Source organism: Chondrus crispus, genomic scaffold (genome assembly GCF_000350225.1).
Source record: "Chondrus crispus Stackhouse genomic scaffold, scaffold_15, whole genome shotgun sequence".
Taxonomy (NCBI): domain Eukaryota; phylum Rhodophyta; class Florideophyceae; order Gigartinales; family Gigartinaceae; genus Chondrus; species Chondrus crispus.
Window position 1 is genome coordinate 441,230 of NW_005179026.1, and position 70,262 is coordinate 511,491.

At 54.0% G+C, this 70,262-nt stretch overlaps 9 protein-coding genes; 7 read left to right on the top strand and 2 right to left on the bottom strand.

The window, feature by feature from the left end:
• Positions 1-19,682: 19,682 nt before the first annotated feature.
• On the top strand, positions 19,683-20,828 carry CHC_T00002679001 (hypothetical protein). The gene has a single exon (XM_005713931.1). It carries the CDS (start codon positions 19,683-19,685, stop codon positions 20,826-20,828), a length of 1,146 nt encoding a protein of 381 aa, XP_005713988.1.
• Positions 20,829-21,978: 1,150 nt separating this feature from the next.
• On the bottom strand, positions 21,979-22,146 carry CHC_T00002680001 (hypothetical protein). Its single transcript, XM_005713932.1, has one exon. It carries the CDS (start codon positions 22,144-22,146, stop codon positions 21,979-21,981), a length of 168 nt encoding a protein of 55 aa, XP_005713989.1.
• Positions 22,147-22,174: 28 nt separating this feature from the next.
• On the bottom strand, positions 22,175-22,691 carry CHC_T00002681001 (hypothetical protein). XM_005713933.1 is given in 2 exon segments: positions 22,175-22,427; positions 22,428-22,691. The coding sequence occupies 1 exon segment, from the start codon at positions 22,689-22,691 to the stop codon at positions 22,428-22,430; it is 264 nt and encodes an 87-aa protein (XP_005713990.1). The 3' UTR covers positions 22,175-22,427.
• A 425-nt stretch (positions 22,692-23,116) lies between these two features.
• On the top strand, positions 23,117-23,326 carry CHC_T00002682001 (hypothetical protein). The gene has a single exon (XM_005713934.1). It carries the CDS (start codon positions 23,117-23,119, stop codon positions 23,324-23,326), a length of 210 nt encoding a protein of 69 aa, XP_005713991.1.
• A 2,755-nt stretch (positions 23,327-26,081) lies between these two features.
• On the top strand, positions 26,082-26,246 carry CHC_T00002683001 (hypothetical protein). Its single transcript, XM_005713935.1, has one exon. It carries the CDS (start codon positions 26,082-26,084, stop codon positions 26,244-26,246), a length of 165 nt encoding a protein of 54 aa, XP_005713992.1.
• A 3,786-nt stretch (positions 26,247-30,032) lies between these two features.
• CHC_T00002684001 (hypothetical protein) lies at positions 30,033-31,979 on the top strand. XM_005713936.1 is given in 2 exon segments: positions 30,033-31,577; positions 31,578-31,979. The coding sequence occupies 1 exon segment, from the start codon at positions 30,033-30,035 to the stop codon at positions 31,575-31,577; it is 1,545 nt and encodes a 514-aa protein (XP_005713993.1). The 3' UTR covers positions 31,578-31,979.
• A 1,293-nt stretch (positions 31,980-33,272) lies between these two features.
• Positions 33,273-34,411, top strand: CHC_T00002685001 (hypothetical protein). XM_005713937.1 is given in 2 exon segments: positions 33,273-34,376; positions 34,377-34,411. The coding sequence occupies 1 exon segment, from the start codon at positions 33,273-33,275 to the stop codon at positions 34,374-34,376; it is 1,104 nt and encodes a 367-aa protein (XP_005713994.1). The 3' UTR covers positions 34,377-34,411.
• A 365-nt stretch (positions 34,412-34,776) lies between these two features.
• CHC_T00002686001 (hypothetical protein) lies at positions 34,777-35,493 on the top strand. The gene has a single exon (XM_005713938.1). It carries the CDS (start codon positions 34,777-34,779, stop codon positions 35,491-35,493), a length of 717 nt encoding a protein of 238 aa, XP_005713995.1.
• A 26-nt stretch (positions 35,494-35,519) lies between these two features.
• Positions 35,520-35,678, top strand: CHC_T00002687001 (hypothetical protein). Its single transcript, XM_005713939.1, has one exon. The coding sequence runs from the start codon at positions 35,520-35,522 to the stop codon at positions 35,676-35,678; it is 159 nt and encodes a 52-aa protein (XP_005713996.1).
• The last annotated feature ends 34,584 nt before the right edge of the window (positions 35,679-70,262 follow it).

Below are 70,262 nucleotides of genomic sequence, written 5' to 3' on the forward strand. Positions count from 1 at the left end.
AGCGGTGGCGCCGTCGCCTCCGCGGAGTTGTACTACAAGTATATTGGAATCAGAATATTTTTTGTTAGTAACCAGTGGTTGACGAGGAGCTGTTTATTGGCCGTAAGATTATTCCATCCTATTGCTGGTCTGGATGAAATGCTTTCTGATACTTTAAGGCGCTGGTGCGAAAAAGTATTCAATGAATTCGGCATTGAAACCACGAACCTCTGCTCTGCTACGTATGATAGTGGTTCTGATGTCAAACGCCTTTTCTGTAAGCTCTTAACGTCTCACTGGGACTGGTGTATCAGCCATCCATCGCACTGTGCGCTGGTGAAGGCTTTGAGCACAAGCATGAATTTTAAAAGCTGCAAAACCCCCGAGTTCAGGGCTCTGCTCAAAAAGGTCAAAGCCGTGATTGAACACGTGCACAAAAGCCTGAAGATGAGGATTCAGTTTGAGGATTTACAGTTTCAGATGATTGGCACACGTTTAAAGCTCATTCAAGATATGCCACATCGGTGGTTTGTAAGGATTCGGCCTCTTGCGCGCTTTTTTGAAACTTTGGAACGTTATTAAGGATCATTACTACGTGGCTGAGAAAACGTACTTCCCGCTGGACAATGACGTTGATATTTTAGTGCAATCCTTTTCGCTGGTGAGGCCTGTGGGAGATATAATCAGATTGGCACAGGATACAGGCTTTCCTTCCGGTGTTGAGGTTTTTCTGGCACTTTGTCGTTTACGCGCTACTGTGCTTTGTGCATCAGTTGCTCTTCCAATTTTTAATCCCACCATTCCACCATAAAAAGACAGCACTCTCTCTCTCAATCAGTCCGCCAAATGCTGCTGAATCCAATAGTGGTGCAAACGAGAGAAACGCTACGAGAGGCTTTTGCGAAGCGCTTTTTTCGCGGTTACAATGGAACTTGTAGTACAACGGCGCGAAGGCAATCGCACAACCGCTGCCGCCCCGGGACACAGTACGATGGGCTGTAAGCGCGAGAAAAACTGTAAGGAGTTATATTTACAGCACACGGCCGGTGCAGAGTACAGTAGTACCCCGCTGGTTACACGTGTAGGATCCCAACGGTAAGTAATTGGTAATTAGTAGTTAATGGCACAAATTAGCCAACTTAGCAAAGTAGCTGGTATACAGTAAGTAACAGCTACTGCAGCGGGACAGGTGTCCTGGCGTCCCACTTAGGGGTTAAGACCGGGGGCACCTGCCCCGTTCCAGTAAACGGGAGGCACACTCGCCTCCCTTTACGGCTTTTTGCTAACTCCGTCCGGTTTTATCTCTAAGTCTCAGGCTTCTAACCCGTGACCGGCCGTCCGGATTGAACACCACCGACGGGCTGCGCGTCACCGGCCACGTGAGCCTTCCCTCTTTTCGAGTCCTTCCGTACGATTCGCGCTCGCGTGGGTTACCCAGCGTCGCGCGCTCCCTTACCTCTAACCCCCCTCGTTCCGAGTGGTCGGGACGAAGGTAGTTATACCACATTTTGGTACTCTTGTGAAGGGTATAACTACAGAGGTTGAGCCCGCACTGGATCGCCAGCGCGAGCAACTACCGATCAGATTGAAAGAGGTCGAAAATCACCGCGTCGATCGCCAGTGATCATCGACGATGAACTGTGCAGATTCCGCCGGAGAAGATACCGCCTCCGGGCGAGCAAGTACCCGCAGTGGCACAGGCGCACAGCGCCCCCGGATCGACAATCCGGAAGCCATGCTACGCCCGCCGTCTACCAGGGGCCAGAAGACCCCTTCCGTTTCGGACACCACTGCCGGGCTACCGGCTGGTGGGGGGAACCGCGTACAAGTATTGTACGACGCATTACTCCCGCGGCTACAAACCTGGATGGAGGGTTTCCTGGCTGAGGAACTACCTCAGGTCGTCCAGGCCTGCCTCGACCGAACGGCACCAAGATTGGTGGCGGAGCATGCGGACACCGCGCTCCGAGCCCTGCTGGACGAGAAGATTGCCCCCCTCGTACACGACGAGGTGGTGGCAGCGCTCGCCGCGGAGGAGGACGAATCTCCGACCGCATTGGCTCTAAAGGGAGCTATTAGCTCCGCCGTGGCCATCCGTCTGGCCACGACATTTACCGAAACGGGAGGCGCGGTACCGCCGCCGGCGCCGCGCCGTGAAACCGTTCCGGACTCAAACTTTAATATCGCTGATCCGATCGGCGCCGTACCCGGGACTGATAAGATGGACCCTCACCCTGAGGGCAGAGCCATCTATCTCCCAACCGTTCACGGTGCCACAGGGAGGACCACAGAGAATTTCCTCCCCATACTCGCCGGTACGGGCGACCCCTGCGGGACAGACAACCGCCTGGGGCTCCCCGAGACAGAGAATCGAGACCCGTACCGGTTGAGCAGAAGACGTGCACCCGGCACGCACAGGACCGAAGCCGAATACACCCGGTATTCCGACGCAGAAGACCCCTGTCACAGGACGGATGAAGACCGCGAGGAACGCCGCTGGCGATACCGCGATAACCGCGAGGCACGCCACGGGCGATACCGCGATGCCGGAGGGGGTGGACACCCCTCCGATGATGACCCATCCGGTTCGGAAGACTCTCGTAGGCGGATCGACAGGGCACGCTGCGATAGAAGCCGAGACCGGCACCAGCACGACCCGTCCGACTCGGAAGACTACCACACCGAGTCGAATGAGGAGCGTCGTCGCTCGAGCAGACACCGCCGGGCTGCCCCGAAGAGCGACGAGCGACGGCCCACGGTAATCAGGCCCCTCAATGACCTGTTTACCAAGGCCGTCAACTACAAAACCTACCGCCTGGAACGGCTTAGCTCGCGCTACGACTCTACAGTAGCGCGGCACATTAACCGTTACCGGAAGAAACTGGACGAGCAGATGAGGTCCCACACGTCCAGTAGTCAAGATCCGATTGCGGTATTGGGATTCCTCGCACGCCTCAAGATGGCGTGCGACCACAACGGGATCACCGAGGGAGCCGCCGTGTGGTGCTTCCAGTTCTACCTCACCGGGCAGGCTCACGCTCTACTCCAGTCCCGTCTCAATGGAAATACCATGGCGGTTGACGTGGAGCGACGCGAACTGCTCAGGACGTACCCGCAGGTCGTCAACTTTTTGTTGCGTACCGATGCCACCGATGAGGTAATTTCCGAAGCGGTTGGTGACGTGACCTCCTTCCGTCAAAGTTCCAACATGACGGAGGAGGTTTACAGTAACCACCTCTGGGACAAGGCCCTCCGATGCGGTACGGTATTCTCCGACCGGCGGTTGAAGTCCCTATTCGTCGAGGGGTTACTTCCCGCCACGTGCGCGAAGGTCCGCAATGACCTCGCTACGCACCCGGATGTGGATTACCAATCCGTGGCTCCATAAGCGCAAGCGATCGGGGAAACCAATCGGGCTTCCCGCCGGCAGGGGATGTCAGCCATGGCATCTCGGGAGTCGTCCGGAGCGGCTAGAAGATTTGACCGCACCGCAAGGACGAGGCCCGTGCTGTCGGTTGAGTCGGCATCCGACATCCCGACGGCCGGGGGATTTTCTGAAGAAGCAATCCTGGCCGTGACGGACCAAACCGCCACGCCGACCTCGATGAGCTCGCCACCGACGAGTTATTATCCGTCGCCGGCAGCCTCGACGGCGGGCGCCCCGGTTCCGCCCGCCAACCCTGGAGACGTGCGCACAGGACCGTACGGGAGGCAAGGGCAGGATCCACGCGTCCGGTTCTCCGGCGGGAGATTTCCCGGACCGCCACCGTGCCGGTTCTGCCTTGACACCACGCACCGACAAGAGGCGTGGCCAGTCGTTGCCGATGCAGGCCTGCGGGCCAAGCTTCTGGAGGCACGAGAGGCCAACTACCAGAAGCTACGCATCCGGCAGGGCCTCTGCTCGGGATCCCCGTTCAACCGCCAGGGGCCATCCGCTTGGAGAAACCAGCGTCCGACGGCCCCCGCGGGCGTGAACGTGATAGAAGAGCCGCACCACGGCCCTACCGAAGACCACGTGGCGCAAGCCGCCGATGAAATCCGCGATGAATTGCTGCTGACGCGGGAAGCCGGGGAGGACGCGTAGAGGTGACGACGTCTCTCCTCGTGCCCAGCCTCAGAAGCTTAGGCACCCCCGATCTGGCTGCGCCAGTGGAAGCGCAGCCAGATAACCCGGATGCCGCGGGGACCCCTCGACGTCACTGCGGCCGCCCCGACCCAGCCCGCGGCGGACGGAGAACCCGAACCCGCTGCTGAGTATGTGGTCGACCATCTGGTCGGTCACCAGGAGAACCGCACAGGAACCCAGTACAAGGTCCGCTGGTATGGCTACGCCCCAGCGGACGATACCTGGGAACCCGCGGAGGGACTCTCCCAGGCCTTCATAGACCGCTTCTGGCGCACGCAGGCGGCAGCACGGCACCGCTAACACCGCACTGGGCAACCCAACGCAGGCCGGGAAGATCCCGCGGAGGACCTCCCCCGGGCGGCGGCCAATCGCCACAGACGCACGCAGAACCCCGCGCGCGTCACCGCAAACCCCCGGGCCGGAAGACCCGGCGCAGGAAGGGGCGAGATCGCCACGGGCGCACGCGGAACCCCGCGTGCGCCACCCCAAACCCCGCACCGGAATACCCGGCGCGAATGGGGGCGAGATCGCGACGAACGCACGCGGAACCCCGCGTGCGCCACCCCAAACCCCGCACCGGAATACCCGGCGCGGATGGGGGCGACTCCGCCGAGGGTCTCCTCCAGGTGGCGACCACCCGTTTATGGCGCACGCGGATCCCCTGCGTGCCACCGCTCGAGCCGTACCGGATGGATCGGCGCGGAGGAAGCTGACCCGCCGACAGGACGACCTGACGCGGCGGTGGTCAAACGGCTTGGCGCCCCGGTGTATACCCGCTGCTGAGAGACGGAACCCAGCCGCGTAAATACTGTATGGGGACGACCTCTCCGGGGCTCCAGGGCACTGTGGAACACGAGTTGCGCGAGCGGCATACACCATCCGGCACGCGTGGCCGCTGGGGCACGGGCGGCGGCTCCAAACACGACCGCTTTCGGAGACTGCCCAATCGGAGCTCGTCAAATCACCAAAAAGCCACCCGCCGAGCGGGAATTCTTGGCATAATGTTCTGGGAAAATAACGCTGAATTTACCGCAAACACCCTGATGGGGATGAGCTCCTCGTGCTGCGTAGGGACCGGAAACCACCTGCGCAGCACTACGCCGCACCAACCGCGAGGTCGCCCATCGCGGGCCGCCGGGTGCACCGGCCGCCGACACCGACACGAAAATTCTAGGAGACCGGTACCGACCCCTCCTACGATGTCCGCTGGTAGGCTACAACCCAGCGGAATACATATAGGAACTGACCGAAGGCCTCCCGTTAACGGTAATCTACCGCTCATGGCGTGCACATACTACTGTGTGCCACCGGCGAACCCGACTGGCTAGACCTGGTGCGGATGGACTCGCTGCACCGTTGGAATGAACCAGTTCACCGGTTTTTAATTAAGCCGTCGGATGGGCTACGTTTTCCCCTCCCAAAGGGTGGGAAAAAATCGTAGCCCCCACCCGTTAACGGCATTGTACTCCCCGGGTCTGCCCGTGTCCGGAGGTCCCAAGACGGAAAACCCGACTTTGGGAAGGCCCAAGCCGATTTGGAAACCGAAACTGTAAACCGCTGTTTCTGATCGTTTTTTACAGTTTCCTTTCGTTTCCAAATTGGGGCCTCCGCGGAAAGTGACAACAGCAGGGCTTACCGACCGGTTTTGGACGAACAGCAGAGCGTACCGCCGCTGGGAGCTCCCCACTGACCGCACGGACAGGCTGACGGTCACACACCCCGCTGTCTCGCGGGTGAAAGAGCGCCGATTTTGGAAAAACAGCCAGCCCTCCGGGGGGGTGGGGGAAAATCGCTTCTTTGGCGCCGGTTTGATGATGCCCGGCGCCGGGGGAAGACGGCCCACCGCAACGGCAAGCCAATCTGGACGGTTGAAGGTACAGCGGGTCCGTCCGCTGTACCAGTAAACCCGAGTTCCCGCTCGGTTCTTCAAGGGAACACTGTACGGGAAGAAGGGCTACGATTTCCCCTCTACAAGGGCGAATAAAAATCGTAGCCCATATCTGAGAACGGTTCCAGACTCCTTAGGTCGTCGCCGACCTGGGAGTATTTGGAAACAGAAACGTGTTTATGCCGTTTCTGACTGTTTTTTACAGTTTCTCTTGGTCTACAAATAGGAACCGTTCGGGAAAGGGACTACCCTGCGGTTTTCGCTCGTGTTTTGGACGACAGAGGTACTGCACGCCCCGGGAAAGGTCTGGGACGTACCGCTGCGGGGCTGGCGGGGGCGTACCCGTGGGGTTTTGGAGGAAATAGAAGAGGAATTCATGGAAACATGGCGAGCCCTCCGGGGGATCCTGGAAAAAGGCTTCTTTGCGCCGGTTGCTCGATGCCCGGCGCAGGCAGAAGCCGCCCAATCCAGACGGTGGCGTACCGCGAAAGGAACCGGGAACAGCAGGAGCGCTGAACTCCTCCGCGCGGGTCGGGAGATGACCGCCGCTGCGGGTGTGCATGCGGGTTTGAGGACCCGAGAAAGGTACCTACTGTACGGCCGCGTCTCCGCGGCGGACGCATGGTCTCCGTTCGGGATAGAGGACCGTCACAGCTAGCACGGATTTTAGTCCGCCGCGACGGGGACGTGTCGCGAAGTAAGGAAAGGGGTCTGTAGTACAACGGCGAGAAGGCAATCGCACAACCGCTGCCGCCCCAGGACACAGTATGATGGGCTGTAAGCGCGAGAAGAACTGTAAGGAGTTATATTCACAGCACACGGCCGGTGCAGAGTACAGTAGTACCCCGCTGGTTACACGTGTAGGATCCCAACGGTAAGTAATTGGTAATTAGTAGTTAATGGCACAAATTAGCCAACTTAGCAAAGTAGCTGGTATACAGTAAGTAACAGCTACTGTAGCGGGACAGGTGTCCTGGCGTCCCACTTAGGGGTTAAGACCGGGGGCACCTGCCCCGTTCCAGTAAACGGGAGGCACACTCGCCTCCCTTCCCTTTACGGCTTTTTGCTAACTCCGTCCGGTTTTATCTCTAAGTCTCAGGCTTCTAACCCGTGACCGGCCGTCCGGATTGAACACCACCGACGGGCTGCGCGTCACCGGCCACGTGAGCCTTCCCTCTTTTCGAGTCCTTCCGTACGGTTCGCGCTCGCGTGGGTTACCCAGCGTCGCGCGCTCCCTTACCTCTAACCCCCCTCGTTCCGAGTGGTCGGGACGAAGGTAGTTATACCACAGAACTCGACGTCCCTTTGTTTTGGAAATGCAGGTTTTTTCACCTCGCCTTTAAATCGTTGCGCTGCTTGTAGTCGATCCTTTCTGGCGAGCAGGCCAGAAAGAAGCGCGAAGCCATTTTCAATGCTGCACTGAGGAAGGCCTACAGGGTTGCGAAGAGCAGAAATATGGAGGCCGGAATTCCGGACTCGGAAGAAGCTGGGTCAGAGCCTTCGCCGAAGATCTCTCGAGTTGATTCAGGTAAAGTTGGGGGGTTTCATCGTCTGGAGAATTCGAGGACGATGCTGATGCGGCTGCGGATGGCCGGGAAACTACATTAGATCGCGTCACAGAGGAACTCAATAGGTACCTTCAGGGCGAAAAGGTCCGCGCGCGAGACCTTCCTACTCGTCGGCTACTATCATGGTGGAAAGCCATGTCTCATTTTTATCCAAATTTGAGCGTAGTGGCTCAAAGCATCTTAGGTCATAAAGCATCTTCAGCACAGATTGAGATATATTTTTGGAATGGCGGGGCGGCTTCTTTCCGGCCAAGGAAGTCGTGTCGATTCTGCATTCGTGGACATGAGTTTGTTTTTGAACGCAAACTTTGAGCAGATACATTCAAGATTACCTGAGTTGTATGCAACGTGGAGCTGTCAAATCCCAAAACAATTTAGGGGCGAACCTTCTGTCGATGATTTACGTAAAACGCAGCACAATACAGACGAGGACAGTGAAGAGGAGAGTGACAATGACACGGGGCTTTGGGACTGACGCAAAGGCCTGTCAGTCCGAACCAGATATCGGAGCTTGTGCTAACAAAATGATGCACCGTGTCTTTTTGCACACACCTAGCCTTGTCATACATTGCATTCCAACCATGAACAGTCTCGACCTCTCCCTTAGAATAAACTTCGTTTTCCATCCGAACGATCCAGTAGATCTCAACCACTTCCTACTTCACACACATTTATTCGCAGATGACTTGTATACCATTATCACTCCAAGCACGCCTCGGATGCATCGGACGCGGAAGACAGGCACAGAACAGCATGAGCCTCAAAACAAAATGTGTAGACTACTTCGTACTCTGTTAATTGAACACTCAACTGCACACGCTACAAGCATCAACAACGCACCGCAACTTGCCTGGTACAATAAAACCAGTCAAGTATCTGTCACTTACAATTTACAATTACGAGAGAAAGAACGGGTTTGTTGATCGACAGTGTGGTCCTACCAGGAGAGTTTGCGGGCAGAAGTGGGAGACGTTAGGAGCAGAAAAGAAAGCATGCTCTCGAACAGTAACACAGGGGAGAGTCGTTGAGGCAGTCATTTCTTGAAGACCAGTTGAAAGGCCAAGGGGAGAAGGCAGTACTGGGACGACTGGGTTCGACTGCTGGGTCAACGGAAGCAGTCGTTCTGAGACTGGCAGTTTAGTACATTCCCAAGAAGGCGCCAGGGTCGCAACTTCCAGTCAACGGCCCTGGGAAGAAGGGCATGACTGGGTGAACTGCCAGTTGAAAGATATAATATCAGGCACAGTCATTGAAAAATTGCCAGTTTTCGAGCAGTCATCAGACGCGAGAATTGTATGCTGCGAGGATTGCATCGGCGAGAGTCTCATTTTGCTTCCACGGTGGGCCACAGTATCTATCGTCCAATGCGAATGAGGAATAAACTGCACGCATCCAGAGGCGTACAGTAGGGGGGCGTAAGAAACTCTTTCTCCTAAACTTTACACTACTGGGATTACGGAACTCTCTGATCCCCTCTTGTTTTTATGCATTACAGTACGGCGACAGACCCGCGAAGAGGGTCTGTAATTGCAACGACATGGTTTCTCTTCGAGGCAAATGTGCGAGGTGGGCAGCTGGACTTCCTCGACACCTCGCAGTCGTGGACACGTGTTCCCACGTGTATCGGCAGGATTCCCTGATCTCAGGATCTCTCAAGAGACACCAAGGAACACGTCGTCAGTAGTCGGGGTGGGCGAGAAGATGGAACAAGGGGTACCGTTGAACGGTACCCTTGCGTACCGCTTGTTCCAAGTACCCTTGGGATGGGTACGCAGGACGGGCAGAGGGGAGGAGGTCGTCACGGAAGTGCGGTAGCAAATGAGGCAGGATATGTGCCTCGCCGTCTCTTCAGAACACTCGTGCTGCGTGACTCGAGGATACCAACACGCTGCGTCTCGCCTATTTTCCTACTCACATCCCCATGATCGTCATCAACATACATTGCTCGAGGTCTACTAAACTCTAACTTGGCCACACTGCCTCAGAGCCATCCTCTCGCTTCTGATATTCTCGCTTTTGATCCTCTCACTTCTGATCCTCTGGCTTCTAACCTTCTCGCTTCTGATCCTCTCGCTTCTGATCCTCTCGCTTCTGGTCCTCTCGCTTCTAACCCTCTCGTTTCTGAACAAATTTCCCGTCGATTGCAACAATTTCGCATCTTTGTCCTATTCGAGAAACAGCGCCCGAAACTTCTGTCCTCACAAATCTCCCTTGCATGTCCTCCCACTCTTCTCCCTTCCCAACTTGTACTGTGATCCCCTCTCCCCACCTCCCACACTCGCGTGCTACTGTCCTCCCATCCAGATACCACCCACGTCTTCCGTCCCTACTAATCGTAACGCTAGACACCTCACAGTTGTGTTCTGTCAATGCATCGCCCACTTGGGCCCCAGCCTCTACGTCCCACACTCACACAGTGCTGTCCCTCGATGTAGATACCGCACGTTTGCCGTCTGCACTCACGGCAACGCTGGCTACCTGAACTGCGTGTTCAGTGAACGAGCTGCCGACTTGTGCTCCCCTCTCTCTGCATGTCACACCCGCACGCTCTCGTCCTCAGAGCCAGATCCCAAATGTCTTTTGTCTGCACTCATCTCAACGTTACGCACCCAACCAGTATGTCCACTAAATGCGTGCCCGACTTGTGCCCCCGTCTTAACGTCACGCACTCGCGCAGTGCTGTCCCACGATCCACACACCACCCGTCTTCTGTCTGCACCCATCGCAACGCTACCTTGTGTCTAGTAAATGCGTTGCCGACTTGTGCCCCCTACCGCGTTCGTACGCGAGACCTTGTGCGCTTTTGAGTGACCCTTTTACCTTTGGAGATCGGTTACACCCATCGGAAGACTACTTTGGTATCTCCCCGCTGGAAATCACAACATCTGACTGCGCTACGAGGGTACTGCCATTCGCTGCTTGCATGCTTGGTCCGTTCTAGAAAAATGGGAAATTTTGAGGGCGGAAGTATTTTCTGAAAAAGCAGCGAGCTGGTCTCTCTACAGTTGTCAAGTTATGGGTCATGGCGAGCTGGTTACAGTGGAAGTCAGTGCAACGTATCGAGCAAGGAAATGTGTAGAGGTGTCAACACGGTATCCGACGCGACGGGCGTAGTAGGTAGAGGACACTTTTCTGATGAAGAGAGCGTAGCGGCCGAAGGGTAAGGATGGCAAAGATTGGTCAGCACTAATTGCTGGGGCTTCCTCCTCCCTCTATCCTCTTTTTACTGCTCATTCCTCTTTCTTAAGTATCCGCTTTTCGCTCGAACGCCGGTACTGTTCTACTGCTTTGCTGCTCTAATTCCGTGGTTGTAGATACATGTTGCACATATCGGATTGCACGTATCGGAACTACCTGTCTGCCCCACCCTCGTCCATCTCGAATTGGGCCGCGTGCCCTTTTGCCGTTCTCTTGCAATGAGAACAATTGCGCTTGCTTCTCAGACTGTCGCGCTCGTCTGAGGTACTCTATATCCACATGCATTGCCTTAGCTTTCCCCTTCTGTGCAAGGTGTTGCTGTTGCCTCTTTCCCTGTGACCCTTGGCGCGGTGGTGCTCACTGCTCCCTGGGTCTGCGTTTCTGCTTGCTTGTGTTGGTAAGTGCGTCTTATCAACAACCAATTGCTCATCAAACGATGAGCCGTTCTCATGCTTGCTCACTCGAAGATATCCTTTTGGCAGGGCTCGCTGTGAACAGGGGCTGTCACCCAATGGATCCAATTCTAACAAGTGTCAAAATCTCTATGGTCTCATTTCACACTGATCAGATTACAACAGTCTAGTGCTCAAGGTTTGCGGCAGTGGAACACAAGACGGGCGTCACCGTAAGAGCAAAACAGGGTCTTCTTTGAGACTTGTTTGCTCGCAAGATGTGGCACACGCCGCCGTAGTCGCTCGCACATCGTAGGGGACGCATTATATATGATCTTTCTGAGCGATATTACGTGCGTCACACGCCTTGAAACGCGCAAGCATGGAGATCGTACCGTGTGTTGTTCAAAGTGGATGAGTATGCATCTTCCGTTTCAGCGCTGCACTCGCGGCTCGTGCCGAAGCCGTGGATTTCGCTGTTTCCATGTCTGTCACACGGGTTCCTGTCAGCTCTGGTAACCAACGGTCGCAGTATGGCGCTCCACACCAACAAATAGCCCTCTGCAGGGAGGGCAAAGAAAGAGGAGGGTTCGCGCCCAGCACCCAGAACGGCTTACAAAGTGTATCAGAACGATTCTTCCCTCCCCCTCGCCCTCGTATTGCGTCACACAACTCTCAGCTGAGCGCCACCTCCGTGGACGCCCGTCGGCCCCGTGCCCTTCAATTACCTTGCTTGCACCGCCATTCCCAGACACATTCCTACTAACGCCATCTGCCGCCGCGTCTCGCCCTCCAGCGTCCACATCCCATCCCTCGCCACCCCGTCGCGCGGCGCCCCGCACTGCTAAGCCTGCGCCAGCGCGGCTCGCGAGCAGCGCCCCGCGACCAGCGCACGCTGAATCACACCCAAACCTGGACCTGCCGTCAGACGTGCCGCCGTCGCCGCCGCGCTAGGATGTCGCGGCCACGGTCTTCTGCTTGCTCGTCAACGTGGACTTCTGCGGCGTGATCACCAAGTTCGAGACCATCGCCACGCCCTTCTTGATGGAGCAGCACCACCTGACGTACGGCACGGCCTCCTTCCGCATCTTCTTCGTCGGGCTGGCGAGGCTGCTGATCTGCGTGCGTCGCGTACCCCGTCGGGCAGACGGCCGTGCTTGCCCTCTTCTCAAAGGTCCTCGCCGGCCTCCCCGTTGGAACCTGCCTCTGCGTCTTCTCCGCTAGCGGCTCTGTCGCCAGGGTTGTGTTCGCCATGCTTGTCGGCGTCGTGTGGAGCGGGTGGGGCAGGGAGGCCGTGTTCGGTTTGATCGTCGCGTACATGGCTGTCGCGGCGCTCATGGTCGCCGCGACATATGGCAGATTGGAGCACCCTGAGGGATTGTTTTGAGAGTTGGGGGTAGGGGTGAGGACGGTCCGTGGGGGTGTAGCGTATGTTGTATATAGTGTGTATAAGTTGAGCTTCCCCAAGATGGAGGGGGACCGTTGCCCCCCGTAACAGAGAATGTACAGTGCACGAAGCTGTAATAAATACACCCATCTACAGCATCAATTATCGCGATTTCTTCGCTCTTTCCCGGGAATGTTCTTGCGTACCACCCTAACAGAACATGAGAAAGCCATCAATGAAGATAATAAAATGCTGAGATGTACAGTTACGAAGTTATCTTTAAAACCCCGCGCGAAATTGGGATAGATACGCCAAAAATTCCATATAGTACAGTAACTTCAACGCGCAAAAGTAGAAAGACAAAGCTATAGAAACCATATAAAACAGAGTAACACACCGTCTTCGTCCCCTTTATACATTTCAAGCTCCAATTTCAACTGCACCGAGGCTCAAAATGCCTCGAGGACCGACTATTACAGACCTTGAAAGGGGCCAGATACTCGCCCTTCACAGGGAGTGTATCTCATACAGAAAAATCGCAGAGATGGTGAATCGCTCCCTTGGCGCTGTGCAAGTCGTGGTCAGACAAGGCTTTAAACCTAAAGCACCGAAAAAGTGGAAAGGCAACCAAAACATTTCCCAGACTCAGCAGAGGGCAATGGTTCCGATGGCTCTACAAGGGGAGGATAGTGCCAGGACGATTCAGGCTGAACTGAATCTGCCTATCGGCAGCCGACGCGTTCAAAAAATCCTTCGTGCAGTGCCCTATCTGAAGTATAAGAAAATGATAATGGCACCACAGATGACCCCTATTCATAAAGAGAATACGACTAAGGGGTGCCGCAAATATATAAGTAAGGGAGAAGAAATTTGGAATACTGTCACCTTCAGTGATTGAAAAAGAGTTTAACGGAGACGGACCAGATGGTCTTGCATCTTACTGGCACGACTTGAGGACGAAAGAGAGGATATTTTCTAAAAGACAGATGGGAACGTTTTCTGTAATGATATGGGGTGCCATCAGCCTCTACGGTGTATCTCCTCTCATTGTTATGGATGGTCGCCACCATTCAACGAAGTACTGCGATGTTTTAAGAGATGGACTGCTACTGTTCGCGGCGGACCCGTTCGGTGAGGGTCATAATTGGTTCTTTCAGCAGGACAACGCTTCCATTCATACCTCCAATTTCACTAAGAATTGGCTCTCAGACCACTCTGTCACTACGCGGCCATGGCCGCCGAAGTCCCCCGACGTCAATATTATAGATAATGTGTGGGGAATGATGGCTAGGACTGGTTACGCCAGAGGTAGGCATTATGAAAATGTAATTGATTTGAAGGTGGCTATAGAGGAGGCGTGGTATACAGTAGCATCAGACCTTTTACTCAAGCTTGACAAAAGCCTACCCCGTCGCATGCATGCAGTGATGGATGCTGGCGGCGGTGCGACGAAGTATTAAAAGCTCTTTGGTGTTTTGTGTCATATAGAATTTCGCGTATTTATGTCTATTGCGCGACGTTTTTTATAAATAGATTGCCATTGTTTACTTTTCGCATCAAACTGACATTACAGGCGTTTTTATCGGCGCCTGTTCATGCCGGAAACGTGCCGGTGCGTCACGTGTTACAATAAAAGCACATGTTCACATCTTATTGAAGACTGTATTTATTCTAACTTCGCGCACTGTACCATCTTTGTGCATTTTGAGACTCCTGGCGGCGTACATTTTCGGCCTTGTCTGCAAGCAGCGTGGCGAGTAAAGTTTACCTTTCAAGTGAAGTTTAGAGCTGTCCATCACGCCGTTCATACCGCAGTCTCTCATGATCAATCATAAATTCTACACGTGTATAACAGAAGTGCAAAGCCGCTCCCGATGTTTGATCGCATGTTGAATCTCGTGATGATTGTGATAATAGTATTATCATAATACTGTACCTATACACGTACACACGTAAGACACATCGCACACGCACACAGTCTCACCCACGACGGCATGAGACCGACGACGTAAAGGGGGGGTGCTGAAAACGTCGGACAAAAACCTCAATATTAAAAGGAAAAAGTACTTCTAATTGTCAAACAATCACCGTTTTTTATGTTTTGCGACGGGGACACTGTCAGCCCGTCGTCCAGTGGGACTTGGCCAAAACAACCACGGACACACAAGAGGAGTGAGATTGAAGCACGCAGACACTTTTGCGCCCCAACCGAGCACAAAGATCGGAAATGCAAGCACATTTTCCTCATACAACATTATTTTTTGGAAACAAAATTATTCGCCACGTCACCGATCCCACATCAAACCCGTCACTTTGCTCAAAAATTGTGCCCATTTCAAAACGTCTTCTGCTTCCTCATAATTACCATACGACGTGCGATGGCTCTCCGCTCTCGAAGCGACCTCACTCGCTTCTTAAACACCCCAATTGCCATGCCAGCAAGTTCCGCTCGCTTCGCCCATCGCGCATTACGAAAGTTTACTGCTTCCGCCTGTGCCCTTTCTGTGCGACGAGCTTTCCGCAAAGACAGTTCTGCAGCGTTTGCTGCTTCCGTCAGCTTGCACCGCTCATCATTGCGGTATTTCTCTCTCGCTAAATTCATAGCATTAAATGATGTCAGCATCTGACCTCTAGTCGTATCAACAAAACCACTATGACTCAGGTTCACATCAGAACCCAAAACTGAATGACGTATTTCTGTTCGCCGCACTTCCAGCAATTGCTCCAGCTCCGTCACTGACATCATCACCTGGTGCATATGGCTCTGAGGGCGTGGAATAGATAGAAGCTGATGCGCATCTAATGGCCATATACCAGAACGGCGAAACGCAGGGATAATATTACTGTTCGTAAACGCTTTTTTGTAGGCGTACCTCAACATGCTGGAAAATGCGAATGCGTCCCAGTTGTTTTGTTCATCCTTTGCCACGGCTAAATTTATAGCGTCGTTCAAAGCACCCTTCAAAGGAGAAGAAATTGTCACATCCAAAGGTTGTGTTTTGCCTGATGTGTGGGCGGGTAGTGCATAAACGATAACATCATTATAGTCCAACATCTCAAGAGCTGCAAGAGACATGTGTGACCGATACCCATCCAGTATCAGCAACACTTTACGGACACCTCTAGTCAGATCCCTCACGTTCGAGATAAAATGCCTGCACCATTCTAAGAATTTTTTTGTATCGACGCCACCGCCTTCGGACCTCATTGATACGATTGACCCTCGGGGCAAGCAATCAGCGTATGTCTGCACAGCTTTCATGCCGTCTTGAACCACAACACGGTATGGAAGCCGCGAGCCTTTAAATACAAACATCGGTGGCACTGTCTCACCGTCTGCGCTCACCGCTGGAAGCATTGTCACCCTGCTTGTGCTCAGAAAATGTCCGATTTTGGCGTCGCGCGCCCCCGCTCTGGTGACATATACACGTGAAGTCTGCTTTCCATTTGCATCTCGCCCGGGTGCTGCGCCTGTTTCGTCACAGTTCCAGATCCTTGGGCTGTCGATGTTGTGCTCTTGAATAATTTTTTCAAGACGAGCAAAATGTGTTGTTAAAGAGTCACCGTTACATGCATGAAATCGAACGGCTTCTTCCCTCAGTGGCTTGGAGAACAGTATCTTGTCCCTGTGGCCGCGATGAAAGTTACGTAGATATCTTGTTCCCGGTGTCCCTCCCTTAAACTTGAGCACGAGGCGACGTGCAGGAGTCATACGACTTATGATAATTTCGATTGCTTCTTTGACAAGTCTCCGCGTTAAAGGTAATCCACGTTCAGCAGAGCGAGTTATGAGATTAAGCACAAGGTCTTCCTCAACTGATGTGAGTGTGCGGAGACCAGCTCGGATTTTTCGAATTCGTTGCGAGGAGGGAGAGGCAGCTTGTATGCGGCTTGCAATTGTGGATCTGGGGATTTGGTGTCGTTCTACTGCTTGCCTGTAGGTTTGGCCATCTGTGACCATTTTCATTGCAGCCATAATGCGCTGTTCACGCGAAGCAGGCGGCATTTTTCATTCGCGAGATGCCAAAAGTGGTCCAGAAGGGCAGGTATAGAAGTTAGAAGTAGTTGGCGTTTATGTGTATATCGGAATGCTGTGAATTGAGTTGACAGTGAGTTGGAATAGGTCGAAGGGATACCGGACGAGAATTTGAAAAGTCCGCCTGTTTTGTGTGCTCTGGCTGTTACACTCCTATACGTAAAACGCTGTGCGCAATCGATTGGGATATTTGTTTTTTAATTTCATCCACTTCGTTATGAGATACAGCGCACTTTCTGGCGCTGTTAGGCGGCGGTGCCGCACTTTGGCCCGTGTCAAGGATGTTTCTTACAAATATTTTGCATGTCCGAACTTTTTGTCACTGTCCGACAACACCGGCAACCCCCTTTACTCGAACTCTTCTTTCGGAACGGCCCTCTAGTGTCTACCCTTGGGTAGTGTCTATCTGCCAACTCTTTTCTCGGAACGGCCCTTAAAAAATTGTCAGATAGACACTAGAGGGCCGTTCCGAGAAAAGAGTTGGCGGTGCCAGCACCCGAGCACCCCGCAGTGTAGAGGGAGCCGGATCAGAGATTCGTTCCTGCAACACACTGATGAATGTGGTATTGCTATAGAGTTGCTTGCATGTCAGATAGAGACGCTGAGTGTACTCTTCTGTGCAACGCGGTAGTGCTCTCTCTCTCTCTCTGCAAATAATGTCCCTGGGTGCCGGCAGAGGGTTGCAGAACATAGAACCTCTTGAGAGGCGAAACTGGACGGAAATTTTCCAGATTTTTCGTTACATCGCCTCGCAGACCGGTACCATCTACTGTACATCGAAATGTTTTCAAAAATATGAAACGTTAGGTTATTTAACCTCCGCAAATGACTTGATGTTGAGATTGAACGGCAGGTTTTTTTTCTGCAACTTGATGTTGAGATTGGGCGCCAGGTTTTTTTTCTGCGTCTCCCAGCGTTTCTGCGTCTCCCAGCGTTTCTGCGTCTCCCAGCGCACCACTCGCAAACCGGATCGTTCTTGCGCACACTCGAGGCACTAACAGAAATCGACAGCGCTCAGCTACCCCTAACCACTTCAGCCCGTGAAACGCTACCAAACTCACTCCTTGACACCGATATCACTCCGTTGGTCATTTGGCTTTTTCAACTGCGTTCCCGTAAATTCGCCACCGTCATGGACCCTCAATACTCGCGCGTCCTAGAAGTCGCCGTCACCGCTACTGTAGGCCTCACTGCTGGGGCCCTGTCATACATATCTATACTCGAAGTCCCAATCTGCGCCAAATTATCGCCGCGAGAGCAGCTTTCGCGGTGGAGGGCGTCATTCCCGCCTCAGGGTGCATTCTTCAGGCCCGCGGGCATGGCTCTGGTACCTGCCCTATTGTGCTGTGCCCAAGTCACTGAAACGCGCTTGAGGGCTCAATTGTACTGTGCTGCCGCTGTGCCGTTCGCCTTGCTTGCCCCGTTCACCATTCTTGCCATAGCACCAACCAATCGCGCCTTACTTGAATCTGAGCTTCCATCTTCGCCGGAAGCAGAGGAGAAGGTTTCGAATCTAGTTAGCTTGTGGGGGAAACGACATGCCGTTAGGTCTGCTATGGTCGTTTCCGCCTTCGCATTGGCCATATCCGCCTGCTCGTATGTCAACAAGTGACAGTTCCTCGACGTGGTGAAGGCCAAGTGTGGCTACAGCTACGTAGCAACAGCAGTTTTTCCGAACGCACCATCGACTCCGCACGACGCTGACGCAATTTCCGCATAGGCAATATCGGCTTTCATCGCCCCATGCCAGTTCCGCAAGTACAATCTTCCTCTGAGCAAGATGTAAATCACACGGGTCCTTATAGCCCAGGCCTCCTCGGGGGACAGGTCATGCTTAACACACCGACAAGCGCCCGTGCCTCTCACGTATTCGCTATGCATTTGCTGTTGGTCGTCCTCAAGATTAAGATCATTGCGTCTGAGGCAAGCTGTTTGGGCAGTAACCAAGGTGAGTTTGAGACAATTCTGTTTCTGACTAACGAAGGGTATATTACCAGGGACAGTATGCCTCGACTGGTAACACAAAAGGTGTCATAAGCCCCTCGCGTGAGGTTAAAACGCCGCCGGTTGACAGTTGGGTGTGATGTTGGGTGTGAAATGTGTGCGTCGATTGCGTGAAGGCTTCGGGAAATACGAAAAGGGCGACTTTTCAAGAAAAGCGGCCAAGCTGACTCAGGTGATATGACCAGTGGAGAAGGGTGAATGGCACAATCGCTGGCACAATCGCTGTCACCGTGTAGCCGACATCAGTCAGGGTGTATCTTTGGTTGGGAATTGGCCGATGCACAGAAGTGGCCGCGAGGTTCTCTGGGGAAGCCAAAGGGGAGTACGTGTGTCCCCGTGATAGCGCATTGTGCGGCTCGGGGCAGTCGTACCTGGCAGTTTTTCTTCCCTGTGCATCTGCACAAAAAAAAAAAAAAAAAACTGTGCAACGGATCTAGAGGCACGGTTTGAGGTCCCATTCAGAAAAGGAACTTGGTGATGTTGTTGGAGTACATATGCGGAACCTCCCATAACCCTGGGACAAGCCGGGTATCCCTCACTCCCTCGCGTGCTCCTTCGTCCCGGTCGTCCTCTGCCCCGCCCCACACCTGCCCTTTCTCCCCGTTCCTGTCGCCGCCTTTCTTTGCCAACTCCCGCCCTTCCTCTGCCCCAACCAGTGCCCCCAGGCGTAGCTCTCCTCTCCCCTTCGCCACGCTCCGGTGGCGTCGAATACACCCCCTGTCCGCCTCTTCCGCATACGCTAAACATAATTTACGTCACTCGCACGCGGTAGAAGATCCAAGTCGGCGAGGCCGTCGAAAGTCGAATTCGTTACCCAACTTGAGCTGTGGCTGACGCCTACCGTTAGGCAAATTACACGAGTTGCGGCCCTCTCTACCGGCACATGCATGCATCGTATGATAAGGAGGCAGGGGGAAGGAGAGTCTGAATTAAAAGGGTTCTTCGGGTTAAGGAGGAATTAACCTTGACCCCTCAAATAAAGAAGAAGAAGGCATACATTTGCACAGTTTCGGCCAAAACGATTACCAAACTCGCGAAACTACAGCACCTCGTTTCTGGAAGTTTTCTGGCCCTACCGTGCAGAGAAGATGCGCTTCTCGCAGGATGTCTGTGGGTAGCTTCTCCGAGCTCTCGACGGAGGAGAAACAGGCGCTCTCCCAGGCGCGAGCTTACCACCTCCGTACCGTCCAGTCTCAGTTGAGACAACTCTCGCCAGTGCCGCCGTTCCCGGGCCCGCCCCACCGCCCAGGCGTGCACGTGACGACCAGCCACAGACAGGGCTTCACGCACTACTGCACCGCCAGGCTGTGGAGCAACGAGGAGGCGCTGTACTCACGCGCAGCGCTTCAGCGATGGTGCGGTGACCTTCACCTCCCGCATCTCGCGACGAACACTGTTGTCGCGCAGGGACTGACGCGGCCCATGGCGACGGCGGTGCCTCCTGCTACCGCCGGTGGCCTCCTGCCGCGCATTCTGAGCGGCGACGCAGGCGCGCGCATCACGGCCGCGGAGCTGAAGCGCGTCGAGCGCGAGGCGATCGGTGTGTTCTCGCTATCGTACCGACACGAAGGCCCGAAGGGGCGGAACATATCGGCGAGGCTATGGACGGATGTGGTGACGGTGGCGAGCGCGGTCGCAGCGAGCGCGGGGTTCCGCGCGTACTCGCTGTGGATCGACTGCGTGTCGGCGGCGGCGGCGCAGCGGGACGTGCCCGCGGCGGACTACATCGACTGGTTCAGTGTGGGCGTGGCACCGTATCTGCTGCTGCCGGCCCTGCTCGTGGCGACGGGGCGCGACTACCGGAGCAGGACGTGGCTCCGCATGGAGGAGAAGCTCAGCCAGTACGGCGTGTTCTGCGTCTACGCGCTGCGCAGCGCGGGCGCCATTGTGCGGCTCGAACCGGGCCCCACCGAGCTGCGCGGCCCGTACGAGCGCATCTGGTGCCTCTGCCAGAGCGTCGTGCGCGGCGAGTACAACGGCCTGGCCGCCTCGTACCGCGAAGACTACCTCAACCTGCTCGAGTGGGCCACGGAGTTCGACCAGCGCCCGCTCAACTTCCGCGGTTTGCAGCGCGTCTTCGGCGAGCTGGGCCCCACAGCATTCCGAGATACGCTCCCTATCGAGACAGGCAGCTATGTCGTCCTCCCGCTGCTCCCGCGCATGCCCTGGCTGCACGGCGCGGAGGCGTTCGCCGGACGGGTCGAATACGTCGCTGAGAAGGATGTGCGCCCTGCGGCAACTGCGCGATGACGCGCATCACCTCAACGGCGATGCGCCAATGTATTTGCTCAGTCTGCGCAACTCCCGGAAACTAGCGCTTTTCCATATCGAGACACCCAGCGCTGCGGCGCACATATTGCGCTGCCGATGGCGGTCTTACGCAACCTCCACGCTGTTGGTTGTCGAGCTCACGGGTGGTGGCTGGCCCACACGCCCTCCTATTCCCTGCCACATCTCTCAACCGACACTTTTCCTCTCTCCGCTCTCCCGACGCCTTTCTCTCCCCGCAAACTTATTCGCGGCCTCACAAACGCGTCTTCTTCGGCACCCCCGGCAACCTCGGAAACGCCCGTGGCGTTGCCTTCACCTTCCTCACGGCCACAATACACTTCTTCCTTCCGTCAATCTCTTCCGTCAACCTCTTCCGCCTCTTCCCCCTGCCCTTCCATCCACTCTTACGGCCACGCCTCGCGCACACCTTCCAGCTTCCCGCCCAGCCTTCTAATGGCGTCCCCGATGAATCTTACTCTGCCCGACCTCTTCCGCCCTCCCCCACACGGACGGGACGTTGGGCAGGACCAGCTTGCGCCCCACCAGGTCGTGGAAGCGCGTCTTCTTGCGCGCGGCCTCGAGCAGCGTGACGTCCCACTGCGGCCTCACGATAACCAGGACGAGCCGCGGGAACCCCGCGCCCGTGCCGAAATCGACGACACGCAGGCCGATGGCAGCGGCCGCAGCCTCCGCGTCCAGCGCCGCTAGCAGGCTAAGCGCATCCACGACGTGCTTGAGCAGCACGGCATCGCGCGTGCGGATCGCCGTGAGGTTGTACCGCTTGCTCTCACTCAGCAGCAGATCCGTGAGCCGCACGAGGGTTTTGAGTCGCGCCACGTCCAGGCCCTGCGAGTGGGCGGCGCGGCGCAGCACTGCGTGCGCGGGGGTGATGTCTTGCTGCGTCGCGCAGCCGCGCAGCGCCACGCGCCGCAACGGCCGCGCCCCGGCATGCGGATCGCAGCACGTGACGCGCGCGCCGGGTCGGCGGCGAGACGGCGAAAGCGATGCGGCAGGCGGTGAGCCACGGAGCCATGCAGACGGAGCTGTCGGAGGCCGACTGAGGGATGGGCTAAACTGGGCGACCGATACATACTGTAGATTCGGGGAAGGAAAGTCGGCTACTCTGCCTTTAATGGAAACCGAGTATCGTTACGTCTGTAGCGTACAGACGAGTGTTTTCGATTAGCACCGAGTCGACGTTGGCCACCGGTGTCGGAGACTCGCCTGCAACTCTGCCGTCCCGCTCCGTCGTCCTCCCTTTTGCCTGTCGTCCTCTCCGGCAGAAGGAGAAGGCCATCGCGGCGATGACGAATGCACTACTGTACACGTGTTAATGTTGTCATATATAATAATAATAATTACACCCAAAACAATTACACCAAAAATGTGTACATTACGCCGCCTATCCATGTGGCATGTGGTACTGTACCTCCCCCGCCACTGCCCTCGCCTTCCATGCCGCCCCCCGCCTTCTTCGGTGAGAAGGCGGCGTGGGTGACGGCGAGGGTGAGTGAGAACTTCTCACTCAGCCTCGTCCCGCGTACTGCCGTCTCATCTGTCCCGCTGCAACGCCGCAAGTTAGGCTACCGCCTCCGCGTTGTTGTCTTCCTCGACCGCCATCTCGTACAACTGTATCGCCCGATCCGTGTCGCGGGCCACCCCGTCTGCCCCGTCCCGCATCATGTTTCCAAGACACACCATTGACCTGCTCTGCTTCCGTGCCTTGATGTCCATCTCAAACAGCTCCACCGCACGCACCGCATTGCGCTCCACCCCTTCCGCTCCGTCCCTCAACGTCATCGCAAGATAGCAAGTCGCGTTACCGGAATTTCCTTTCGCCATTGCGCGATCATACAATGCCACGCCGCGCACCGCGTCACGCTACTCCTTCGGCACCTTCTGAGAGCAAAACACCGAGGTTCACCATAGCATCGACGTCCTCGCCCTTCTCGATAGCACGCTCATACAGCTCCATAGACCGCACCGCGTCACGCTCTACTCCTTCGGCACCTTCTGAGAGCAAAACACCGAGGTTCACCATGGCATCGACGTCCTCGCCCTTCTCGATAGCACGCTCATACAGCTCCATAGACCGCACCGCGTCACGCTCTACTCCTTCGGCACCTTCTGAGAGCAAAACACCGAGGTTCACCATGGCATCGACGTCGTCACCCTCCACGATAGCCCGCTCATACAGCTCCATAGATCGAACCGCGTTACGCTCTACTCCTTCGGCACCTTCTGAGAACAAAACACCGAGGCCCACCATGGCACCGACGTGGTCACCCTTCTCGATAGCGCCCTCATACAGCTCTATAGATCGCATTGCATCACGCTCGACTCCTTCGGCACCTTGTTTCAGCAAACTTCTCCCTGATCCCCAGCTGCTCCCGCAGATTCTCCATTGCAAAATCATTGTGCGGCAACGGCTCGAACTCTCTTTCCTCCCGCTTGGTGTTCTGGGCCTCCTTCTTTGACAGAACTTCACCCCCCATGTTCAGCAAGATCGCCAGCCACTCCACTCTCTCGATATCAAACCCCTCCATTTCTGTCCCAAACCAAACCGGCATCTCCTGAATGATCCCCGATAGTATCCGAGCGTACGGCCTGTACCCCTTTTCAACTGACTTTATCACATTTACCTGTCTTGCATCAAACGGCAAACCGCAGCCTGACTCGGCCACTTTTCGCAATCGTTCCGTCTTCGACACAGCTGAGTCCTCACCCAGCGGTACGCAACGTCCTAGGCACAGCTCTAATCCAGCCGTGGCCAGCACTCGGCTCGCCACGTAGTCCCGTCGATTCTCGTACTGCTGCATATTGTTCAAACCCGACAAATCTTCGTCCCCTTTTGCCGCAACTCGAAACTCCTTCATCCACCCTCCCAGCCCTTGAGCAGCAAACGCTACCGACCACCGCAGCCAGACCTCCTCCGGTTTGTGAGGCACCTGACGCACTTTCGGCACACTCTCTCCCACAAAGCACCGCCGCAAAACTGTTTGATACACGTATCGGATTGATATGGACAGTATACGCGGCAGTAACATTATGCGCTGGAGAAAAATGTTGCTATGCGATGAGTCCGTCTTGATATCAATGTCCTCGAACTGCAGGTAACAACGGGCTTTTCCATGAAAAAGGCGATTCTCAATGAGTTCGTCGCTGACTAGCAGCTCATCCGCCATCTTATCCGCAGACAGGACCTCCGGCTCATCCGCCATCTCATCCGCAGACAGGACCTCCGATTCGTCCAGGCCTTCGTTCTTGCCCCTTCCTCGCCTACGCTTGGCTTTGTTCTCTTCGGCATTCATCAACTCATAATCAATCCCCAGCGCCCGCAAAGCTTTAATACTATTGGAAGCCCACGCCACAAACACATGCAGCTGCCACAAGCCCCACGCGGTCTGCAAGAAGTGTAGCAGCGCAAAAAGTAACGCGACGGCCGCCGTGAACACTTCTTTGGGATCGTCCTCAGTTTGAATGACAATGTAAAATATGATGTAGAGAGCCGGGATACCGGTAAGGGCCAGGTTGGTGTATCCCGCGACACGTACGTTGCGGGCCTTGCGCCACGCCGGCGAGATAAAGTCGCAGGCGTTCAGGGCGGTCCACGGCAGGAAGGCCGCGACATAGGCCAACAGGACGATCCAGTAGTTGTTTTCGAGATGGCCCAGCACCATTGTTCTGGATGGCTAGTTGGCGACAAGGAAAAAGATGTGATGTGAAGGAGTATATGGTCGACAAGTCTCGGGGGGCGGTTGGCTTTTGCGGTAGGCCTTTGCGATCACTCTTGCTGTGAAAACAGTTGATTTTGTTCGGTAGGGAAAGGGTAGAGTGCGTTTTGCCAGCGGAAGAAGGGGGAGGCAGGGTTTGTGGAGTCCACAAGTATGTCCGGTTGCTGTTTGTCCCTCTTGGTGCACGGCATGCCGTCAAGGTAGAATCAGGCGCAAAGAGGCCTAAGAGGCGCCACATGGCGTCATTAATAGCGAGTGGCCTCTTTGTGGACAGAAGACGTTGAAGATGATCTCGAGATCCAACCATGTGATCCAACAAGGCGGCCTCAATTCACTCTAGAATGTCGACTCCGTGATCTGTATGCCATTGAAATAGCGGCGGCGGTGAGGTAAACTTTAGCATCCTCCACCAGCAAGCGTATCTCAGTCTTCCGCGTTCCCGCTCCAACATCACATCCTCCATTCTCCAGCTCCCATTCTCCAGCTCCCATTCTCCAGCTCCCATTCTCCAGCTCCCATCCTCCAGCTCCCGCCAGCATCGCCCGCTCTCAGAACAACCGCGCAACATCCTAGCAAGAGAGAGCGATATATTTTACAACAGCATCAAGTCCCTACCTCCCCTCTCGCTATCCGTGTCCTCGACCTCGACGTGTGCCCACGGGCGCGGGGGCGTCATGTCCGGCACGTGCGGCGCGAAGCGCCGCGCGTCGTCGGCGATCGGCCGCAGCGGCAAGGTGCACGGCACGACGTCGACAGACTTGAGCCAGTACGCGGCGCGCGACGCGCGGTCGTACTCCACGGCCATCGTGTTCAGCCGAGGCTTCGTCAGCAGCAGCTTCGGCGGCACGTGCACGTCCAGCACGCGCAGGCGGTCGCCGCTGGGCACGGCACACGCGAGCCGTGTCGGGCCGTTGGCGACGACGAGCACGCGCGCGCATCGGGCGCGCCGGGCGGGGGTGGGGCCGACGGCGGGAAGGCGGGCGGATCGCGCGGTGCGGGCTCGGAGACGTGGATGAGGCGCAGAGGCATGCCCTCCATGGGGAACGGGCCCGCGGCCTCGAGGAAGGAGTGCATGGTGACGGCGGGGACGGGGACGGGGGCGGCCGCGTCCTTGTGGCGGCCGGCGAAGACGTAGGCGGCGACGGAGCCCTCGGCGACGTCGCGCTCGACGCTGCCGCGGGCGTGGATCTCGGTGAAGCCCTTGCGGAAGTGGACGGGGACGCCCGGGGCGAAGGCGTCGGTGGCAAACCACCAGCGGGACACGAGGGTGGCGGCGGAAAGCGCGTGCTGGGCGGGGGCGATGCCGAGATGACGGCGCGCGAGCGAGGCGCAGATGGACGGGTCTGCGGCAGCTGCTGCGGTGGTGGTGCACAGCTGGCAGAAGGGGGTGGTTTGAGCGGGGGTCATGAGGTCGAAAATGTGAAGGAGGACATCCTGCGGAAGGTGAGGGAGCGGCTGCGATTACTTCCTTGGCGGAGACGCATCAGCAGCAGCGCAGATGAGGGAGGCATGCCTGCTCAGGCATGTCCCGGTCGGCTTTGCGTTTCGCCCGGAGAGCCCTTCGTCGTCATTGAGCAAAACTAGTGCTCGTCAGTCAGGGGAGCAAATTTGCGCACACGCGTTTCAGGACAAGGTTGAGGAGCGAGACGGTGGCACACTCTAGATTTTGAGAAATGTGTCATAACCTTGTGCCTAGTTGTACTGTAGAAAGTTTTTCGTCACTATGACTTACAGACGTTTTTTGTGAAATCTCAAAGAGAGGGTTGGGCCACCGTCTCAAAATCGCGAACATGAAGAGTTTGGTAATTTTACCTGGCAAAGGACGTCCGCAAGGGAATACGCTACGATACTGTAGTCATAGAAACTGTCGGGTCAAAACCTACAAACTAGAAGTAGAAACAACATAGAAACAACATAAAGAAACAAAACAAAGAAGTAGACATGTGAGAAAGACTCGGCGAGCGACGAGATCAAGAGCGGGGGGGTGGGAGAGAAATAGACATGCCGAGGGGTGGGCGGTGGGCGGTGCGGCCCCGCGAGCTCAAGTAGAGTACAGCTCTGGGTTGCACCGCCCGGCGACGCTCGGCATACTGATAGAGACGCTCGCTACTTTCCGGCTGAGTCTTCACCCCCATACACACACGTGTACACGGACGCATACATCCAAACATGGCTGTCCATGCTGTCTTAAAGAAGACCTTGAGCTGGTGTTTAGGGGTGTTGTTGTTCGTTTACTTTTTGGCTCCGCCTTCCTTTCCCCCCCCCCCCCCCCCCACCCTCACCAACCCGCAGAGCCTCTCCTTTTATCGCCGTCCCAGGGCGTCTAGTGTCTAGACGACCGGCAATTTGCCTCATATGAGGTCACCCTTGACCTCATATGAGGTCAAATGCTCTACAGTAAAATTTAAACAAAATTTAAGATTTTCGCAAGTATAGAACAAAAGGAGCACAATTTTTACGAAGTAGAACTTTGAACGACTATAAAGACAACTATAAACGACTAGTTGGTAACTGAAAAGCCAGCTCAGTGGTCTGCAAGGATCGCTGAGTCTTAGAGGCCGGGGTTCAACTCCTCGCTGAGCACTTTAGTGGTCGAAAAATCCCTTCGGGGATCTCCATGGTTCTTGTTCGTGACCTGCAGCCCAGGACGCTTAATAGCGCCCATTCGAACATGAGATTGAATACGGTGACATCTCATAAAGGGGCATTCCGACACGGCTGCAGGTCTTCCAAGCAAGTCTTTAGACGCAGGATAGAACCATAGGGAACAAAAGGAGTTTTTTATCTCTTTTTGCTCTATTTTACTCAAATGCTGACCCATTTAGTCAGTTTTAATGGCCGAGAACGATTTAAGCACTAGTAGTACTTACCTTTGTAAGTAAGATCGTGACGTTCGTTGACATGTTTCTTAAAACAGTCACGCCTAGTCTGGTGATGGTATACTTCTTTGTCAAAATATAACTTGCAGGCTGAGCAAATAAACGTTGACTTCTTTGTACCTTTGCAAATATTGCATCTGGATTGATAAAGAGCACAAGTCTCCTCGCCGGATGCGCTTGTCCGCTTGCGAGTGGTTGGAGTTAGGTGAGTACCAATTCCACTGCCAAACCCAACATCTTCATCTTCAACAGCACTGTCTGATTTTCGCTGACGTAACGATATACGATCATACTTGTTATCAATCAACTGGTCAGCAAGCGCACAATAAAACTGATTTGGAGACATCTTAGAACCATCTCCTTTTGCACCTGCATACAGTTTCCATGCATCCACAATGCAAATGGCCAATAAAGAAGTTTTGACACGCATAGACCACTCCTTGACTTCGAACTTCTTTTCCAAGCCGAGATCATCCTGACGAGATCCGTTGTGGCGGTCAATCTGAGAGCAAGTTTCATAATACTGCTCACAGACTGAGGGAATACGGATAGACAATTCCTCTTTTCTTGTCACGCCATGACGTGTACGCCATCTCTCGCAATAGATTGGAGTTCCTTCGTTGGATGTTCCGACAGAACTAATAAAGTATCTGCGGTCTCGGTTTACCCACATCACTGCCATGAGATGAGGCCCGGCCACCGGCTTCGAAACTAGTGTGACGTGCTCTTCGTTTTCAGCAATCTCCAGATGAGATAGATATTTCATCGGATATTTCTTGGTAGATGTCTTCACTACACCTGTGAATCTAAGACCTTTCTCATAAAGTGATTCAGCCGTGTGGACAGAAGCAAAGTACGAATCCGGGCTGACAACAAGATTGGTGTGAAACCATGGCTGTAACAACCTCAAAGTCACTGCGGTTCCGTGTAAGTGGTCACTTTCAAAATCCTTTAAAGAAGTCTCCTCAGCTGAGACGACGTTCTCAATTCTTATTATGATTCCACTTTTTCCACATGCAGCAGTCTTCAACTCACAGCCATTCTCGGGTTTTCGGTCCATGGCCACATAATGAGGAAGACCGGTTTCAATCCAATCTCCTCCAAGTCCATACCAGCGTGACATACTCTCATCAACGCAGATGTTCTGTGATGGAATCACATGTGATGCTCTGTGATCGTTGATTGCGACCATGAAGTCTCTGATAATACCCCATCTGTCATTTGAGTCAGCTGGAAAGCTGAACGTGACATTCTGACGAAGCTCCTCGAATCTTTTGCGGGAGATAATGTTTCCGAATTGAGGTTGCGGGAGATATTTGCTGGTTTCCTGTGAGCTCCAAAGAGACCTTCTGGTGCTGAATTCAATCCGAGTCATAAGGATTGGCACCCTGAAAAACTTCAAAATTTCACCTCTTAGGGTCAAGCGAAGTCCCCTTGATTCCATTGCATCGTTGGTGTAGGAAACCATTAATGCCAAGTGCTCCTGTGGGAAAATCCACATGAAGTAGTCCATGGGATGCATTTGAGATGGACTGTGACCACGGGATATAATCTCATCGATCGGTCCAATCACCTTCCATCTTCTCGGCGGTACCATATCATTTAAACGCATCTTGACTTCCTCACGCTTCCAGGCCCGGCCGTGGACATTCATGAGGCCATCTTGGGAATCCATTTCGTCACTCTCGGAGATTTTCGTGCTCCGGCTGAGTGCTCCTTCCAGTGGCGTCACGCGGTCCTCTGTAGGCTCCGGTTGTGCATAATGTTCAGTTTCTTGATGGATATGATCTTCAGGACCGTCATCGATCAGGCCCATCACTTCACCAGCCTTGATGTTAGCTATGCGAAGCGTGACCTCCTTGACGCCATCTGATAATTCCCATTTAGCCCTGACTGAAGTGACACTGCGACCCTTCACTTTGTCAGTTTTCATGCCAATGACAGTTCCCGTGACCAACTTGATCTTCCAGGAGGCTCCATACATGCGACGACATTTACTCTGAGCGGTGAGCAGTCTTGCACGAGTGTGGACGCGGTTACCTGCAATAATTCGAGGATCATTGACGCTCACCATTTTGAAGAAATTTAGGGAAGAGGAAGACGAAAGTGTTGATTAGAGAAGACTGAGATACGGAATTAAATGTTTTCTGGTTTGCCAACGTTTAGTACTCTAGTCGAAAGCTTTTCACTACAGTAGCGATAAATTTCTACAATTATTTGAATTGCAAAAGCCCGCCTAAAAACTGGCCTCATATGAGGCCATTTGTCACCTAGACACTAGAAAGCTCCAGAACTCATTACTAATTTTCAACTAAATTCGAATTGTAATTCTAAAATCAAAATTTGTAGTCACATTAAAACCCGGCCACACGTGTGGGAAGACAACTTTAGGTACAGTACAAACACTACCTGATGATATCGTTCAATTTTACCGTGCCGCGGCGAGGAGATTTACAGAGACTACCGCCACGACCATGGAGAGTGCCCCGGTTTTGAGTCAAAACCGGCGTCAAAACTTTTGACGCAGCAACTACGACCGGCGGCACCGAGCTGTCACCGAGCGCGTACCAATGCCAACGTGCCCGAGATGTGGAGAAGACGACGACGACTGTGTATGCCCGTGCCACGTGAAGGGCTGCACAAGGTGGATATCTTGCAGAGTGTGCTGGTCGTGTACACACCACTACTCGTGCTCAGATACTTCACACCGCACGCCACGCGACAGTGGGGCAAGAATCCAGCCAGGGGCACAGACAATAAGTGTCAGTGCAGATAGACCTAGCAGGGGCAGCAAACCCTGGGCTAGAGGACTGACATTGGGGTTAGAAGACGGGAGGTTGTGTGTACGCCGCTCGGGCTGGAGGAGCATACGCTTGCGGATGGCTAGCGAGATGCCCTGCAGCTACTTCAGGATTACCCCCCACGGGAGGACAGACGGTCTACTGCTAGAGGAGCAGTTGGATATGTTGTTCCACTTAGGTCGGCTAGTGTCGGAAGGGAGCGTGACCCTAGAGACAGGGCTCGGCCCCAGCATACGGGAAGGTGGACCCCCCTCCGGGAGCAGAGTTAGGCTGGACACGGAGTTGGTGCTACCTATTATCCAAGGACCAGTGGACATCACTACCAGGGAAGATTTACATGTATTGCCTATTACGGATATGAGAGACATCGTGAAAGGGAGAGTGTCAGGTGCCTTGACCGAGACCTCGTGGGTACGCGTATCACCCGCCAGTGGACCGTACACCCGAGAAGACCGGGGAGGGTGCCCGAGGACTAACCCGATAGGGAAGCTGCGGAAGATGAGGTTCGGAGACGGATCAGAAGTGAGGGCTAGCAGGCTCGTGGACTTACAAGGGCCCAGGCATATCGTGTTGGGCGTTCCTGAGAGAGTGGCGGGCCGGCTTGACTTCATTGGAGTGAGGACGGACGACGCCTTACTGAGGGCCGCTCAGGCGTCGGGAGTTACGTATCTAGAAGCGGGTTACGACGTCGGAACCGAACTACTAGTGTCGGGTCACAGCCCGGAGACCGACCGAGTGGTGGGGACGACGATAACGCGCCCACCTGAACTGGAAAAGTGGGTAGGCGTGGAAGAGAGGGTGCGATACTCAATCGGAAAAATAGGGCTGTATAAGACTGGTGAGAGAATAGACAAGGCCATGGGTCTACTCCGGTCCGAGCAAGTTGACTTAGCCAGGTTAGCCAGGCTGGCCGGTGTGACCATGGACGCCGTGCTGCTCACCATAGACTGTGGGATGACGGTGCTGAGGGTCAATGCGGACACCGGGTGCTATTGCCCCAACAGGCAGACGGACCCCAGAGGAGTAAGCCTGGGGACGCTGACACTAGGTGACGTTAGAGGAAGAACTGTTTTTGCCAAGGGAAGGATGTTGACTACCCGGGATGGGAGAAGCCTATCATGCGATAGTACGCACGGCATCTGGCACTTGGAGGAAGGCGCCGGCGGAATGTTCCCGGACATTCCCGCCGAATCGCAACTGCTAGGAGGCCGTACAGCCACAAGGAACAAGAATAAGGGACCCAGGGGGAAAGGTAAGCCGGGAACCGCGGGACCAGCCCGGAGCCAGTTACGTCGGCCCAGGTTAGCAGACTGACCCCCGACGACATACTAGGGATGACGGGTAAGTGGCTACCAGGTGTACACAAACTTCGAGGACTGTTGCCTTTCGCACAAACGAGGAGCAAGGTGTCAAAGGGTGCGCGGTGCAGGGCGGCGCGCCTTTATGTAAAACTTTAGCAGTGCAACACTCAGAACACTCAGATTAGGCGAGCTGGAAGCCTAATAATTTGAAAAATAATGGTGGCCATCGGTGCCGCGGCCCGGCCTGAGAAGGGGGCCGTGTGGCCGGATTTTAATGTGACTACAAATTTTGATTTTAGAATTACAATTCGAATTTAGTTGAAAACTAGTAATGAGTTCTGGAGCCTTCTAGACGCCCTGGGACGGCGATAAAAGGGGAGGCTCCACGGTTTAGTGAGGGGGGGGAAAAAAGGAAGACGGAGCCAAAAAGTAGACGAACAGCAACACCCCCAAACACCAGCTCACACAATCCACGCCTGCAGCCCGGCCTCATTCGTCGCTCTCATTGCGCCCGCGCGCGGCAGAGCGCGCGGGGGAAGCTGCCCTTGAGCCCGGCCTGTGGGCTGTAATTTGGCGGAGGCCAACCACCCAATGAGCTGGCGCCACGGCCGCCGCCGTCATCGGTGATTGGCTCACAATGCCTCTCGGCAGTGTAAGTGATCATTTGTAATCTCCCAGATTCTCCCCCCGGATGACACAAAGTGGCTGACCACGTCGCTGTGGACCACGTCGCTGTGGACCACGTCGCTGTGGACCACGTCACCTGTAGACACGGCCCCCCGCGGACAGACGCTCCCGTTCCGCATCTCGTTTCCGCGACAGACTTCCGCCGCGTGCCGCGCGCATGTGCGCTTCCAATTGCCAAGGCCCGGCGCCAGTGGCCGCTCGTACGCGGAGCGCGAAGCGCGCCCACAATGCGGGATTTCTCACGAAATACGCGATTGGGATGGGGAAAGTAAAGAGCATTTAACGTTCATCATCCCTTCCGCCGAGTTGATGTCTCGCAATGGTGGGTGCTCGTGCAGTCGAGGCACCTCACCAGCGGGGCGCCAAACGCTCGTCCCTCCTCTCCTCTCCTCTGCCTCTTTCTCTCCCGCTACTCGGGAGGAGGCCGGGAAGGTAAGGCCGTGAAGCAGGCATGACACGTATGTTGTGCCCGGCACACGTGTGTACACGTATTCCTCCTTCTTCTGCGGTGATCGATGTAAGAGGTGTACAGTGTACACCCACACACAGTGTAAGAGCAACCCCACCGCGCACATCTATTTGATCAATAGAATTTCCCGTCACGATTTTCAACCCCACCGCGCAATTCTATCGCTTTCCAAAATCGAATAGAATCATTTCGGAATCTATCCGAGCGCCGATAGATTCCAAAAACGTTCTATTCGATGAATAGATTCCCCGATAGAATGCCACGTGCCAGGCGTGTCAGCCGAATTCCAGCCAACTGTGTACACTCTTCGCGGGAAGGCGAACCAAAACTCTTCTGCAGGCGTGTCGCGCGCTTTCATCCAGGCGTATCGAAGTGCGCCAACACCATGGCGCGACGCCACGAAAGGCTTATATATGAATACCATGGCGTCGCGCCATGGTATTCATATATCAGCCTTTCGAGTCCTCTTGTAGTGTGGTCAAAGCGCATCATCAAGTACTATCTGTCACAGTATACCACGCATAGAGAGGTGCGCGATCTCGATCAAGTATCATGGGCCGCGGGCGCAATTGGACGTCAATTGAATGCGCTCATTTTTGCGAGGCGTGGCTCTTTGCAATGAATGATCCCATTGCGGGCGTGGATCAGACAGGTTCACGCTTTTGGAGGACTACAGCGGACAAGTTTGTACTGCTGAACTCGCGCAACGCCGACTCGCATGGTCGTTACATCTCCAGACTCGGCATCAACGAAGATGAAAAATGCGAGTACGACTTCAAGCTAATCAAGAAGCAGTTTGCAGAAGTTTCGAAACAGGTACAGCGATACAGCGTTGCGCTGCGACGCGTGTATGCATCCAAGCCAGCAGGATCCGTCAAGCGAACACAAATACATGCGATGGCTTGTGCCATCCACTTGGGGCGGACTGACAAAATGGAATACAGGTTTATTGACGACCTTCCGCGTGAGCAATGGCCAATGTACGACTCCTTTGTGGTGCTACAAGAGTCGCCAAAGTTTTGTATTGAAGGAACGGCAGCGGACAGCACCCCGGAAGTGTTCAACTCTTCCCCTAGTCTACCTTCCCTTGACAGCGGGCCGAGTCGCGTAGGTACGAATTCTTCGATTACGTCGAATGTCAGGCGTGATTGCGACAACGTATTGGAGGCGGAAAAAGGCAGTGGCTGCAGCAGACGACGCGGCGAAGCGGTTGAGGAAGGTACGGACGGTGGCGGTGTGCTCGGGAACGCTGATGGTATTGAAAGGGCAGAGAGTGATCGCGGGGGAAGCACAGGAAGGAAGCGCAAACGAGATTTAACTGCGCCAATTGGGCGCAAGGCGGCAAAGGATGTCCGATCAAATCAGCTGCAAGAGCAACAGCGAACGGCAATTGACAAGAGGATAGCCGCTTCTATGGAAATCAAGGCCGCTGACGCGAGAGTACGTACTGCGATGCTCTCAGATACAAACATGCTTCTAGCTTATGGTACTGCTCTTCTCGGCGAGACCGCAGAGGACATCAGGGACCGCTTGGAGCTGATGCGAATGTATCGGAAGACGAAGCTTGCGGACATGAAGGCGAAAATTGCGCTGCACACTGGTCCTGTAAACGGCAGTGAAGACGTAGCTGATAGCCATGACGATAGATATGAATAGACATGACATAAAGCATTGAACCAACTCTGACGAAAGGATTATGTTTATCGTTCATATCATATGTAGATAATCTACACTTCTACACCCAAGCAGAGGTGATCGAAGCGAAATATGACCCATGTGAACCTACTTTTTCGCGAGCAATGCTCTACAAAAGTGTAAGCTTCATATGGGGAGACTTGGCAAAAGACCTTTCACTGTAGCGTTTTCTGAAAGGAGTACGGGAAGCGCGGTACTTCCTTGAGTCACACCTGCAGAGTTGCGGCCAGCAAGGGCCCGTTGCCATCGACCAAGCTCTTTTTACTATGCACCTTACCACCGCTCCGCCCTGTCTCCCCACCCCCCGCCCCCACTCCCGGCCCCACCTTCGGCCCCCATCCCCGTACTCCAACTCCCCACCATGAGCGAAAATATCATCCTCGTCACAGGCGGTGCCGGCTATATCGGCTCGCATACCGTCCTCGAGCTCGTGCAATCCGGCCACAAGGTCGTTGTCGTGGACAACCTTGATAACTCGTCCGAGGAGTCGCTCATCCGCGTCGGCAACATCACTCGGAGTGGAACATCCTCATCCTCCGCAACTTTAACCCGTGCGGCGCCCACGCTTCCGGTCAGATCGGGGAGGATCCCACTGGCATCCCCAACAATCTCATGCCCTACGTCGCTTAGGTCGCCGTCGGTCGCAGGGAGCATCTCACCGTCTTTGGCATGGACTATCCCACCCCCGATGGTACTGGTGTTCGCGACTATATCCACGTTGTCGATCTGGCCAAGGGACATGTCGCCGCGCTTGATAAAATCCCGCAGAAGCCTGGTTGCGTTTCAGTCAACCTGGGCACGGGTAAGGGTTTCTCTGTCCTGGACATGCTCAAGGGCATGTCGAAGGCCTGTGGAAGGGAGCTCCAGCACAAGGAAGCTCCTCGGAGAGAGGGAGATGTCTCCATTTTGTATGCAGATCCCAAGTTTGCTAGAGAATTTCTCGGATGGGAAGCCAAACTTGGGGTCGAGGAGACGTGCGCCGATACCTGGCGTTGGCAATCAGGAAATCCCAACGGCTATGGTAAGGCTGACTAGCGTTCGCCACTTTCTGCAAATAGGCGCAGATCGCGGACTGTAGACGACTAATACAAGTTGACAGCACCTATGACCAGGTTTTGGAGACCGGGAATAAACAGTTCATACGCAACTGAAACAATTGGGATCACCTGCGCTGTAGGTGAGCGAAAGCTTCATGCTTCAAGCGCACGCTCGGTTATTGATAGAGAAGTACCTAGTCGTCAAATCCCTCTGATGGACAGTTAGTTCAAGCGGTCGACTCCGTACCCCTGCTCCCAATAACCAGAATTATAGACTACACTGAGATGCCCTCAGAAGCGCGAGTCTCAAGTGCACCTGCTCTTCAGGGACCTGTGACACGACGCCCTTACTACACGACATGCTCAAGATGAGATCAAAACGGAAATCTAACTCTATATCGGGTCGATGCGGGCCCTGAACAATGCTACGGTACGAGGCAAAACGGATATATGGAAGCCATCATAGATCTTGGTGTGAAAACTCGCTTCTCAGCACTGCGCTTACGCTCAGTCTGCAGGTAAGTTGGTTCTAATCACCTGGCCGGATCCGTCTGCCTCGCAACCCCTGTTTCCATGCATATGTGCGATGATTGACAGGTGGATGATGTGTGTACACGGGTTTAAGCGAGAATGCCACATTTTGGACCCTTGTAATAAAGGAGGTGGCGAATGATGTCTCCTGCAATGATCGACAAATATCGTGGACAGGTCCTTGGATGATGGTCTCCCAGGCGCGAGTGCCGGGCACGTTCCGTGAGGATTGGCCAGACTTATGGGAGAGACTAGATTGCTTCTCATGTGATGCGAAGGGATTTTAGACCTCAGTGGTCCTTAGGAATGAGATCCTCTCAGCTGCCTTAAGTAGTGCCGGTACAACTTAAGTCCAAAAGTTATTATTGAATGGAGCTTTCTACTCCCATCCAGGAGGTTAGCGCTGCAAACTCATCGAATTAGGACACTGGCGGATGCTGAGATACCATTCTCGAACGATTCGGTACTTCCTGGCGCACAGAACCACGAATGCGGAAGCGCACCTTTGCTCAAAAAGCCGTGCATGCGTTGCATGATGAGGAAAATCCCTTCCAGTGTATCTTGAAAGAAGAAGAATGCTTGTTGTGAACGAATTCTTGGCTTGTCGTATTTAACCCTTTCATGGCTTGGTACGACTCCACAATGCGGGCGGCAAGCCACGGTAGGTAAATGGCCTGGGGGTCCGTATGCATAGAAGTCTAGTCGTGCGGCGGGAGGTAGTGGGCGGGTTGGGAGGGGAGAGGAGGATGGTGAGCGTGTGGCATACTTGAGGGTTGATGTGGTGGGGGCGCAGTCGTGCGTCAGTCAAAAAGGGATAGAGGGGCTGGTGATGCGGGACGTAATGGGGATGGTCGCAATGGATCGGGCGGAGGTGTTGGTGTGAGAGGTGGGCTGGTGGCGAGTGCTACATAACATGGTGGAGCTGGTGAGGGATAGGGTGGATCGGAACGGTTGCTGGGGGGGTGTTGTGGTTGTTGGTGATGGTGGCGGGGGAGGGAATTTGGTATCTGAAAAGGCGTAGGTGGTCGGTGTGGACCTGACGATAGGGGTCATCGGGTGGGGTTGGAGAGTGTTGAAGCGGGGCATGTCGTGAGTGTCGGGGAGGGCATGGTGCTGGTTGAGCATCTGTCGCCGGAAAATTTGTTGCTGTTCGCGTTGGCGCTGCTGCTGTTGGCGGAAGTAAGCAGGGGGGCGACGATTTGATATTAATTGGTATGAGCCTATGAGGAACCAAATTGTATGGGCAAGCTCATCTCATCATACTATGGGATGGCATGGTGGGACCATGGATACGGAAAAGGGCTTAGTCATTACCTCGGCGGTTCCAGAGATGATGAATGAGATCAACCTTCAAACGATGGTGTTCGACGTCATTTGATACCTCATGATACCTCTCTGCCACCCTTTGCACCCAAGTATCCGTGGTACCGCCGATAATAGGCATAATGTTATTTGCACCGCAACGTATTTTATCAACACACACAGACTGAACAGCAGGCTCATCCGTAAACACCATCTCACTGATTCCACTACGATTTGTGGCGTCTCGCCGCTGTACGCGCGGGCATGCAGCGATAGAGTTACAAATATGCGTTGGGGTTGACGCGAATGGAATCCACACGAATAGATTGACGATTCGCCACAAAAATCTATTCGTGCAACCGGCGAATAGTCAGCGTACACGTTTCATTTCTATCCGGCAATAGCATCGACGCGGTGGGGATGCTCTAATGGATAAAAACAAGAGGGTATCAGTGATACCGTCTTGTTTTTACCCATTACAGTACGGCGACAGACCCGCGAAGAGGGTCTGTAATTGCAACGACATCGTTTCTCTTCGAGGCAAATGTGCGAGGTGGGCAGCTGGACTTCCCCGACACCTCGCAGTCGTGGAAACGTGTTCCCACGTGTATCGACAGGATTCCCTGATCTCATGAACGTCTCGAAATGTCGTGCATATTGGCCCTCCATGATCCCCGCTCTTCTACAAAATATGACCCAATCGTTCCCATTGGATGTCACACAAGACGATGGGATTGCTCTCCTCCGTGCTCCCCTTGGAACTGATTCATACATTAAGAAATTCTTACGCCAAAAAATCTCGTCGGTGTCAGACTCACTCAAGCTCCTAGATGATGTGCCTGATGCACGCGTACGGTTTCACCTACACCGCGTGACAGGTTCAGTTTGCAAGGTGGAGCATGTGTTTCGCTTGACACCTCCCGCTATGTCCCTCCCACTTGCTGTAAGCTTTGACGAATGATAGCAGGCTACGTACTCGCGGTTTAATGACATACCGCTCTCCCCCTCCTTTTCGATGCAAATAGGATTCCACTTTCGTATGGGGGGCCATGGGTTTACACCTCTCACCCCATTTGTGCACGCATCGTATGCAGCAAGCCTCCTCGAATCTGCCTCTGTTCGTATCCAAGGTCCCGCGCATTCTTCCGTCTCGCAATACCGCAGTATGTCCCGCCGGTACCTTGTGGGCATCCTCGCGTTTACCCACCCCGAATCGCATACCAGGGGTGTGGTGAGCACGCATTCATCACTTGGACCGTTTGAGCCTGACGCCCTGCTGGACCGACCTGAACGCGTACATTACACACTATTTCAGGCGCTTCATGAGGCGTTCGCTCGCATTTACTGGGAAAAGTCCGCATGGGACCGGCTACCCTCCCCCTCTGACCACACCGCCGCCTCTGTGCGCCGTCGAGCGCGGTACAACTCTCTCTCCGCTCCCGGAGCCGCTGCATTCCTTTGCGCCCACCCTGCCCTGACGTCCCACGTTTCTAACGAGGCGTGGTCCGTAATGCTACGTCTTCATTTAGATACAACGGTCTACAGCGACTCCATCACCCCCCTTGTGTGCTCACACTGTCATCATCGCATGGACACCCGCGGGGACCATGCTGCTATATGTCGGCACGGCTTCGGTGTTGTGTATCGCCACAACACCGTGCGCAACGCTCTTGCGCGACATGCGTCTCGCGCCGCCGGACTGCGTTGTGATCTCGAAGTGCCCTTCCTGATCCCCGGCACTGCTCACCGTCCAGCCGACATCCTCGTCCAACCTTCCCCGCCTCCTGCGGGCTCTCTTCCAGACCGGCCCACCGCCTACGACGTCACTGTACGCAGCCCATATCGCGCAGGAGCCCTCATCCCGGCCGCTCGACGCGTGGCCGGGGCTGCAGAAGTGGCGGATGCGGACAAACTTCACACGCACGCTCGCCTTCTCCGCTCTGCCCTACATTTGCAATCCGACGCTGTGCTCCCCCCGTTGGACTGGTACTTCGTCCCCTTAGCGTTCTACACTCTGGGCGCCCCCAGCGCCCGCACTTCAGCTGTACTCGAGTCCCTCTCTCATCAAATAGCCATCCGCACAGGGACAACGCTTGGTACCGCCAAGTCCCGAATGTCTCAGCGCCTCAGTTACGCCATTTGGTCAAGCGTTGCCTCCGCCACGCTCGCCCGCATGCCTTATCATGTGCCGGCCTTATCGTGCCCTACCCAAGTGTGAAGCCTGTCCTATGATATAACATCGGCCATCCCTACCTATTGAAATAAATTTACACAGGATCTCTCAAGAGACACCAAGGAACGAGTGAGCGCTGTACTGTAGTCCCCAAAATGCGAAGTCGCTTACAGAAGCGTGTGCACGCTGTGCACTGTGCACTGCACAGGAACGGTTCCCCGCACCCCTCACGGCGTCAAATCGTTGCCGTCGGGCGCCAATCAGAGGCCGCCCAGTGCCCACTACGGTGACATACAGTGACGCGCGGTCACGCGATTTTGAACCCGCCATTTTGCCGCGTCTACATTCCCCAGCTCCTCCCCGCCCCGCCCCGTACAGCTCGCCGCCATGCCCTCACCCGCCTTCCTCCTCGCCTTTCTCCGCGCCATGCCGCTCTGCCTCTCGCAGGGCGCGCCGCGGCTGGGCGTGCGGCGCGGCTTCGGCGACTCGCCCGCGTGCGCCGCTATGCGCGAATGAAGCAGAAGGGGTCTGGGTCTGGCGAGCTGCTTGCGGAGCAGAGTTGCAAGGGGGACTTCGGGTTTCTGGCGCTCCGCATTCACTTCCGTTCACCCTTTACAAACCTTACATCTGCAAGTCCAACTCCGCATCACCCTCACCGACAACCATCTAACCAACATCCACTGTCCATCTAAACCAACCCACAACTCATCCCACACCGAGCACAATACACCCGATACCCAACCATTGCTCCACAATAAAATACCTCTCCCCACTATCTGGGCTGACAGCGCGATCTCAGTCCAAGCTGAGACGAGGGAAGACGTTGTCAGGTAGCGGAAGCGGTGGTGAGTGTAGAGACGCGTGGGGGATCGAGGCTCTACGCTTCGGCGCAGGTAAAAGTAAAGTGACGATGGTCAGTCTTTACTTAGAGCATCTCCACTGCGGCAGCAAATTCGGTCCAAATATGATATTTACCAAATCAGGGTAAACTTTGGTCTCCACCGCGACACAAGAACGCAGATTGCATCGTAAATCGAATTCTAAATCGGTGTTTGGAGTTTTTCTCGTGGCAAATCAGGCTGATTTGCAACGAGATATATCCCAAAGCGATGATTGCCACGAGCTCGTCACAAGCTGATTAGGGCGCGCGACCATTAATTCTGATTAAATCTCACAGTAGAAACACCTGGGATGGTGGGAAGCCAGCTAGCAACTACATGTCGCCAAAGTCGTCCAGAGAGTCCATGTCGTCCTGCGGGTTAACGAGTGCGCGCGATGGAGATGTGCAGCGCATTCGGCATAGCGCATTGCAAACAATTTGGAACATGGGGTGCCCAAAGACAGCGACCAGCTAGAAAACTGACAAGCGTCCTAATTGGAATAGATTTAGCTGCAGCGCTGGAGATGCTCTTAGTTCCCTCTTACCCTCGCTAGATCGAGAGAGGTGGTAGTCGCAGGTATATAATCGGACGGCGTCGCTCGTGGCTGAAAGCCACGAGCCGAAAGGCGAATATACAGTGGTGTCCTGTGCTGTACAGGTACTGTATAGATACTGTACAGAGTGGCCGGCTCCACTCCATCGACAGAAGGACTGGGTAGGATACCGCCTTTTCACCAGACATGCCTAGAAAAAAACGGTCACTTGCCACATTTTATCATGAACTGTTATGCCTGGCGCCTGGAGCAGGAGGGACACGTCCGAATCTGTGATTCAGATTTGGGCATTACAGAACGTTTTGATAGGAACATGAGGCAGCTGATTTAGGATATCTGTAATTCTTTTTACAAATTCACGCCTACGGATCGCACCGACAGCTTCCACTCCTGGACCTCTGCCGGCCGCCTGCCTGAAATCCCCCCTGTCCTCGTCCGGCCCGTCTTGCTGGCGTTGGCAGTGCCAACTTGGCACCAACGCTTCTGAATCCGGGAACGTTCCGCCACCAATCGCGTGCGGGCAATCATTACTCGGCCGTCCCTGTGTTGGGGTCTCTCGGCGACCTGCGCCGTCTCTGCCGGGTTGGCGGCACTGAATGGCTTGAGACAGTCGCGTATCACTTTGCATGTGGGCGAGCTTTCTATCTTGTCCATCAAAGCTCGCAGGCCAGTTCTCGCCGCGACGGTGTCCAACAAGTCCACCTGCCCACTCGGCGCATGACTCGACTTGCTTCGGGGGGACCTTCAGGCGGGGTACGTGCCCACCGCGAGGGTACTGTAAACTTTACTGGTATCGTCCTACGGCTTTCGTTGCAGTACTGTACTGTAATACCGATGGACTGGACGGTATATTGACATTCTACCGTCGGGTAGAAAGGGTAGAATGGCTTTCATAAATAAATTGTTGTGGGGGGACGGTATATTGACATTCTACCGTCGGGTAGAAAGGGTAGAATGGCTTTCATAAATAAATTGTTGTGGGGGGGTGCCCCGGTTGACAGCCAATGAAATGGCGGGGGCCCCACCCCTTCGTTTGCAGCTCATTTGGAGGGGGGTGCCCCACTTTGGCCCAAAAAACAAGGTCACGAAGGGAACTGGTCGCCCATTGGTTGCAAATGCTTTACTCCTATTGGCTGCAATACCGACACGCGCCACTGCGCAGGGAACACAGCAAGGCCCCCAGAATGACCCTGTTTACGGGGGTACCTGCTGCACACGCGCACCAACCAAGGAAACGACCAAAACAGGGTCGCAATCAAGGGTTCGTGTTGGAACCAAACAAAAACTTGAAACACGGTCAACATGGGAATAGACAAGCATTAGACGTGTGCACAACTAGGAATAAAATAATGATTCATGCTGGAACCATTAGCTCATTGAAACCAACACAAATTGGCGGCTTTTTGAAATGGGCGCGGATCGCCGCGCAACTGAGGCGAGGAATCAAATCATGGGTGTACCCGGCGATTTGGTTATTTGCCCCAATTTTTGTTTTCCATTTCCGATCGATACCATTCCGACGATATTACCCTGACATGACCTCCGATCCTGCCTCTTTCTCCTTCAGTTAACCACGCCGACACCAGTACTCCAACCTCATTTCCAAATCCCATCAGCTCTCATCCCAACCTATTGCACAAAATGACTTAGTGCGTCAAGTTGTTGTGGCCCCTGAGGTACAGAAATGCTTCGCTCCTGCCTTACATCAACTGCGCTTCCACGATTCCACGCTTCCGCTAACGCTGGATCCCAACCAATTCTTTGTGAACCCATCGAGGTACAGGAATCTCTATTGCTGCGCAGTTTTTGAACGCTTTGTTTGTACTACCAATACGCGCAACAACCACGACAGCGAGTGATATCTCGACGATGACTTCTAGGATTGTATCGCTTGCTCCAACAGCTGCCAAACGTGCGGGAGAAGCGGCTTGTAAGGCCAAAATGACTGGAATTATAACATACTACGCGTCATCCCTTGGTAAAGGCTTCACCGGAGAGTGGACAAAATGTGTAAACCCTGGTGACCAGAGCGACAACTTCCTGATCAATGCTGGCATAACAGCTCTGACCCCGAAACGAGGTGTAGCTTTGGGATCATGCCGCGTTGGATTTCTACTTCGCCCACAGGCTACCTATTTCGAAGAGGCAAGGAAGGGCTCCCAGGAGTCTATTGTTCTATATTGGACAGGTTACAACTGCCTCCGAGAGCTAACAGCAAAATTTGCCTACATGCCTACAATTGCCATTCCCATACACCTCGGGAACCATTGGGGAATGTTATGCGTAATTCCCAATGCCGAGAAAGGCGAGGCCACAATATTCTGGGGGGACAGTTTGGGTTGGAACTGTAACGTGCCGATCTCACACGTTAGTGTCTGTTGAAGTAAACACTCAACTGTCGGCCAGACAGTCGACAATGCGACGAGACAGCGTCACACTAGACACAATTAGGCACTCACAGGCTTTCACAGATAAAACTTTACTGGTTGATAGCTCTCACAGTTGCAAGTACTAATTGGGTAGCTTCGTAAATTACGATACCTCAGAGCTGGCATGCCTTAAATAGACACTCCCTACGCCCCTTCAGCCACCTATATAATAGTGCTAAATGCACTAATGCACACCTGTTAACTAACTCCAATCACAACACAACAATTCACACACAATTCATCGATTACTTAATGCACGCTGTCGGCCTGTCAACTTGCATTTTCTGTTGCCGGCGGTTCCCTTGCAACATTCGTGCCTTGTAGCAAATCCTTCTCCCACACGGTGACCATCCTGAACTTGCCATGCCGCTTCCCATTCCGCGTCAACCGCCGCCAGACTGATACTCATCCTTGGCCATGTCGTTCCTCGGCCATCCTCTTCTCGGTCTGCGTCCATACTTGCACATGATTCTCACGCAACTTGTGAATCCGGCCAGCATGCGCACCGATCTTATCGCACACCTTAACGTTGCGTATCTTAACACCGCGCACCAGAACCCCTTTCCCCTAACATCGCCTTGTTAAATACAGTAACAACATCGTGCCGCGCTCCTACTCTCTCTCGACCTAGTGACCACCGCATACTTTCACCACGCCGCCCCATCCTCCGCATCCTTACTTACTCCGCAGGGACCAGTGGCGATTCCTGCTTGCCTGTCCAAACCACCAACTGTAGGCCAACTTCATCCTCCCTTACCGCCGATACACCTTCGTCTGCGATCGTATCTGTGCCGTCGGTAGTGTCCAGTGCTGTCGGTCCTTTTGCGTTCCTTCTCGCGGCGTCACCTGAGTCGTACAACTTCACGACAGCCTGCGGAAGATCGGATTCCGGCGTCCAACTTGTAGCACGACTTCCACTGATGCGTACGCGGAAATGTCGTTCGACCTCTTGTGTTCGCACATTCTTTCTCATCGTAGTCCCAGCGATCCGGCCCAACGTCCTCAAGCAATCCGGGAACATGCCATCCTGCGGGTCCCCCGTCTCCATTACGCGATCCGAGATACGCCTCAACCTGTTGGCGTGTACGCGAACGACCTTGTCCCCCACCTCAGCTGTAAGCTCGTACCCCACGTGCCCTAACTTGCCAGTCACCCGGTACGGTCCGATCCAAGGCTTGACGATTTTCTTGCCTTCATCCTTACCAATCTTCACTGACCACAGCAGCACCCGGTCTCCGATACTGTAGACCTCCGGATTCACTCTCTTGTCATATTGCTTTTTCGCGCGCGCGCGCGAGACTCCTGCTTTGCTTAGCAACTGTTTGTGTAACAAAGCCAGTCAGTCTGCCAAACTATCGGGCTCCTCCTCGAAACACCCACGTTCTACCTCTCCCCAAGCTGTGAAAGCCTCCACCCCAAACATCGCTTTGTAAGGTGTCATGCCCGTTGCTCCACAAATGCCTGTGTTGTAGCGGAAACAAGCCAAGGCCACATGTTCGTCCCAGTCATCCGTTCCCGTAGACATAAAACTAGCAAGATCCCGGGCGAGCGTGCGGTTCCACCTCTCTACTGTACCGTTGGCTTGTGGATGAAACGGGTACGTCTGCAACCTCCCTATCCCCAACATGGCGGTTAACTCCTTGATCACGCCGCCCACTAGGTTCGTTCCCCCATCTGACAGCAACCACTCCATCGGGCCAAATACTGCAATTTAGTCCTCAATAAGCACCCTGGCGATGGTCTCGGCTCGCTCGTCTGGGATCGGTCTTGCTCTTACAAATCGTGTAAAAACATCGATGATGGCCACTACCTTAATGTTACCTTGTAGGGTCCTGGGCGTGATAGTTTGTATATCAAAAGCCACCTGCGCAAACCGTCTCTTGGGGTGCACTATCTGTAACGCTGCTTGCCGACCTGGTTGACGATCCTCCGATACCGTACACTGTAGACAATTTCTTATAAAGGCTACTGTATCCCGCGCCATAGTCTGCCACCAATACCTTCTCACAAGCTTCGCCATTGTTCTGGTCATCTTATAATGGCCATTCACCCGCGATCCGTGGACAAACCTCAGCACCTGATCCACCAACACCTTCGGTACCACCACCGGGAGCTCATCTCGTCGCGTCGACCGTAGCAGCCCTTCATCATCCACCATCATTTTTTTTCGGCCGTCGGCATACTGGGGTAAATCCCCAAACTCAGCTCGTTGCGCTGTCCTTACTTCTGCAATAGAAGGTCCCTCGTTCATCGTCCTTATGTTCACGCCTTCCACAATGGCCGCCACTCGCTCTTCCTCTGCGGCATCACTGATCGCTTGTAGACGGCCGCTGTCAATTGGCACGTAACATCGTTGACAAAGCGGTTTTGGCACTGCGTCTCGACTCAGCGTATCGGGCACGACTAGCTCCGGTCCAGCTCGATGTTCAATCACGAAGTCGAAATCTTGAATAGCCACCACCCACCTTGCCAATTTTTCCCTTGGGTCTTTTAGGCTTAGCAGCCACTTGAGAGAGAGGTGATCAGTGACGGTTACGAACTGCTCTCCGTGTAGATAGTGCCGCCACTTTGTCAATGCGTGTACAATAGCCAGACATTCGCGCTCTGTAGGGGCGTAGTTGCGTTCCCACTTGCGCAACAACCGGCTGGTGAATGACACCGGTCTCCAGTTGCCATCTTTTTCTTGCTGTAGTAACACACCACCCAGCCCGTAAGCACTAGCATCAGTCATCACCTTCTTCGCCGCCCCTCGAACCGGTGCGGCTAATATGTCCGGGTTGCTCAGCGCGGTTTTCAGCTCCAGCCAAGCGTCGTGCTGATCCTTACCCCAACGCTGCTCTCAGTCATGAATCACAAGCCTCTGACCGTGTTTGCGTTTTTTGGAGAACCCTGTCCCTTTCAGTGCGTCATACAATGGCGCCGCCGACTCTGCGAAGTGGTCCACAAACGCCGCAAAATAGTTCACCAGACCCAAAAATCGCATCAACTCGTCCCCTGATACCGGTTCTGTCAATGCTCTGATGGCTTCCACATGCCTGTCTGATGGTCGCAACCCATTCGCGTCCACCACGTGGCCAAGTATCTCCGTACTCCTTACACCGAATGCACATTTGGACAGCTTTAACCTCACTCCAGCGGCTAGTAGTATGTCCAAGATTGAGACGAGCGATGCGAGGTGCTCTTCCTCGGTTGCCGTCCCGACGGATGTATCGTCCATGAAGACCAGAACGTCCTTCCCCTTCCGGTCTCCCAAAATAAAATTGATAATGCGTTGAAACGTACCTGGCGAATTCTTCAGACCCTGCGGTAGTCGGGTATAATGTAGTAGCCCCAACACGGTTCGGATAGCGGTACATGCCCTCGAATCAGGATGTAGATCGACCTGATAGAATCCATCTTTTAGGTCGAAGACCGAAAAGATGCGTTTGGATACCAACCAGTCGAGGGTGTCCCGAACATTCTCCATGGGGTACGAGTCGGTTACCGTCAGACTATTCAACCGACGGAAGTCTGACGTAACCCTAGTACCTCCGTCCTTTTTTCGCACGAACACGTTGTTCGCCGCCCAGGGAGATACGGACGGCTCCAGTATCCCCAGTTTAAGCAACTTCGTCATAGCGGCCCTTTCAACCTCCTCCTCCTTTGGCGATCGGCGCCTTAGCGGTTCACATACGGGTTTAGCATCGGGTTGCAGGGGGATTACATGCGCAGTTCCCTTAATTTTCCCCAATCCCTTGAAAATTTCGCGACGATCCCACAGAATTTGCCGTAGTTGCTGCCGTTTTGCCAGGTCCGTAGAGAAAGTGCGAAGGTCCATGTTTTTGATGGTGTCATCTACATCGGCGTCCTCTATGACCGCACACACACTTTCCTCGAGCTCCACATTTGCCGCCTCTCGGTTGCGGCTACATAACGCGCCATGTACCCTTGTGCCCTTCACCAAGATGGAAGCAGAATCCTTTTCCAAGTCTAAAATTAATCCATTTTCTCGCCAAAAACGTCGGCCAATCAGAATCCGATCTGGGAGGGTTGACATCACACGCACCTCGCGTGTAAATGTCTGCTGCCAAAACTCAAACTGCAGAGTCCCCGTACCAACAACACCCAACTTCCCCCCATCCGCTGCACAAGCAGCACCACCCCTCGACTTCAGCTTCCCCCCGTTTGCAGCAAACCATCCATGATCCACCCATATAGATAAGGCTACAGTATCAATAGGGACCACCAGCGACTCGCCGAATGCCTGTAGCCTTACCGCTACTTCCTCCTCGTCCCACCCTTGCCGAATTTTCGGCTCACTGCAGGAGCACACCTGCTCCTGTTCCCCTTCCGTCGTCACTTTGGCGGTTTTTAATTTCTGGCGTGCCGCATCGGGGGATTCATACCCCCCATTCCTTTTCCCGCACCCCTAACGGCATTCCCCCTTGCCATGTCCGCCCTGCGTTTGTCACAGTAACGCACGATATGGCCCATGCGTTGACAATAGTGGCATTTGACATGACCAAAACGCTCGTCGGGTGCCCTGACAGCGACTGAGTGCACCGACGCCTGTTTCGCCGGCTCTGCAATCTCCCTGACATGCTCCCGGGCTGTATTCTGTCGTGCCGATGACAGACGGGATACTACACTGACCACCGAGTCAAAATCTCCTGTTACCAACACGGCTTGGTCTTGCAACTTCTGCGGAAGTCCCGCCTTGAAGCGGTTCAGTAGGACCTCATCAGATACCGGTGTCGCTAAGGTCATGGATGCCGATCTCAAACGGTCTGCGTATGTCGCAACGGACTCCTGGCGTTCGTTCCAGCGCAGGGCGAAGAAAGTGTCCTGCAGCGCTGCGCGGTGGGCCTTGTTACACAACCTATCCTCCAAACGGCTCCACAACGTCTCGGCATATGCGTTGATGTAGGTACGAGCCACATCCTCGTACACTCGAAGCGCATCTTTCTCAAAGGCGCATGGGATCAGCCGACGTTCCGCTTTTTCCGAAATAGGAAAATCATTCAACAACCTGTTCCACGTACGTCGAGCGTCAAAGAACGAGCCATCCCCGATCTTCTTGCATCTCGATGTCTCGAACGCCGCCTTGTAGATTTTGTAGGCCACTTGGATGGGGTAAGTTTCATACTCTGGGTCTTTATAACTGGTGCTGCTGGGCGGTGACGGTCATGATTCCCACATGCGTGTTCGTTATGCTGGGAGCCACACGGATGCTTCTGCACTGTGTCTTTGGGAAGCTGCGGTGCGTCCAGGTGGCCCTCATCGTTGGGCATAAGTTTGCCTCCACCTTCCTTCCATTCTGTTCTGGCCCCATCCGAATCCAAGCTCTCATGTTCCCCATCCGAGCCAGCTTCCATGGCGATGTTAACTTGTTCCGCATTCCCCTTAGCTTTCATGGCGGTCATTCTCTGCTGAAGGGTATTAATACTGTCAATCTGATCGGCTACCTGGCGGACCATACCCTGTAGAGCGTTGGTGATGTCGGCCAGCGCCCCGAGGATCATCCTATTACCATCCCTTCGCCCCCCGTCCGACGTTGCTAGAGAACCTCCTGCTCCAGCCATACAAACTTCTACTGTGTCCGCCCTTGATGGAGAACCTTCTGCTCTAACCTCACGAACTTCTTCCCCGTCCGCCCTTGATGGAGAACCTTCAGCTCCAACGCGAACCCCCTCAACCTCCGATCCTCCTGTGACCTCCGTCTCCTGAGCGGGCATCGCAGGTGCTTCGGCACCGGCAGCTTCACTTGCTGCATCATCTTTTGTGGGGTTGCTCCTCGTCCCGCTCACCATTGCAATTGCTGTGTCTTACTGTACTTGAGATTACGAAATCAAGACTTCTTTCGTACCTTGCTTTGCTTACCTTCGACGACTGACAACAGTCGCACACGGTAAAAACGCTTTTATGTAACGTGCTGATCTCACACGTTAGTGTCTGTTGAAGTAAACACTCAACTGTCGGCCAGACAGTCGACAATGCGACGAGACAGCGTCACACTAGACACAATTAGGCACTCACAGGCTTTCACAGATAAAACTTTACTGGTTGATAGCTCTCACAGTTGCAAGTACTAATTGGGTAGCTTCGTAAATTACGATACCTCAGAGCTGGCATGCCTTAAATAGACACTCCCTACGCCCCTTTAGCCACCAATATAATAGTGCTAAATGCACTAATGCACACCTGTTAACTAACTCCAATCACAACACAAAAATTCACACACAATTCATCGATTACTTAATGCACGCTGTCGGCCTGTCAACTTGCATTTTCTCTTGCCGGCCGTTCCCTTGCAACAGAACCCTCCAAAGCGCCTGATACCGCTTTTTCGCTCACTATTACTGCTGTTGTTTCGAGGGACCTCGATTAGTATTGACGACAGAAACTACATGTCTTCCGTTCTACAGTTACAGAAGCAGCAAGACATGCAGAGCTGTGGCTTCTATGTCATTGCGGCGTTCTCGACATTCTGCGAGGGGTCATCCACAGGTATAGATGTACCTGGTCTGTATTCTACTTACTCCTCCGTTCTTACGGAGCGGTATACAACGTTTTGCTTTGAGAAGTTTGTCGATGCCATTATGCAGCGCCCTGCTGAGCCCTCTGCTGTTATTCCTGCTGTCTCTAACGACATGAGGATTGAGCGAGACGGAAAAATAGAAGTTATGAATGCGTCCGTTGAAATGTACGTCATCTATTCTCGTAGGGAGCATCTACGCCGCCATGATGATCTCTGCATTGCTAGCGAAGATACCGCGTCTGTTGACGGAAGTGCGCCCCAGCGTAAAACAGAGGGGATATACTCGGCATGTACAGAATGTTTAAACCCCCGCCCAATGGTTAGATGTCTGGTTACTCCTACTAGCAACGACGGAAAGGTTGGGTTTGGGGACGTTATCTAGTTGGACACTGTGATACCACCACCCGAGGTACCTCCGAACTCTGAGGAAACGACCAGTGCGCTATCGGTGCCGCTTGCACAATTCATTGAGTCTCCTCATCGGCATGTATATCTAAGCAGTGCAAATACTGCCGCTCCGGAGAAAGTGCTAATGGCCTCCAACTTCTTTTCGTATGTGTATATTGTGATGGAAGAGGGTCACATTCTGGGTCTTCCCTTCGTGAAGGACTACGTGAAGATAGAATGGATTATTCGCGTCCGTCTCCGATGCCGCCGGTATAAAGGTCCGAAGAAATCTACGCCAGACTCGAAGCGGAACGAAAAATGTCAAGCGAGATTGATTGCGCAGTTGCGCAGGTCAGATCATGTATGGGAAATGCGGTTTCTTTCAACGCATAACCACATGCAGGATGACGCTGTGCATGACTCAGATATCAGGAGCCGGTTGGTACGAATGAAGGACAGCCTGAGTTCCCGGTATGCTGGTATTGCCAGGGAGTTTGAGGCATTCTCCGGCCTCGTGGTGTCTGACGTAGGTGAACTGGCCAGTGGAAGGGGCAGCCCTTCCACCAACTTAGGGAGAGGCGGGACAGATTGTCCGTGGCGATCTGAAGAAAGAGATAGACCGAACGCAATTGCCATCACACCCCGTGCTGAGAACCGAGAGGATGAGGATTTGGTTGTGACAGTGTCGGCAAAACATCCCGGGTTGGAAGCGGAGGTGCTGCCGCGACAGGGGGAACCGCAGTCCGCAGAGGGTCAAGACGGGGTTCGAGTACAGATGACGGACTCCATTCACGGATACTTGCAATCGGTAGATATATCCATGGAGGGTCGCGATATAGTACGGGAACTGAAGCACATCTTGGAGTGCTTTAGATATAGCATGAAGATTCGGAGGTCAACCTACGCACATGACAGCGATGGCCTTGCTGGAAAGGGTCGACAGCAGCTTTTGAAAGCCGACTTCGTTTGTTCACGTGGTAAAGAACTGAAATTGAAGTTGAACTGTCGCTTTAAGTTCACAGTGTTGACTGGTGCAAATGTCTTTTTCAGAGGTACACAGGACGAACTAGATGCCGCGGAGGATCTAGAAAAGATCTATTCTGTGAGGTTTGCAGAGGTATGGCACAACCATCTTCCCTCTGGAAATTTGATGAAAAGTATACTCCCCCCCGCCATGATGAAAGAGGCCTTGGGCATGAAGCATAAGTCGCTGGTCCGTACTGAGGACATTGTTCGACATTTGGAAGATAAATATGGATTTCATTTGAATCGTTATGCTATAGCTCGAAAACTGCGATGGCACCTGCGGAAGAACCATCCAGCAGAGCGTGATTGTCAACTACTGATCGAAAAACTGCTAGAATACGTGAACACACTGCCTGACATGTTTGCAAAGACGCGTGTGGTCGACAAGCATACTCTACATTCTGTGTGTTGGTCCTTCCCGGAATGGAGGGAAGATTTCATGAAGTACGGTGTCGTTCCGGGAGTTTCCATTGATGCGAAGGCATTGGCAAACTGCTACAACATTCCTTTAGTGAACATTTGAGGACAAAACATGGCGCTCTATGCCTGTACTTCATGGGATTCATTCCTTCAGAAGACTCCAAAGGGTTCGCATGGTTCATACGGCAGTTCGTGGAATGTATGGGAATGTCGCCGCGATTGTGGGCCTGCGATCAAGATTTCGCTATCATTGGCGCGATAAAGGATGTCATTCCGGACGCTCTTGTCATCCTAGATGACTGGCATCTTAACTAAAATCAACTGAAGAACACAGCGAGCGACGCGAAGGTGCAGGGGAGGCCTGAGGTTTCGGAGCTGATGTCAGGGGCCTTGATCGGTTAAGAGCCAGCAACAGCTCCACAGAGTTCGCGAGACGAAGAGAGGAATTCGACAAGAAGTACTTCGCGAATAGAGAATATCCGAGGTGCTACTCCAGCTTGTACTACTTCAACCCTGACATGGTTGTGAAGTGCTTCAACCAATCGACATGTGGGCCCCGATTCTTCTTTCAGGGGTCGGGGTACTCAGAGTCCGCAAACTCCGCCTACAAACGCGTAGTAATGAGACGGGGAATCAGAATGGCACGCAATCCTGAAGAGATGCAAAGGTACTACAGTAAGAAGCATGTTGAGAGAGCACTTTCTGAGAAATGCGACAAGTTCAAGGACAAACGCAGTAAGATGATCGCACTGCAGTTGGGATACGGAAAAGAAGTCTGGGAACGTGTGGCCGAAGACCTTATGCCGAGTGCCCTTCAATACTTCTTCAGCCACTCAGTGGAGTCGGCGCCGCGTTATCGTATTCGCAGTAGAACCTATATTGAACATGAGCGCTGGGGTGGTTGCGTAGAGTTCTCAAGTGTTTGCGGAAGAGCCCCCAACTGACAGTGAAGTTAGAATCCACCGTTTTATATGTCCCATCGAGATGCCAGACGAACCGTTCGTATCAGGCCTCTGTTCGTGCTCCTGGTCTCTCTCAACAGGCCTTCCCTGTCGCCATGCTGTGCGCGTCGGCACATTGTATACAGCCGGAGAAGTATCAGGTCTCCCGGAACATGTTTCTCTTCCCAGCAAGTATCCTCTTCACGCCATGTTTCACCCGTACTGGCGAAAAGATGGCGAAGGGTGGCAGGAGGAGGGCATTGTTGCTCTGCGGCAGGGTGACGGCGAAGATGCAGCAGGGGAAGGCGACGAGAAAGATCGATACTGTGAGGATGGCAAACAGGACCTTGCAAAGACAGCACGCACCGCCCGTTTAGCATCTCGATATTTTTGTAACGGGCGGGCCGCGTGGAACAAGGTGCATCTCTGCATAGTGTCGAAAGGAATCACGGCGATGAAGAAAATGGATCGAATGATCCAGCTACTTTGCAGGGAAGGCAATAGAAACACCGAAACTGAAGATGTCGATATCGTCGGTGTAGTACGCAGCGTCGCTGTCACGTTAGAGGCAGAACAGGGAGATAGTAGAGAGCCTCGGGACGTGTCGTTGGAGGAAGCCGCTGCCCTGGGGATTAGGAACTCTAATCAGGGAAGGGTGAAAGGAAGAGGAACCAAGAAGAGCGCGCGGTCTTGGACAGAGAAGCGTGGCAAGAAGCGGGGGAAGGGTGGCGCAGAGAAAGGAGACCAAGGTAACCCACCTGCGACTCAAGATAATCTCCCTGCGGCTCAACCAGCGACTCAACCAGCGACTCAATCAGCGACTCAATCAGCGTCTCAACCAGCGTCTACACAACAGCACTCCACCGCCGTTGTGCCCGTGCAGTCTCCAGCGATGATGGGTCCGCTTTGGCAGTTGCCGTACTACGATACCCAGAATGGAACGCAGTAAGATCTTGTACATAAAGTGACGGTACACCTCCCACAGAGGTCATTTTGAAGGGTGCTGCCAAATTTTGGGCCCTTCAGGCCTGCCTGGGAGCTCAAAAATTCTGAATTTTTCCTGTACCATTTGTTTCAATTTTTTTCACTAAGTCTTTTTGAAATTGAACAAGAATGCAACACCTTGCCACGATGGGAGGGTCATTCATCATTCATCATTCACGGCTGATGACCTTGCCACCTCCCTTCTACTATTATAGTGGTGCGCAGATTGACATTGGAGTGCCATGCTGAGTGATAAATGAATGGACATACATTTCAGTCTGTGTACTAATTTCTCAATGTACTTTGAGCAGGCTGCTGCGCTGAGCGCAACTTCCGGGGCCGCTGTAACTCATTTAGTAGTTAATATCTGAGCAGCCTCCGTTGAACGTTAAGAATGCACCTAACTTAGGTCTGAACCGAGCAGTTAGGAATTTTTCACTAATCTACGATCCTTCGCAAAACCATTGTACGTTACGACCCAGCACCATTTTAATGTCGACGACGCTTTCCGCGCTTCCAGTCGTCCTCGTCCTCATCATCTTCGGCTGAGTAAAACGCTTCGGCGTACTGCTCAGCATCCTCGACGAGGATATCGCGGAAGAAATGATGCATCTGCCGGGTGTCCAAGACAAAAAACATTCCTGCCAGTTGTTTCCTTATGTGGAACCCCTCGGCAAAGTCTGTGTCGTTGCCAGTCACCAACAACCGCGACATCTCTCTCAGCGCAGACGCAGTCGCGCTCATCCCCATCTCCTCAAACCGCGTTACTTGCCAATGCAGATCCGAAGGCCATACCTTCTCCGTCTTATACCCGTGTTCCAACATCTTACCCACAAAGGTAGCGAGGCCCTTGTTCCCCCTGTCTGCGTAGACGCTGACAAATTCCTCAACGTGCTCAGCGCCGTTGTAGTAGTCCGGCATCGCAGTGCCACTTGCAGCCTGCATCGCCATCATGTCCATCCGCCGCCCTCTCCTTCGCATTATGCATTTCAACAACCTACGCGCGCGTTTCTAGTCAAACCCGGGGTGGGGCACACTCTGCAAAACGCGGTTGAAAGACGCAGGGTTCCTCGAAGGATCCAAGCGATTCGTCGTCCCCAACCTGCGCTCGTCACCAATCGGACGACTTGCCCTTCTGCTCTTCTGCTCGTCGTGAGCTTCACGGACAGTCCCCAATTGAAGCCGACGAGCAGGTCCACCAGGCAGATCTCGAGCTGGAGAACGTCTTCTCCCGGGGTCGTCCCGTCATGATTGAGACTCATCCTCACTGGTTGATGAATCCGAGGACAGTTCCATACCCCGCCTTATTTTCCTTCCCCTTTTCTTACCTCCGCGTCGCGATGTTTTCTTTCGACGCGGCGGAGATTTATCCTCACTGGTGCTTTCCCGCTCGCGTCTCTTCCTCCGTATATCTTTCTTTCGGCGGTGGTTACGCCGCCTCCGCGAGTTTTCATCGCTACTGTCGGAGTCCGAAGACGAGGTGGAATCACTATCGTCCTCTTCATGCGCCCCTTTCGCTTCTTCCTCTTCCCCTTCGCCTTACGTACTGCCCCCGCATTACCCTCATCTCTTATTGGCGGGGCTGTCTCCGTCCGTGCGGGTTCACCTCCCCCTTGTGTTTGTGGTAGGGAAGGCAAACGAGACGGGGTTAGGTTCCCGCCTTGAGGCAACCAGTTCGCATGTCGCGGTGGTGTTCGCGGGCGCGGAGGGAAAAAGGGAGGCTCAAGTCCGCTTCGGTCAGGGCCGCGGTAGTTCCCTGGAGGACCAAAGTTGTCGCCACGGAATTACCCTGCCCATCACCATGAATGTTATCATTGAACCGAACAGTAGGTCCCTGATTGTAATTATCACTTTCTGGGAACCTTGGCTGCACGTTTCTCCACCACCCTCTACGCCCACGTGGAGAGGGAGGACTTCGGTTCTGAGATGGTGGTGGATGTGATCAACCGAACGAAGATGGTCGGCCTGGAAATCCACGTCCGTCAAACCGCGGCTCTTCTTGCGCCCAGGATGATCCACGGGGAGGACCATTGAATTCTCTAGGACCCATTCTCGGTGAATCGCGATTGTTCCCCCATCCCCCATCCACCCGTCCTCTTCCATTTCTCCTTCCCCAATCCCCTCTTTCTCTTCTTCTTACAATTCCCCTTCCCGACCCTCCTCGTCCCCAATCCCAATCTCCACGTCCTCTTCCCCTGGCAAAGACTCTTCTTTGCAAACCACCTCGTCCACCTCTTGCAGACCCGCCGCCACTGCCCACGCGGCCCATTTCCTCCTCTAGTTCTGCCGCGACCGCGACCACGCCAGGCTGGTCGGTCACTCTCAGGTTGGCCGCGATTAAATCCTCTGTGTGCAGGAGATTGTGGTAGAGGATTCGGGTACGAGATGCTGGCGGTAACATGCTTTGGAATCGCCGTAGTTCTGCCGCCGCCAAGCAACCGCTCACGTCTCTCTTCCATCTTCATGCCGTTAAAATCAGCATGCTTCTGTTCCCTGCGCCCTTTTGACTCCGCATTTCGTCGAAGTTGTTCTCGTCGCGCCGCGCCGTTCTGCTGGCACAGTCCTATTACTCTCGACCCCTGTACCGCATTACGACGCTGTTGTAAGTCGTACCAATCCTCAGCCTGAGTAGCGGGAGCCTGAGTCGCGGAGACCTGAGTCGCGGGGCCTCAATCGCGGGGGTAAGCTCAGCGGCCACACACCCCTTTTTAGAACATGTGTTCGCTTCTTTCTCCTTTGTAGATGAAGAAGGCGCTCCTTTGTCAATAGTCGTAGACTTAGATCTTGGGGCCGGCTGGAAAGGAGTCTTGGCTGGCGAAAACACAGATTTACGGGTTCTCAAACGGGGAATTCGTACCTCGTCCTCTTTCCGTTCCCCCTCTTTGCCGTTGGGTGATGGTTTTTGCGGCTTCGTATCGGGTTCTGGCTGAGCTGGTGGAAGTGGTACAGGTTGCGATTCTGGAGAGGATCCGCCGTCCGGGAGCTCACGAGAACTGCAGACTTCTTGGATGACTTCGTTGTCCGCATCACTCCCTGTTGTTTTCCTGTGTTCGATCTGCAAGCTGACTACCTTTTCTTCGTTGAAATCACCCGGGGACGCACTCTGCGAGGCATCACTGTCCTGTTGAGAAGTACCTTGAGAGGCGTGGGGCGTGGGGAGTACGGTTCGTGTCGTTCTGTGGGGAGGGTGATTCGTGTTGGGGGATGGGATGTGCTGTCGGTGGAATTCTGAGAGAGGATCGGCTGTCGCGTCGATGAGGGCCTTTCTTAACCTCCGTGCGTGGGCGTGTCTGCACGCCTTCCTGTTCTCTCATTCCCACCCCGCCCTTGCAAAAGCCCACCCCGCCACCGCAAAAGCCCCCCATCCACCACAATTCCCAACTCCCTGAACAATCGCAACCACCCTTTTCCCTCCCTCCATGGTCATATCGATGCATCCCCGCCGCAGCTGGCGAAATCATCCCGGATCTGCGGCTCGTCTCCCCAATCTTCCACCTACCCTCCGCGACGCGGGGTCCCTTTCGCGATCCTTGGACGCCGCGTTTGCCGCCGATATTGCAAGCCAACTGTTACCTCCGCTCACACCATTCCCAGTATCAACACCTTCTGCTACTGTAACCCCCCGCGCAGCACCGAGATTCAGTGACATGAACTCGCAAGAGACTCCAGCTGGCGCAGTGCAACTCGCGCCAGCTCCGAGCTCAGGGCAAAGTGAACACGTTGAGGACAGGATAGACCCAGGTAACCCTCGTGGGGAGGTATACCCACAGTATTCGGACGAAAGCCGCACACATTTAGCTCTGTCTGCAAGCGAATCCTTGCAATTTGGGTACAACTTTTTGTTATCTCATACTGATATCGTCCTTCGAAAGCTGTTGAGAATATGGAGGCCGAAGTTGGGTGGTACAAAGACGGAGCGAGTGGCTCGCGCATTTCTTTGTTTTCGCCTATGTCTACGCGGGGGAAAAACGGCTGCAGATGTGTTTTCCCAAGTCGAAGGCGCAAGCAGGCCTTTGTTCAAGAATTTCTCATCTTGGGTGCGGGATAGACGGGTAGCGATTGATGCATTGAGGCCCGTGCCCTCGGATGTAGAATTAATGTCCACTTTCAGACCGGCCGAGAGGGACCATTGGCGTAAATGTGAGGCCGAAGCGGAAAGAAGACGCCAAATGATGGTAGATGGGGAGCTAGTGCCAGGAAATGGTGAGGATGGTGGTGATTCGGGGTACGGAGGGATAGGAAATGGGAACGGCACGGCGGACTTCACAATGTCAATGTTCGCCAGGATGTGCCTCATATTGCGAGATGACGATCAAGCTCGACTGGCGCATGCCGGAACAGGTCAGCCGTTGACTAAGGAACAACAGCAAAACCGAGTCAGCCGGGAGGACTACTGGCAGACAGTCGCTGAGCGCTTTAACGACACGAGCGTCACGCCCCATGCGGACATGAGAGGTGCACCGGTTGGCGACATTGACCCTTCTGTGGCTCCTACAATCTCTGTCCTGGGCGGAAAGCTAAAAAAAGTGTGGTACGACATGCGTGGGCCATACACTATTGCGCACAATAACTTTGAAAAATCTGGACAGCATAACGGTACTCTATCTCGCTTTCTAGACTTCGTGCAGGGGAATGGGCACGGGGATTTGTATGCGGGGTTGAAGAGGTCTGTGATAATGTTTATAGTAATGCGGGTGGGGACGGATATTCCGGGAGCGCGTGTCGACGGGATGTTGGGCCTCACACTGAGAATAATTCCCCACGGCGCTGGATTTGATGAGGCCGGAGGTGGGGTGGATCGGGTCCCGGGAGCTCAGCAGTCTCCCGGGAGTTCTAGCCGGGAGAATGGAAGTGGTACAGGGGCAAAGAGGCGAAAGAAGATCGTTTGCGAAGACGCTAGGTTTCTTTGCGACCATATCAAGGGCCTAACTGATTGTATCAGTGGCCATGGGGACAATGATCGCCAAAAACATTCGGAGGGGCAGATGGGTGGTTATGGAACTGTAAGCGTGAAGGATGGGGAGGCTCGTCAGAGCAATGGGAACTCAGAGTTCCATGCGTTGGAATATATGGAAACGAGAATAAAAGCTGTTGACCTACTTAAGAGGTCATATGCACAGGTAGTAGATGCTGAGAGTGAAACGGGTGGCCGTGATAACTCTGTTTATCTCAGGACAAAGCAGCAATACGACAACATCTTGCAAGAATTCGAACGCGCCTTCGGATCTATGTAGGAAGGGTTGACATGATACTGTAGAAGTATCTAGTAAACATCATGAAGCGCGGTTGAATATGGGTCGGATACGACAAGCACGCGCACAGTAATTGGAACAACGCTCTTTGAAGCCGGAGAAGACCTCCAGGGGGCTGGTGGTATTGAGCCTTTGGATACATTTGATCCAAGCATGGCGACTGTAGATGGGACTGTTCCAGGAATTGAACTCACCAGAGGGGCAGGCTAAAGCTTTCAAAAGGGCAACTTTTGTAGCCATGTCACCGTTCTCGTGGGGCGACACGATATAAGCTGCAATATTCGTGGCTACCCCACCTGTAGTCTTCCTGTTCTCTCTTGTTACTGCGTCCAGTTTCGTGTGGAGCTCTGTGATGGCTATGTGGTAATGTCTGGCCATGGCATTGTCCACATCACCCCCGCTGCCCCACTCTTGCCTGCTGCGCTGCCTTGTCCAGCCTTTCCGTTGACCCGGCATGCCTCCCCTTCTTCTGCCTCCTCTTCTCCAACTACCCCGTTTTGCCTCGCCCTCCTCCGCCCCCGCCGCGGCCGCGTTCCCCTCCCCCCCGCGCGCCCCCTCTTCGCCGCCATCTCCCACCCTGCGTCTCTTCGCGGGCCTCACCCTAATCCCCCTGCTGCCGCCCTCTCTCCCCTCTCTATCTTCCCTTTCCCTCATCTGCACAATCCTCGCAATTGCGTCGCGAGCCTCCATAACACCCTTCTTCCTCATGGCGTAAAACCTCCGCACGTCTTCTTGCTCCTCTTCCCCATCCGCGCCCTCCTCCTCCTCCTCTTCCAGCACTATCTCCTCCTCTTCCAGCACTATCTCCTCCTCTTCCAGCACTATCTCCTCCTCTTCCAGCACTATCTCCTCCTCTTCCAGCACTATCTCCTCCTCTTCCGCCTCAATAGATCTGGGTTCTTCATTGGCCCTCTGGCATCCGGCTTAACCATCGAGTTGGAAATTAAGGTTACAGCATCAAACGGCATTTCTGAATGTCGACCAAATAATCATTCTCCGTAAGCCGCGGAAAGGTCTCGAAGGAATAGTCTGACATTTCTTTCCATGTCCTTCGTAGCGAATGCTGCATATCCGATATTTTCCGCCCACTGTAGGGTTCGAGCCCAGTCTTTTCCCGTAGAGGAAGAACGCCGCTCGGGGTCTCGGTCCAATCCTTGCTGTGACCAACGAACACCGGGGGTCGCTCCATGGCATAGACAGAATAATTGCCCCCAAATACGTCGTTCACTGATAGGGGGCGGCGTATCTCCATGGCCCGTACTTCATTGCGTAGGCTGCTGAGTTCAGCCGAGCAGCTTCCCAGAGCTCGGCTGGTATTCAGTATGCAGGGTAGGCCGTGGACGACACATCTCACAGTGGCTGACGACACGGTATTTGATTCCCTTCTCTTGGTGCTTGTGGTTCCATCCAGATAAGGCAGCCCTCACAGATAGGGCACACCGCCATTTAGGGCTACCATAGCAAACAGAATAAAGTCGCCGTCGCCTCCGCCACCTTCGGGGGTCGGAGGCATCGGTCTTGATCTTGGCATCACAGGTTATGGGCACCACACACTACCACTGACAACCGATCCGCGGCAAACGAACACCAATCCCCACCGCGATAAACAGCAGCGCCACGACTAACCAACCTCCCACACCCCTGCACACAGGCAACCGACATGACAGATCCGCACGCACCCACATCGGGACAGCTCCCGCGCCTCGACACAACCAACTACACATTTTGGTACGACGCACTGGAAATCTACGCACGGACAATCGACGCCATCGCACAGATCGAAGCACCCCACACACCGGACCCCGATCCAAGCACGGAGGCCTCCAACCAAAAACGAGCAGACCAACTACGCCGAGCCATCATGCAAAGCCTAACACCGGACATCATCAGGACACTACCACCCCACGTACTCCGATACGAACCCAACGTAATCTGCGGCATCATCAGAGGAGTCGTTGACACAACATCAACAGAAAATCACGAGATGTTAGACGCTGAAGCCAGAAGCATCAAATACGAAGCCGGAACCCAGCTCAAAGACTATGTCAGTCAGCACCGAGAAATCAGGTACAAGATGCAAGTCGCACGCTACCCCAACATAGATGACGAACGCACGACCGTTCGATACATGATACAGGAGCTCTGCCATCACCCAGACATGAGCACCCTAGCCATGATCATGGCAGGGCACCCACCCGTCACCATACAGGCGTTCACCCACCACGCCCAACAAGTGCAACTGATGCAAAAACAAACCCCAGCAGCACCCACCACCACACCACAGCACGCAACTCGACACAGAACACCACGAGCGCGAGTCCCACGACGAGCCCGAGGCACAACAACATACCCTCGACCAAAGGGACACCAGGGGCCATGGTGCATACATCACGGCAGCGTAACACACACAACAGAAAAATGCTATGCACGTAGAAAAACATCCCGCACCAACACAGCCAACGCGCAAGCAGCACACGCCTACGACAGCGACACAGACCCGCATCAGAGCGCCTTGCACGAGTTGCAAGAACGCATACACACGCTTGCAGCGACACTTACCGACGCAGAAAACACAACCGACGGTAAGCCAAATTTTATACTAGACTCCGGTGCAAACCCCACGCATACCGCACGACCCCACGCGAATATGCCACGCAGCACCGGGACACTAACCACGACAGCCACGGGACACCGCGCGCCAATAACACACACGGGACGCAAAACCATCACACAGAAGAATAACAAGCTGACAATACCAGCGGTCCACACCCCGCAAGTCAAAGAAAATCTGCTGTCCGTGCACGACCTCACGAAGCACGGACAGGTAACATTCTCAAGAAACAAGGCAACCCTCCACCAACCCATCCACCTTCCGCCGCCAATCATGACAGCAACATTCGGCCACGGGCAATACAGGCTCGACCAAGACGCCACAGCCAAAGGGGCACGCACATACCACCGTAAAAACAAACTCGTTACAAAAACACAATCCCACGCCAAACCGCGCACCAAACCCCCCGCAACTGCCCCCACCGTGCAACGCAGCAGCTACATACCACTGCACACACAAAGACCACAAGCACCCAACATGCGCACAGCACCAGCCCCCCCACCAAAATACAAAAAGACAACACAGGCACACAAACAAATGTCTGAATGGCACCTCAAGCTCAATCACGCCAACCCCAAAACAATTGCGCACATGTCCAAACACAGGCTACTCTCAGCCCTACCTCAAGGACTCTCAGACACCAGCGCATCAATAACGTGCAGCGGGTGCATATATGGAAAGACCGCACGACGACCGCACAAAAGGGCAACGCACACAGCCGACATAGGCCACAGCCTGTCCTCAGACGTCTGCGGCCCCATCAAACCCACGTCATCCCACAACGCGAATTATTTCCTCACAGTTATCGACACGAACACGAGATACATTTGGGTACACTATCTAAACAACCGAGCACAAGTCCCGCATGCCCTAATCACGGCAATAGATCAAGTGGCCACCGAGAACGGCCAACACCCCCGCCTCCTGATCACGGACAATGCGAAAGAATATCTCGCGCAACAAGTGCAAGAAAAACTGCGACAAAGAGGCATCACCTACCGAGCAACGAAGCCGTACACGCCACAAGAAAACGCGCTCGCAGAACGTATCAACCGAACACTGATGGACAAAGTACGCGCCACCCTCTCGCACAGCAACCTACACGCAACACACTGGCAAGAAGCCCTACAAGACGCCGTGTACAAGTACAACATCACGTACCATCATGGAATAGGAGCTTTAACATACACGAAATGGTATGGCGCAGCGCCCCGCATTAAATCGCTCACCACATTTGGCCAAATAGGGTATGTCCCCAACCTTAAACCACACCTCCCTAAACTCCACAACAAGGCCACACCGGTCAGATACATGTACGGCTTGGATGACACGCACATATGCGTGCAGAACCTCCAAACAAGACGCTACCAAAAAAACCGGCCATCGATTTCAAGCCATATGCCAAACAGAGAGACCCATGCAACACCACCACGGCCGTCTTCCTGACCAAACGGAAGCAGAAACGCAACTCAAAGGCCAGAAAAATCCCCACAAAAATCACGAGGACCACGGCCCCCCCCAAGACGAGAAAGCAAGCCACCAAATTCCCGGACGCGGCAGAATGGCAAAAAGCGCATGACGCAGAACTCGATCAACTCGACAGTATGCATGCAATAGATTGGCACTCCCCAACGCCCAATATTCCCAAACGCGACATACTGCCTACGACGATGACCTACAGATACAAGCACAGCTCGGCATCGGCGAACCCAGCACGGAAAGCGCGCTGCTCCATACGAGGGGACCTCATGAAACCGACAGTGCACTATGACCCGGATAAAACAGCCACATACATGGCAGACAGGACGACAATATGAGCACTCTTCGCAATCGCCGCGTCAATGAACATGCACGTCGAGCATTTTGACATTACAGGAGCCTACCTACACGAACAATACGAACACCACAAGAAAGTATTTGTGTGGCAGATCCCCCGATTCAATGGCACGTACAAGCACAAAAGTCCTCATGGCCAACTCAAAGGGAACCTATACGGCACACCGGCAGCAGCGAACATATATAGCACGCAACTCCATAACCACCTCAAAAAATGGATACAAGCAGCTACGCTCGGACACATCACTGTTCACAAAAAGGGACAAGCACGACATAATCCTCATAGGGATCAGCATGGATGACTTTTTGCCAGTAGCCACCAACCCCACCATGATTGACGCACAGTACAAGGTACTGCGAGCCAAGTACAAAGTCAAAAGACTTGGACGCCCCGAAAAATACCTGAACTGGACCATACAGTACAGAAAAGAAGGGATCCACATCTCCCAGCCGCAGCACATCCACAGCGTCGTGGCCATGCTCGCTCAAACTCAGAGCAACCCCCAACGCACCCCATACCTCGACGGTGTCAAAGTGGACCCTCCCACCAACGAGGAGACCACACGAGAGGAAATAGCTGCCATATACAGCAGTGCAGTTGGGGAAATCAGGTACATAGCCGACTCTACCAGGCCCGACATCGCCTTCGCAGCGACAACACTAGCAAGAGCGCTAAAAGGCCCCACGCAGCGCCACTGGAAACTGCTGCAACGACTGGCACAGTATCTCCACACGACCCGCACGAAGGGAATCCTCATGCCCCGCGGAACAAAAGAGGGCATCACAATCGACGCGTTCTCGGACGCCGACTATGCCAACGACGAGACGACACGAAAATCCGTCACTGGCACCATCACGCTGCTCAACGGCTCTCCGGTACAATGGCTCTCGCGACAACAACCGATCGTCGCCAAGAGCACATGCAAAACGGAATACATAGCAGCCGCCGAAACCGCCACCGTCACAATTTGGCTCGCCAACATGATGAAGGAAACGACCATACCGACCCGCCAACCCGTACTGCACGTCGACAACACGGCCGCCGTGCAGATGGCCAAAAACACCGGGGCGACGCGCAGAAGAAAATGTATCGACGTGCGATACCATTTCCTGCACGAGACAGTTCAAACCGGCAAACTCAAAGTATCGCGCATCCCCACCACAGAGCAAAAAGCCGATATATTAACGAAACCGCTCAAAAACACGCTGTTCCAAAAACATAAGCACAGCATACAAATCAACCCACCCCCCGCACCGACAGGAAGCCCTCGCGTCCGGGGGAGTGCGGTTCCATCCAGAACCGAAAAAGACGCTCAGACTTCCTAAACACAACGCTGACACATGGTTCCATCCAGATAAGGCAGCCCTCACAGATAGGGCACACCGCCATTTAGGGCTACCATAGCAAACAGAATAAAGTCGCCGTCGCCTCCGCCACCTTCGGGGGTCGGAGGCATCGGTCTTGATCTTGGCATCACAGTGCTGGGTCTTGCCCGCTATCCACGGCGAAAGCCTTCCTTTTCTGGGAAACTTTTTCGTCTTGGAAAAGGTCAAGTTCGCTCATGGAGAAAGCCTGCATTTTCAGAATTGTCAAAAGCGCGAGCATTTCTCTCTTGCGCTTCGCAACGGCAACAGATAAGCTGACAGGAGAGACCACTTGAGTAATTTGCTGTGACCTCGAAGCCGCAGAGTTCGGGGGCTTTATGTCCCCATCGTGCGATTCTGTTGATTTGGTATCCGTATGCCCAGTTGCACGAGCGCTGTGCTTTCGACTTTCTTCCACAATGCTTTCGGTCTTGCCGTTCGCATTCCTTCCTACTCCACTGTAGATGTTGCTGTTGGTGGGGAGAGTCTCTTCGTCTTCGCAATCAGAAGAGTCGTCGTCTTCACTGCCCGAAAGTGGTAATGTAGATTCTCGAGTGCGTGGTTTCCTGGTCTTTCGCGGCCGCATAAAAGCCTTCAGTTTTCTTCGCAGGATGTATATATCCATGAGACTCAGTTGGCTCGGCTCTGAATACACCTTGCATGGCTTTTGCCAAGCCTTTGTTGTGGGAAGTAAATGCTACATCGAGAGGGGCGGCCGCGCCGCCCTGGACGAAGCGCGCCGCACGCACCGCGGCGCCGCAATTCTGTTGACATCTGCCCAAGCAAAGGACAGTTTTGCATAGGTGAGATTGTGCACAACACTCCGCTGTGGCGCGTGTGGTTCGTGATTCGATGAGGTTCGTTCGATGGGGAACGTGACTGGCACACGTGTGCTTCGGGGAGGGGGAGAGGGGAGGATGGACAGCTCAAAGGGAGCGTCGATCAACGTCGGTCAACGGTCGTGTGAAGTGAGAGAGACAAGTTTGCATTTGTGCATGAGGACAGAAGGAAAAGGGGGAGGCGTACAACGGGAGGCGTCTAAGAGAGGCGTATAACGGGAAGGCGTACATGAGGCGTCTAAGAGAGGCGTATAAGGGGAAGGCGTACAAGGGGGAGGCGTCTACGGGGGGAGCGTCGGTCGACAGTTGTGTGAAGTGAGAGAGTTTGCTTTTGTGCATGAGGACAAAAGTAAAAGGGGAAGGCGTATAGGGGAGGCGTCTAAGGGAAAGGCGTACAAGGGAAAGGCGTACAAGGGAAAGGCGTACAAGGGGGAGGCGTTTAAGGGGGGAGCGTCGGTCGACGGTTGTGTGAAGTGAGAGGGACAAGTTTGCGTTCGCACATGAGAACAGAAGGAAAAGGGGGAGGTGTCTAGGAGAGGCGTATAAGGGGAAGGCGTACAAAGGGGAGGCGTCTAAGGGGGGAGCGTTTGTCGACAGTCGCGTGAACGGGGAGGGACGAGGTTGCGTTATTGTGCATGAGAAAAGAAGTAAAAGGGGGAGGCATAAAAAAGGGGAGGCGTCTGAGAGAGGCGTATAAGGGGGAGGGGGGCGTATGAAAGGGAGGCGTGTAGGGGAGGCGTGTAGGGGAGGCGTGTAGGGGAGGCGTATAAGGAGGCCGTATAAGGAGGGCGTACAAGGGTGGCGTACAAAGGGAAGCGTACAACGCAGGCGTACGAAGGGGAGCGTGCAACGCGCGGGCGTACCAAGGGAGGTGTGCAACGCGCGGGCGTGCCAAGGGAGGTGTAGTGCTTTCGGATAGACCGAGCAAGAGCATAGAGGGCAAGAAGATAGAGGGATAACTGTTTGTTTAGTTTTGCGATCGATGCGTTTATGTGATGAGTGAACAGAGAGCAGCAGATACAGTACTGTAAAAAGAAAACAACCGAGCAAGAGCACAGAGGGATAACTGTTTCTTTGGTTTTGCAGTCGATGCGTTTATGGGATGATGAACAGAGAACAGCAGATACAGTACTGTAGAAAGGTCTATGTTGCATAATGTTTGCGACGGGCATGGACATGGTGTCTAGCCCGGGCAGCGGAGCGGCACAGGAGCCGGGACAGGAGCGGCACAAGAGCGGGGCAGGGGCGAGGCAGGGGCGGGGCAGGAGCGGGAAAGGAGTCCCCCATTCTCTACATAAAGAGTCGCAAAATTGTCAGCAGAAGTGTAGCCGTTTTGTAGTCAGCATTGTTTCGCAAAGAGTACAATCAGTGCATTTATTTGTTCTGTCTCTTGCTACAGACAGATGAAAAGTGACCCGTTTTCTCCTCCTTCACATGCATTCCACGTAGTGCAGTACGCTATTGTCGGTAGCAATGGAACCGGAGGGCGAGCAGGGCGAGCCCAGCGGTGCCCATACAATGCGGTCGGGTTGGAAACGGTTGTAAATGGTGTGTAGCGAGTGAAATAAATGTCAGCTTCGCCCGGTACAAGCAATTTTATCGCAATCAGCTTTGACCTGGTATTACTCTTGCCGATTGTGCCAACCGGGCGCAGGCACCCAAGCCGTCGCTCAACCAAGTCATCCTCAAAAATGCCGCTGAGTTCAGAATTCAAAGCCCTGTTGACGGGTCTTGACACCATTACGCGCTGTTTGGAGAGAACGGAAAGGGCTACAGCCATCACGTCCTCAGAAAAGGCTGAGCGGGTGGGTGACTTGGACATGCGGAGACGCGCGACAACGTTGTCATACCGTACGGTATGCTCGGCAGGGGACAGGGCCGACAGCGAGAACGAGCAGGCTAGGCCTGCCGAGGGGTGGATGTGGTGGTCACCGAGCACACGAACGCCCTCAGAGCGCAGAGCGATGCGAATGGAGCGACGCAGCGCAGCGAGAAAGACCTCGGTCGGAGCGGGGGGAGAAGAGGGGTGCCATATGTCGGTGTCGGCGATGGCAAAAACTGGAGTGAGAAGATCCTTAGAGCGGGCGAAAAGCGTGGCACGAGCGAATACCCAGAGAGTTGCTTGGACAGAGGCGGTGGGGGAAGGGGAGCGGTAGTGTTTGGCGGAGGGGGCCGTATATTTTGGGGGCGGGGTGGGAACAAGTAGGGCTGCAAGAGTGCCTGGAACGGAGTCCTCCTATGTCCCGGCGCGCACCTTCTTCGCTGCCGTCGTACTTCTCCCGCCGGCAAGGCAGGCGCACGCGCTGCACAAGCCAGCGCCCGAGCTCTACGAGTATGAGGCGGCGCTCCTGATCTCGGCGCAGTGTTCATGAGTTCTTAAAGCAAGCGTCACAGAATTTACAAATCCCACCACCACCCCTCACCTCCATTCCCAGAAGGTGAGGCAACTTGAGACACGGAGCTTTCTAGCAAACCAATTATGATGCAGTATAAGCAGGCCGGACCAGACCTTTGTCTTTCACAAAGGCTTTCAAAACTTCCCTTCTTCGAGATCGAATAGAACTACGAGTGTTACGAGCAACGGCCTGATTCGTGTCCCTCATTCTTTCGAGCGCTGCGCGATGGTCGGCTCGCATTTCTTCGACATATCGACCTTGGTCGATCTCCACCTCTGTACGTTCTTGAGGCGAGAGCGTCTCATTGAGTACATCCCACCCCCTCCTTCCCCGCACGCTATCCTCCTCAATACAGTAGTTGTGCAATTTCATTGCTACCGACATGATCGCCGTACAATGCTCTAACGCAAAATCAAGGCGATCCCCGAGTATACGCCACCTCGCGACTAGAATCCCAAAAGCCTGCTCGATATGAATTCGCAAAGATGACAAATAAAAGTTGAAGTTGTCTTGTTCTTCTGTTAGTGTAGGCGAGGGGAATGGAACTATAATGTACTCTGAAACGGGGTATGCCTCGTCACCCACAACCCAAAAATACTCACCAAGTAGGCCATCGTCTACCTCCATCATAAATCCAGAAACAGCATTCGCGAGCGCGTCATGAGTGGCACCACCACACTTTCCAGAAGCATAGATAAATATGTAGTTAGAGTCACAGAGAGCTTGCACCGGAACTGCATAATAGCCCTTACGGCAAAAGAAAGATGCAGGGTTACTCTCCCTCGGTGGTTGCCTCATCTTGATGCATATCCCATCCAAGGCCCCAACACAGCCATCCAAAGGGTTTACTTGAGCTCGTGAGAGCTTAAATCCCCTCGCAACAGTCTGTAGTTCCTGTTTCGATCGTGAAAGCTTGGGGAATTGAAGTACTTTGTCCAGTACTCCAACTGTATCATGTAAAACGTTGTAAACAGTCCCACACGCGATTCTATATATTAACGCGACATCTAGAACTTCAGCACCTGCCAGTATTCGCAATGCCATAGCCAATCGAACGTCCGTGGGAAGCGTTGCGCTTCGATAATCCGTTTCTGCCTGCTGCTGCCTTCTCATATGCGGAGAAAGCTTCATAACGAGCTTGAGAAATGCTGCACGAGTCATACGGAACAGTCGCTTGAAAGCCTGATTTCCCAGTTGGCGGGAGATGTGTCTGAACTGCGCTGAAAACTTGTCGTCAAAAGCTCCTTCGTGTCCCTTTACGACAGCTTTACGGCGTCGTCTTCGGCGTCGGATAGGGCGGAGGCGTTTTCGGAGATGGTGTTGCGCAATCGCAGCGGTAGTGATCGCTGCAGCCCTGGCGAGAACATGAAATGGGAGCATAAGAGATGATAGTTAGATGGGATTTGGGACACGGCATGCCATGGAGAGCTACGATGGATGGTCTGCATGCAGGGATGGTCTTGGGCCTGCCATGAACGACGGCGATCGGCACATAATAGCTCCCCACGATAGTCGATCCGTCAATAGGGCAAACGGTGCTTGGCTTGGCCCGACACGGCGCGCGGATTTGGGCATTAATTTTTTCAGACGTTAAGTTTTAGTAAAAGGAGGGCACGCTCACGCACGCACGCCCACGCGCAAAGGTTAAGAAAGGCCCTGAGTGTGTACGTGGCAGGGTTGAATGGAAGCAGAACGTGAATGGACGCCGGCAGCAATATTTGTCCCGAAATGTTCAAAACTTTCACACCGATGTTTCGACAAATCATTTGTACATTAAATGGAAAGTGTTTACTGCGTGGTCCACCCACACAGGGAATTTGGGCAAAAAAATGAAATGATAGATTTATTCAAATAACAAAAATTGGGGCAAATAACCAAATCGCCGGGTACAGTACACCCATGATTTGGTTCCTGGCCTCAGTTGCGCGGCGATCCGCGCCATTTCAAAAAGCCGCCAATTTGTGTTGGTTTCAATGAGCTAATGGTTACAGCATGAATCATTATTTTATTCCCAGTTGTGCACACGTGTAATGCTTGTCTATTCCCATGTTGACCGTGTTTCAAGTTTTTGTTTGGTTCCAACACGAACCCTTGATTGCGACCCTGTTTTGGTCGTTTCCTTGGTTGGTGCGCGTGTGCAGCAGGTACCCCCGTAAACAGGGTCATTCTGGGGGCCTTGCTGTGTTCCCTGCGCCGTGGCGCGAGCCGGTATTGTTGCCAATAGGAGTAAAGCATTTGCAACCAATGGGCGACCAGCGCCCTTCGTGACCTTATTTTTTGGGCCAAAGTGGGGCACCGTCCTCCAAATGAGCTGCAAACGAAGTAGTGGGGCCCCTGCCATTTCATTGGCTATCAACCGGGGCACCC

Bases quoted from the DNA above. Each gene is read 5' to 3' on its own strand.
- CHC_T00002679001 (XM_005713931.1), top strand. From the start codon at position 19,683: ATGTCTGTGGGTAGCTTCTCCGAGCTCTCGACGGAGGAGAAACAGGCG.
- CHC_T00002680001 (XM_005713932.1), bottom strand. From the start codon at position 22,146: ATGGCCTTCTCCTTCTGCCGGAGAGGACGACAGGCAAAAGGGAGGACG.
- CHC_T00002681001 (XM_005713933.1), bottom strand. From the start codon at position 22,691: ATGGCGAAAGGAAATTCCGGTAACGCGACTTGCTATCTTGCGATGACG.
- CHC_T00002682001 (XM_005713934.1), top strand. From the start codon at position 23,117: ATGGCACCGACGTGGTCACCCTTCTCGATAGCGCCCTCATACAGCTCT.
- CHC_T00002683001 (XM_005713935.1), top strand. From the start codon at position 26,082: ATGAGGGAGGCATGCCTGCTCAGGCATGTCCCGGTCGGCTTTGCGTTT.
- CHC_T00002684001 (XM_005713936.1), top strand. From the start codon at position 30,033: ATGCCAACGTGCCCGAGATGTGGAGAAGACGACGACGACTGTGTATGC.
- CHC_T00002685001 (XM_005713937.1), top strand. From the start codon at position 33,273: ATGGGCCGCGGGCGCAATTGGACGTCAATTGAATGCGCTCATTTTTGC.
- CHC_T00002686001 (XM_005713938.1), top strand. From the start codon at position 34,777: ATGAGCGAAAATATCATCCTCGTCACAGGCGGTGCCGGCTATATCGGC.
- CHC_T00002687001 (XM_005713939.1), top strand. From the start codon at position 35,520: ATGACCAGGTTTTGGAGACCGGGAATAAACAGTTCATACGCAACTGAA.